The 72,089-nt window shown below is 44.7% G+C and overlaps 3 protein-coding genes and 1 non-coding gene across 4 annotated transcripts; all 4 read left to right on the forward strand.

Moving 5' to 3' along the window:
* Positions 1 to 16,596: 16,596 nt before the first annotated feature.
* Positions 16,597 to 20,572, forward strand: LOC542517 (uncharacterized). Its single transcript, NM_001112065.1, is given in 9 exon segments — positions 16,597 to 17,567; positions 17,790 to 18,131; positions 18,258 to 18,398; positions 18,520 to 18,699; positions 18,855 to 19,010; positions 19,168 to 19,269; positions 19,400 to 19,528; positions 19,959 to 20,063; positions 20,173 to 20,572. Coding segments are annotated over 9 exon segments (2,118 nt in total). The 5' UTR covers positions 16,597 to 16,700; the 3' UTR covers positions 20,269 to 20,572.
* A 321-nt stretch (positions 20,573 to 20,893) lies between these two features.
* TRNAV-CAC (transfer RNA valine (anticodon CAC)) lies at positions 20,894 to 20,967 on the forward strand. The gene has a single exon. It is a non-coding gene; the product is annotated as a tRNA-Val (tRNA).
* A 1,266-nt stretch (positions 20,968 to 22,233) lies between these two features.
* On the forward strand, positions 22,234 to 28,317 carry LOC100282791 (uncharacterized). The gene is made up of 7 exons (NM_001155697.2): positions 22,234 to 22,729; positions 22,857 to 22,942; positions 25,088 to 25,234; positions 25,317 to 25,425; positions 26,015 to 26,138; positions 26,997 to 27,270; positions 27,989 to 28,317. The coding sequence occupies exons 1-7, from the start codon at positions 22,621 to 22,623 to the stop codon at positions 28,088 to 28,090; spliced, it is 951 nt and encodes a 316-aa protein (NP_001149169.2). The 5' UTR covers positions 22,234 to 22,620; the 3' UTR covers positions 28,091 to 28,317.
* A 952-nt stretch (positions 28,318 to 29,269) lies between these two features.
* Positions 29,270 to 32,072, forward strand: LOC100304368 (Thioredoxin domain-containing protein PLP3B). The gene is made up of 8 exons (NM_001165806.1): positions 29,270 to 29,438; positions 30,733 to 30,807; positions 30,918 to 30,965; positions 31,046 to 31,188; positions 31,277 to 31,349; positions 31,432 to 31,493; positions 31,603 to 31,700; positions 31,781 to 32,072. Exons 1-8 carry the CDS (start codon positions 29,355 to 29,357, stop codon positions 31,885 to 31,887), a joined length of 690 nt encoding a protein of 229 aa, NP_001159278.1. The 5' UTR covers positions 29,270 to 29,354; the 3' UTR covers positions 31,888 to 32,072.
* Positions 32,073 to 72,089: the final 40,017 nt, after the last annotated feature.

The following is a 72,089-nucleotide window of genomic DNA, read 5'->3' on the forward strand; positions in this document are numbered from 1 at the left end:
CCAAAGATCAACGTCGCTGCGGATCCACTGCGCGCTGTGGCCATCTCGCATCATCGTCCCTAACCATTGTAAGATCCCCGCTGTCATACACCTTCTCTTCTCTGCGTGTTGGGGTTACTGGTGCTCGGAATAGCAGTAGGGATTCCGGGGCGTCGGTGTCGGTTGTAGCTGCACCGGCGAGCTCGCCAAAGGAAGAAACGCCACCTGGGCGCTTCGGTTGGGAAGAAAGGTCGTGGGGCGTTGATTCGTGAGTGTGTGGTTCAGATTAGAGGGGAGATAACGTTTCAGCTCGAGGAATCCTATGTGTGGGATCTAAATCGTGCGGTTGTGGTGAGATCTAGGACTTAATAAAATCGGGACCGCAGATCTGGCGCTGTGCGGTCCTCGTCGCATACTGGTTCAGTGTTATTGGTCGATCTAATCTCCGCCACGGAATTCTGATCGGACGGCTCACAATCGTCGATACCCTTTCGGCCGATAGATTTAACAAAAGAGCCCCTCAGTTTACTTAAAAATAAACCCGCCGTCCGTGCAACAGCGCCCTGTGTCTTGGGAATAATTGCGTGTTAGCCCCTGCGCTTTTCAGATTTTGGGGGCGCAATCCAGTAAATAAGAAAAACAGAGAAATTGAATTAGAAATTGAATTTTAATGTAAACACAATTCCTAAAACTTGTTTAATTTATAGGAAATTCACATGATGTCCAAATTATTTCATTCCAATTTCTATAATCCTATAATATTATTTTGTATCATTTAGTACCACTATTTTAACGTGAAAGTCATATTAAAATTTATATTTTATTTAATCTTGTACAAAACACATAGAATCTTCAGAAAATTATAACTCCTCCGTTTTAACTCCGATTTTAGCCATTCTCGAACCCACGATCTCGTAGCAGCGCGTAGATTATTATTACGCAATTTATTCTTATGATTGGTGTGATGTTAATCTTGCCTATACCATGTTTGTTTGTATTGCTACGACTAGCGTGAGGACACGTGTCATCTGAAGAGCAAGTTGGTACCTGGAATCTCAAGTTCCAGGCAAGTTGTGCCCTTGATCACTTCTTTTTACCCAGTCATGTTCTGATTAATCATAATGATCTGCATAGGTTAATTTTGATGGGACCCAATAGGTTACCCCAGTTTGATTATCTTTATACCTTGATTACCACCACACTTTTTGGGTAGCACCTGCTATTGCTTTATGTGGTTATGGGTATGGAGATACATTTTATTCATGATTATACTTTTATTATCAGTTGTTATTTACTGTTCATGATAAGATCATTATGTTAATTGGAACATGGAGAACCACCCGGGAAAATAGTGCTACCACAAGGGTTTATGGACGCCCTTGGCTGATTAATTAGGAAAGCTAGTGGAGGACTACCTTACCCGAAAGGGGCAAGGGCAGTAGGGGAGTGGTCAGTGTAGGGAGGTCCTTGGTTGATTTTGCTGCGATGGCGGTCAGGCAAGAACCCTGCATTGGAGCTTCCTATAAACTGTAGCGGGTTTTCTGAAGCTAGTGGAACTTTGTAAAGGCCTCGTAGTGTTACCCTGCCTCGCCTCCTCGGTAGAGGTGTATGGGAAGTCGCGATCCCTTGGCAGATGGGTAACATGACTTGTGGGTAAAGATGCGCAACCTCTGCAGAGTGTAAAACTGGTATACTAGCCGTGCTCACGGTCATGAGCAGCTCGGACCCTCACATGATTAATTTATGGAACTTAAATTCAATTTGTCATATGCATTGCATCGCAGGTGATGTTGTTACTTCTGTTCTACTATTTAATTGGGTTGGTATTTACTTATACTTAGTAATTGCTAATAAAATTTTGACCAACTTTAAAAGCAATGCTCAGCTCTAACCATCCTCTTTGGTAAGCCTTACACTTCACATGAACTCCCACCTTTGGCGAGTTCATTCACATTATTCCCCACAACTTGTTGAGCGATGAACGTATGTGAGCTCACTCTTGCTGTCTCACACCCCCCCACAGGTCAAGAGCAGGTACCACAGGATGAGGCGCGTGGAGGACGCTGCGATGAGTTCGTGAGAGAGATTTAGGCCGTCGTCTCCCAGTCAACTTTGGGTTGCTGGACCGTTGTCTCCTTATAATGTAATTATTTATTTATTTTGTACAGAACTCCTGTTATATAGTAAAGATGTGACATTCGATCATGTGCCATGATTCATCATATGTGTGAGACTTGGTCCCAGCACACCTGGTGATTATGTTCGCGCCCGGGTCTTGGTGCCCCGAAATCCGGGTGTGACAATAGGCCAATAATATACGAATTGACTCAAGCCTAGCTACGGGTGCATAGGTTTCACTGAAATCCAAACCTTCGACTTGGGAGTATCCTTTGGCCACAAGTCGGGCTTTGTTCCTGGTCACCACACCATGCTCGTCTTGCTTGTTGCGGAAAACCCACTTGGTTCCAACAACATTTTTATTAGGACGTGGAACTAAATGCCATACCTCATTCCTCGTGAAGTTGTTGAGCTCCTCTTGCATCGCCACCACCCAATCCGAATCTTGAAGTGCTTCCTCTACCCTGTGTGGCTCTATAGAGGAAACAAAAGAGTAATTCTCACAAAAATGTGCAACATGAGATCTAGTGGTTACTCCCTTATTAATATCGCCGAGGATGGTGTCGACGGGGTGATCTCGTTGGATTGCTTGGTGGACTCTTGGGTGTGGCGGCCTTGGTTATTCATCCTCCTTGTCTTGATCAGTTGCATCTCCCCCTTGATCATTGACGTCATCTTGAGGTGGCTCATCTCTTTGATCTTCTACTTCATCAACTTGAGTCTCATCCTCATTTTGAGTTGGTGGAGATGTTTGCGTGGAGGAGGATGGTTGATCTTGTGCATTTGGAGGCTCTTTGGATTCCTTAGGACACACATCCCCAATGGACATGTTCCTTAGCGCGATGCACGGAGCCTCTTCAACACCTATCTCATCAAGATCAACTTGCTCTACTTGAGAGCCGTTAGTCTCATCAAACACAACGTCACAAGAAACTTCAACTTGTCCAGAGGACTTGTTAAAGACTCTATATGCCCTTGTGTTTGAATCATATCCTAGTAAAAGCCTTCTACAGTCTTAGGAGCAAATTTAGATTTTCTACCTCTTTTAACAAGAATAAAACATTTGCTACCAAAGACTCTAAAATACAAAATATTGGGCTTTTTACCGGTAAGGAGTTCATATGATGTCTTCTTGAGGATTCGGTGTAGATATAACCGGTTGATGGCGTAGCAGGCGGTGTTGACCGCCTCGGCCCAAAACCGATCCGAAGTCTTGTACTCATCAAGCATGGTTCTTGCCATGTCCAATAGAGTTCTATTCTTCCTCTCCACTACACCATTTTGTTGTGGGGTGTAGGGAGAAGAGAACTCATGCTTGATGCCCTCCTCCTCAAGGAAGCCTTCAATTTGAGAGTTCTTGAACTCCGTCCCGTTGTCGCTTCTAATTTTCTTGATCCTTAAGGCGAACTCATTTTGAGCCCATCTCAAGAATCCCTTTAAGGTCTCTTGGGTATGAGATTTTTCCTGCAAAAAGAATACCCAAGTGAAGCGAGAATAATCATCCACAATAACTAGACAGTACTTACTCCCGCCGATGCTTATGTAAGCTATCGGGCCAAATAGATCCATGTGAAGGAGCTCCAGTGGCCTGTCAGTCGTCATGATGTTCTTGTGTGGATGATGGGCACCAACTTGCTTCCCTGCTTGGCATGCGCTACAAATCCTGTCTTTCTCAAAATGAAAATTTGTTAATCCTAAAATGTGCTCTCCCTTTAGAAGCTTATAAAGATTCTTCATCCCAACATGGGCTAGTCGGCGGTGCCAGAGCCAACCCATGTTAGTATTAGCAATTAAGCAAGTGTCGAGTTCAGGTCTATCAAAATCTACCAAGTATAGCTGACCCTCTAACACTCCCTTAAATGCTATTGAATCATCACTTCTTCTAAAGACAGTGACACCTACATCAGTGAATAGACAGTTGTAGCCCATTTTGCATAATTGAGAAACTGAAAGCAAATTGTAATCTAATGAATCTACAAGAAAAACATTTGAAATAGAATGGTCAGGAGATATAGCAATTTTACCCAATCCTTTGACCAAACCTTGGTTTCCATCCCCGAATGTGATAGCTCGTTGGGGATCTTGGTTTTTCTCGTAGGAGGAGAACATCTTCTTCTCCCTTGTCATGTGGTTTGTGCACCCGCTGTCGATTATCCAACTTGAGCCCCCGGATGCATAAACCTACAAAACAATTTTAGTTCTTGACTTTAGGTACCCAAATGGTTTTGGGTCCTTTGGCATTAGACACAAGAACTTTAGGTACCCAAACACAAGTCTTTGACCCCTTGTGCTTGCCCCCAACATACTTGGCAACTACCTTGTCAGATTTGTTAGTTAAAACATAAGATCCATCAAAAGTTTTAAATGAAATGCCATGATCATTTGATGCACTAGGAGTTTTCTTCTTAGGCAACTTAGCATGGGTTGGTTGCCTAGAACTAGATGTCTCACCCTTATACATAAAAGCATGGTTAGGGCCAGAGTGAGACTTCCTAGAATGAATTCTCCTAATTTTGCTCTCAGGATAACCGGCAGGGTACAAAATGTAACCCTCGTTATCTTGAGGCATGGGAGCCTTGCCCTTAACAAAGTTAGATAATTTCTTAGGAGGGGCATTAAGTTTGACATTGTCCCCCTTTTGGAAGCCAATGCCATCCTTGATGCCAGGGCGTCTCCCACTATAAAGCATACTACGAGCAAATTTAAATTTTTCATTTTCAAGGTCATGCTCGGCAATTTTAGCATCTAATTTTGCTATATGATCATTTTGTTGTTTAATTAAAGCCATATGATCATGAATAGCATTAACATCAACATCTCTACATCTAGTACAAATAGAAGTGTGCTCAACGGTAGATGTAGATGGTTTGCAAGATTTTAATTCTACAACATTAGCATGCAATATATCATTTTTACTTCTAAGGTCGGAAATGGTAGTATTGCAAACATCAAAATCTTTATCCTTAGCAAGCAATTTTTCATTTTCATTTCTAAGGCTAGCAAGAGAAATGTTCAATTCTTCAATCTTAGCAAGCAAATCATCATTATCATTTCTAGGATTGGGAATTGAAACATCACAAATATTTGAATCAACCTTAGCTAACAAATTAGCATTCTCATTTCTAAGGTTGTCTATAGTTTCATGGCAAGTGCTTAGCTCACTAGATAGTTTTTCACATTTTTCTACTTCTAGAGCGTAAGCATTTTTAACTTTAACATGCTTCTTGTTTTCTTTTATAAGGAAGTTGTTGGGACCATGCTTCGTCACCGAAGGTCCTGCAGAAAGAAACAGCTTCGACAAAAGCTGCTTATACGTGATGCCGAAGCTACCACTCATGAAGCTTCGGTGTTATAGCATATCCGAAGATGAAGGAACTAACCGACTTAAAGATGGAATGACCTTTTAGTCCATAAGGGTCTGAGTCATTGTTGTAAACTTTTATAAGGGGTATGATTGTAATTCCTTACAGGCTGTGTCCTGTGCCTATAAATAGTGAACATTATTCCTTTACTGTTCACGCAATCCTGTAACTGCTAACGCATTACTCTGGAATTATTGTTCTTTGTCAAGGCAAAGGTATAAATGTAACCAAGCATTGTGTTTTAATATCTGAGTTTGTATTGTAAAATGAGTAAATGATGTTATTCATTCTTAATATTCTTTTACGTTTCATGCTTCATATTTTATTTCGTATTATTTTACTTCTGACTACGAAGGTAAAACCTTCGTAGTTTATCATCTATGACCTTCGTCCGAAGCTCATTAAATCCTCAGGGAAATAATGCTTCAGCGGACGAAGGGCTTTGATATTTAATATTTTATGTTGCCTTGTTCTTAATTCATAGCACTTGAGAACAAGTCCCCAACATTGGCGCCCACCTCCGGTGAACTCACTTCCACTTTTTGAGCTGATGGCTTCGATCAAGAATCAAGCTGGAACTGCTTTGGCTCCGAAGCTGATTCTCCTGATAACAGGCGGTTCATGCTCAGAGCCGGCCAACAAGAAACAGAAGAAGGAGGCACAAAGAAGAGTACAACACGTAGGGGTACAAGGACCCTTCATCAAATCAAGATGGTCTCATATCCCAATTACCTTTTCCCAAGAGGATCTTCAGCTCAAGGATTACCCACACAATGATGCTATGGTTATCTCTTGTGTGATCAAAGGATTTCTGGTCCATAATGTTTTGGTTGATACAGACAGTGCAGCTGATATCATATTTGCTAAGGCCTTCAGACAGATGCAAGAGCCCGAAGACAAGATCCATGATGCCACACATCCCCTTTGTGGCTTCGGAGGAAGGCAGATTGTAGCACTCGGGAAAATCACAATGCTAGTAACCTTCGGATTTATCAACAACACAAGGACTGAACAAGTTGTGTTCGATATTGTTGACATGGAATACCCTTACAATGCAATCATTGGTCGTGGTACCCTCAATGCCTTCGAAGCAATTCTTCATCCAGCATATCTTTGCATGAAGATACCTTCGGACCAAGGACCCATTGCTATTCATGGAAGTCAGGAAGCTGCCAGAAGGGCCGAAGGAAACTCGACAGACTCAAAAGCAATCCATAACATAGATGGAGCTGAAGCATGTGAGCAATACAAGTTCAGAAGGGAGAAAGCTGCTTCGGCTGAAGGTGTCGTCGATGCCGAGGGTGCTACTGCCCCCTTCCAGCGTCAAGACCCGAGCCTGCAGGATCAGAGTGTCTTGTAGCGTGTGCCTTCTGCGGCCGTCGAGGCCAGAACACACACCCTCGCTGTGTTGTAAAGCTGCGTCTTCTTTCCTCTTGTTTCGAGTATCTGGACTTTTTTGTCGGTAACAGGGATGTTTGTGCGAGCGAGAGTTGCTTCTCGCGGAAGGTGATGAGTGAGGTATCCGTATCCCGGAGGCGTGGGAGTCCCTCGGCTCGGTCGGCCTTGCCGCTTACGCGCACTTTCACCCGTCCATGAGGCCCTGTCACCGACTCAGTCGAGAAGGCTCGAAGGATCGCTTCGGCAGAAGAGCTTCCGAACGTGAAGACTTGTTCAGTCCGCGGAATCACTTTATCCGAACGCGAGTTACTTATCACAGAAGGTGATGAGTGAGGTATCCGTATCCCAGAGGCGTAGGAGTCCCTCGGCTCGGTCAGCATTGGCTGCTTACGTGTACTCCGTTGTTTTCAGGATCCACTTTTCGAAGTAGTCAGAAAGCACGAAAGATATTCTGGCAGAAGAGATCTTTTTTCGAGGAAAATTTCAACACAGAGGGGGTGCCCCCCTTTTTAGCCCCCGAGGGAGGGTCGGGCTTTGCCGAGGCGAGGCCGACCCTTCCTTGATGACTAAACTTTGCGTGGGTGCGAGGTATATGAACAACTTGAAAACATCTTAAGGGTAGAAGCGACGTAGCTGTTGGATGTTCCAAGCGTTGCCGTAGACCTCGCCTTGACTGTTGGCCAGCTTGTATGTTCCAGGCTTCAGAACTTTGGCGATGACGAATGGCCCCTCCCAGGGGGGCGTGAGCTTGTGCCTCCCTCGGGCGTCTTGTCGCAGCCGAAGCACCAGGTCGCCCACCTGGAGGTCTCGGGGCCGGACGCCTCGGGCGTGGTAGCGTCGCAGGGACTGCTGGTACCGCGCCGAGTGTAGTAAGGCCTTGTCCCGAGCCTCTTCCAGCTGGTCCAGCGAGTCTTCTCGGCTAGCTTGGTTGCTTTGATCGCTGTAGGCCCTCGTCCTCGGGGAGCCGTATTCCAGGTCTGTGGGCAAGACGGCCTCGGCCCCGTAGATTAGGAAGAACGGCGTGAAGCCCGTGGCTCGGCTCGGCGTTGTCCTCAGGCTCCAGACCACCGAGGGGAGTTCCTTTATCCATCGCTTGCCGAACTTGTTGAGGTCATTGTAAATCCGAGGCTTGAGCCCTTGTAGAATCATGCCGTTGGCATGCTCTACTTGCCCATTCGACATGGGATGAGCCACGACGGCCCAGTCCACCCGGATGTGGTGATCCTCGCAGAAGTCCAAGAACTTTCTGCCGGTGAACTGGGTGCCGTTGTCGGTGATGATAGAGTTCGGGACCCCGAAGCGATGGATGATGTTGGTGAAGAATGCCACCGCCTGCTCGGACCTGATGCTGTTCAGAGGTTCGGACCTCGATCCACTTGGAGAATTTGTCGATGGCGACCAGCAGGTGCGTGTAGCCCCCGGGCGCCTTCTGCAAGGGGCCGACGAGGTCCAGACCCCACACGGCAAAGGGCCAGGTGATGGGTATCGTCTGCAGAGCCTGAGCGGGCAGGTGGGTCTGCTTCGCATAGAATTGACACCCTTCGCAGGTGCGGACAATTCTAGTGGCGTCAGCCACCGCCGTTGGCCAGTAGAAGCCTTGTCGGAAAGCATTCCCGACAAGGGCTCGAGGCGCTGCGTGATGGCCGCAAGCCCCCGAGTTTATCTCTCGCAGGAGTTCCTGACCTTCGGCGACGGAGATGCACCGCTGGAGGATGCCTGAGGGGCTGCGGTGGTCGAGCTCCTTCTCATCGCCCAGCAAGACGAACGACTTGGCGCGTCGCGCCACCCGCCGAGCCTCGGCTCGGTCGAGGGGTAGCTCTCCTTGGTGGAGATATTGCAGGTACGGGGTCTACCAGTTTCGATCAGGCGTGACCCCGCTTCGCTCCTCCTCGATGCGTAGTGCCTCACCCTCGGGGGCCGAGGGTACCTTGGGGGCCGAGGGTACCTCGGGCTGAACCGAGGTCGCCTCGGGCCGAGCTGAGGGTGCCTCGGGCTGTGCCGAGGATACCTCGGGCGAGGCCGAGGGTACCTCGGGCTGGGCCGAGGGCACCTCGGGCTCGGGCATGTCGTCGATCTTGACGGAGGGTTGATGCAGATCCCAGGAGAAGACGTCCGGGGGAACCGTTGTTCGCCCCGAGGCTATTTTAGCCAGCTCGTCCGCAGTCTCGTTGTAGCGCCGAGCGATGTGGTTAAGTTCGAGCCCGTAGAACTTGTCCTCCAGGCGCCGAACCTCATCGCAGTAGGCCTCCATCTTCGGGTCGCGGCAGTGGGAGTTCTTCATGACTTGGTCGATGACGAGCTGTGAGTCACCGCGGGCGTCGAGGCGCCGGACCCCTAGCTCGACGGCGATTCGCAACCCGTTGACCAGAGCCTCATACTCAGCCACATTGTTGGACGCCGGAAAATGGAGGCGCAGCACATAGCGTAGGTGTTTCCCGAGAAGCGAGATGAAGAGTAGGCCTGCGCCGGCTCCCGTCTTCATCAGCGACCCGTCGAAAAACATGGTCCAGAGCTCCGGTTGGATCGGAGCCGTCGGTAGCTGGGTATCGACCCATTCGGCCACGAAGTCCGCCAAGACCTGGGACTTGATGGCCTTCCGAGGGGCGAACGAGATTGTCTCGCCCATGATTTCCACCGCCCACTTTGCAATCCTGCCCGAGGCCTCTCGGCACTGGATGATCTCCCCCAGGGGGAAGGATGACACCACAGTTACCGGATGAGACTCGAAGTAGTGTCGCAGCTTCCGCCGCGTCAGGATCACCGCGTACAACAGTTTCTGAACTTGTGGGTAGCGGATCTTGGTTTCGGACAGTACTTCGCTGACGAAGTAAACTGGCCTCTGAACGGGCAATGCATGCCCCTCTTCTTGCCTCTCGACCACAATCGCGGCGCTGACCACCTGAGTGGTCGCGGCGACGTAGACCAAGAGGGCTTCTCCGGTAGCTGGAGGCACCAAGATAGGCGCCTTTGTGAGGAGCGCCTTCAGGTTCCTGAGAGCTTCCTCGGCCTCAGGGGTCCAAGTGAAGCACTCGGCCTTCCTTAAGAGGCGGTACAGAGGCAGACCTCTTTCGCCGAGGCGTGAGATGAAGCGGCTCAGAGCCGCGAGACATCCCATGACCCTTTGTACGCCTTTCAAGTCCTTGATGGGCCCCATGCTGGTGATGGCTGCGATCTTCTCCGGGTTGGCTTCGATGCCCCGCTCGGAGACGATGAACCCCAAGAGCATGCCTCGGGGCACCCCGAAGACACACTTCTCGGGATTGAGCTTGACGCCTTTCGCCTTGAGACATCGGAATGTCACTTCAAGGTCGGAAAGGAGGTCGGAAGCTTTCCTCGTCTTGACTACGATGTCATCGACGTAGGCCTCGACCGTGCGACCGATGTGTTCGTCGAACACATGGTTCATGCACCGCTGGTACGTTGCGCCCGCATTCCTCAAACCGAACGGCATGGTGACATAGCAGTACATGCCGAAGGGCGTGATGAAAGAAGTCGCGAGCTGGTCGGACTCTTTCATCCTGATTTGATGATACCCTGAGTAGGCATCGAGGAAAGACAGGGTTTCGCACCCAGCAGTGGAATCCACGATTTGATCGATGCGAGACAGAGGGTAGGGAACCTTCGGACATGCTTTGTTGAGACCAGTGTAGTCTACACACATCCGCCATTTCCCCCCTTTCTTTCTCACAAGCACAGGGTTGGCAAGCCATTCGGGATGGAATACCTCTTTGATGAACCCTGCCGCCATTAACTTGTGGATCTCCTCGCCTATCACTCTACGCTTCTCCTCGTCGAATCGGCGCAGGGGCTGCTTGACGGGTCGGGCTCCGACCCGAATATCCAGCGAGTGCTCGGCGACATCCCTCGGTATGCCGGGCATGTCCGAGGGACTCCACGCGAAGACGTCGACGTTTGCGCGGAGAAAGTCGACGAGCACCGCTTCCTATTTGGGATCGAGCCCGGAGCCGATCCGGATTTGCTTGGAGGCATCGCCGCTGGGGTCGAGGGGGGCGGCCTTAACCGTCTCCACTGGCTCGAAGTTGCCGGCATGACGCTTCACGTCTGGCACCTCTTTGGAGAGGCTTTCCAGGTCGGCGATGAGGGCCTCGGACTCGGCGAGGGCCTCGGCGTACTCCACGCACTCCACGTCGCATTCGAACGCGTGCTTGTACGTGGGGCCGACGGTGATGACCCCGTTGGGGCCCGGCATCTTGAGCTTCAGGTAGGTGTAGTTGGGGACGGCCATGAACTTCGCGTAGCATGGCCTTCCCAGTACCGCGTGGTAGGTTCCTCGGAACCCGACCACCTCGAACGTCAGAGTCTTCCTTCAGAAGTTGGAGGGCGTTCCGAAGCAGATAGGAAGGTCGAGTCGTCCGAGGGGCTGGACGCGCTTCCCGGGAATGATCCCGTGGAAGGGCGCGCCGCCTGCTCGGACGGAGGACAGATCGACGCGCAGGAGCCTGAGGGTCTCGGCATAGATGATGTTGAGGCTGCTGCCCCCGTCCATGAGGACCTTGGTGAGCCTGACGTCGCCGACGACGGGGTCGACAACGAGCGGGTATTTCCCCGGGCTCGGCACGTGGTCGGGGTGGTCGGCTTGGTCGAAGGTGATGGGCTTGTCGGACCAGTCTAGGTAGACTGGCGCCGCCACCTTCACCGAGCAAACCTCCCGACGCTCCCGTTTGCGGTGCCGAGCCGAGGCATTTGCCGCATGCCCACAGTAGATCATGAAGCAGTCGCGGACCTCGGGGTACTCTCCTGCTTGGTGATCTTCCTTCTTGTCGTCGTCGCGGGCCCTGCCACCCTCCGCGGGTGGCCCAGCCCTGTGGAAGTGGCGCCGAAGCATGACGCACTCCTCGAGGGTGTGCTTGACGGGCCCCTGATGATAGGGGCACGGCTCCTTGAGCATCTTGTCGAAGAGGTTGGCACCTCCGGGGGGCTTCCGAGGGTTCTTGTACTCGGCGGCGGCGACAAGGTCCGCGTCGGCGGCGTCGCGTTTCGCTTGCGACTTCTTCTTGCCTTTCTTCCTGGCGCCGCGCTGAGTAGACGCCTCGGGAGCATCTTCCGATGGGCGGCCCTGGGGCTGCTTGTCCTTTCGGAAGATAGCCTCGACCGCCTCCTGGCTAGAGGCGAACTTGGTGGCGATGTCCATCAGCTCGCTCGCCCTGGTGGGGGTCTTGCGACCCAACTTGCTCACCAGGTCGCGGCAGGTGGTGCCGGCAAGGAACGCGCCGATGACATCCGAGTCGGTGATGTTGGGCAGCTCGGTGCGCTACTTCGAGAATCGCCGGATGTAGTCCCGGAGAGACTCTCCCGGCTGCTGCCGGCAGCTTCGGAGGTCCCAGGAATTCCCGGGGCGCACGTACGTGCCCTTTTGGTCGACGAGCGGCGATGAAGTCACGTCGGGGACTGACTGCACCGTCGTCTCAGGTACGAGGGTGACGCCCAGCAAGCTTTCCGCGAGCGCGCTGGCGTCGTCCGCTTGCTTGGGATTGGCGTGTCGCGGGGAGACGGCGCTCGCCTTCGTCTCAAACGCGAGGTCGATGCCCGACGCGCCCCCCGTTGGGGCGCTGGGGCCGTCGACTCGCTCGACAGCCGACGAGGCGCGGCCTCCCGCTTGGCCTTGGTTGCCCCGCCTCCTCCTCCGTTGGCGGGGGAGAGGACGGGGCGAGCTCGAATGTTGTTCTTCCTCCACGCGGGGAAGACGTCTTCGATTCTGCCGCCGGCGGGCGGGCTGTCGGCCGCCATTGTCGTTGTCGCACGGCGGTGGAAGGAGTATCATGTCGTAGCCGCCGTCGAAGGACATGAACTCAAGACTCCCGAAACGGAGCACCGTCCCGGGTCAGAGAGGTTGCTAGAGACTGCCCATCTGGAGCTTGACGGGAAGCTGTTCGTCAACACGCAGCAGGCCCCTACCTGGCGCGCCAACTGTCGGCGTTTCGAGACCGGCGGGTCCCTCGGGCCGACGAGTGAGTGTCGCCGCGTGCCCCAGCCCAGATGGGTCGAGCGCGAGGGCGAGCGCGAAGGGGGGAAGGAGCGAGGCGGCCGGAGACCGGCGTAAGAGAGGTGGGAATCCCGCGGCCTTCGTGTTCGTCCCGCGCCCAGGTCGGGTGCGCTTGCAGTAGGGGGTTACAAGCGTCCACGCGGGAGAGGGAAGCGAGCGGCCCCAAGAGAGCGCCTGTCTCGTCCTCGTCCCCGCGCGGCCAACCCTCTCTAAGAGGGCCCTGGTCCTTCCTTTTATAGGCGTAAGGAGAGGATCCAGGTGTACAATTGGGGTGTAGCAGAGTGCTACGTGTCTAGCGGGGGAGAGCTAGCGCCCTAAGTACATGCCGATGTGGCAGCCGGAGAGATTTTGGCACCCAGCTGGTGTGATGTCGTGGCCGTCGGATGAGCGACGGAGCCTGGCGGAGGGACAACTATCGGAGCGGTTGGGTCCTTGCTGACGTCCTCTTGCTTCCGTAAGGGGGCTGAGAGCCGCCGTCGTCACAGAGTATGCGGGGCGCCATCATTGCCTATCTGGCGGAGCTAGCCAGATGGGACACCGGTCTTGTTCCCTGCGGCCCGAGTCAGCTCGGGGTAGGGTGATGATGGCGCCTCCTGTTGACGTGGCTGGCCTGTGCCCTAGGTTGGGCGATGTGGAGGCTCCTCCGAAGCCGAGGTCGAGTCTGTCTTCCATGGCCGAGGCCGAGTCCGAGCCCCTGGGTCGGGTGAGGCGGAGGTCGTCGGCAGAGGCCAGGGCGGAGTCCGAGCCCTGGGGTCGGGCGAAGCGGAGTTCGTCGTCTTCTAGGGCTGAGCCCGAGTCCGAGCCCCTGGTCGGGCAGAGCGGAGTTCGCCGTCTTCCGGGACTTAGCCCGAGTCCGAGCCCTGGGTCGGGCGGAGCGGAGTTCGCCGTCTTTCGGGACTTAGCCCGAGTCCGAGCCCTGGGTCGGGCGGAGCGGAGCTTCCTATGGTGCCTTTGGCAGGGCCTGACTGCCTGTCAGTCTCACTCTGTCAAGTGGCACTGCAGTCGGAGTGGCGCAGGCGGCGCTGTCCTTCTGTCAGGCTGGTCAGTGGAGCGGTGAAGTGACGGCGGTCACTTCGGCTCTGCCGGGGGGCGTGCGTCAGGATAAAGGTGTCAGGCCACCTTTGCGTTAAATGCTCCTGCGATTTGGTCGGTCGGTGCGACGATTTAGTCAGGGTTGCTTCTTAGCGAAGGCAGGGCCTCGGGCGAGCCGGAGATATGTCCGCCGTTGGAGGGGGGCCTCGGGCGAGACGGAAATCCTCCGGGGTCGGCTGCCCTTGTCCGAGGCTAGGCTCGGGCGAGGCACGATCGAGTCACTCGAATGGACTGATCCCTGACTTAATCGCACCCATCAGGCCTTTGCAGCTTTATGCTGATGGGGTTACCAGCTGAGAATTAGGAGTCTTGAGGGTACCCCTAATTATGGTCCCCGACAAACGACTTAGTAGCACCAGAAAAAGAGGGGGTCATGATTCCACAGTCTGTGCAGTGTGTTGGTTCAGGGACATAGAACCACCAGGCAGTTGTTCTGGACAGTTTGAAGACTAAATATCTCCAGTCATGTATACAATAATCTTACAGTCAGTGAGAGAAATCACCACATGGATTTTACATAGTGATATTTGTCGTTCCGTTTATATATTTCATACAAATTTTTTTACTTCCGTCGCAGCGCACGGACACTCACCATTGTATTCATGTCGCCCGTCGCTAGGGCTCTAAGTCCATTGAAGACTTGCAATTTGTATTCCGTGGCATCGCACATGCACCTACCTATACATTTAAATGGTAACAAAATTAGAATTATATATAAATAGGGATTCAAAACAGGTAGTTCGCTCCAAACATACCTTCACATCTATCTGATCAACAATATGTTTTTGTACTATATACTCAAATATAAATATAAACCTAGTAGATATGTAAAAGTGAGAGTGACAACTGACAAGTATAGTCGCGAGCGGATAATTCTCTAATTGCGATCATTATTAGGCGACTAGGCGAGCAAGAACCGGATGGCTGCTTATCCCCGGCGCGCTCTTGACCACCACGTGGGTGGCTACGAGTGGCTGCGAAGCTCCACACGATTCCGTCCGCGGCCACACGTCTAGGTCCCGATCGGCCCGGCAGTGGCCCACCGTGGACGAATGCAGGCCACACAAGGACTCGGCCCATCGCCGCACTACTGCCAAAAAAAAGGAGTATCGCACGCATCCATAAAGAAAATAAAAGGGCACTCCTGATTTTTCCAAAAAAAAAACATTTTCGTCGTGGTACTCTGCCTGTTCCCACCATATCTAGCTCTTGTGACCACAATATCGAAGTTCCACAAAAATAGGCTCAAGCGTACCATGAAAAACTGAAAAATGGGAAAGCAAGGTTTGAGTGCATTCCCTCCTTCCAAACAAAAGGAAAGACACGTTAGGTCCCGTTCTAAACCTCTAAAGCTACTCATCGATTAGCTAATAAGTTATTAATTGATTTTAGTTGGATAAGAATAACTAACAACTAATAACTATTTGAGAGGTTCAAATAATAATTAGTTGGTCTATTAGTTCACCTGCTCTAAACCTACGAGTTAATTTTAGCTACTAATTACTCCCTTCGTTCTAAATTGATATTCACTTTAGCACTTAGTTTTTATGTCTATATTAAAATAGATGATGATGAATCTAGACACATATGCAAAACACATACACTAATTATTATACAAATCCACTAAATGTCCAAAACGAATTTTATTTTGGGACGGAAAGAGTATTAATTTTAGAGGTTTAGAACATGGCCTTGGTATAAATAAAAATATAGTAGAAAGTCCAGAGGCAAGTTTGCAGACGAGAGTATTTAAATCCAACCTTCCTAATAATTTCTTTTAATAAAACCATTCGAAGATGCAACCCTTGCGGTGGATATTGCATTGCAATGACTATTCCTAACTCGTAGGAAACAATCAACTTCGTGGGGAGAAAGTTTCTACCTATTTTACTTTCTCAGGACATTTAGACCACATGAAATCAACAAACAGAGACCTCTCAAAGGAAGGAAGAAAAAATAGAACTATTATCTTCTTCCCACCTCTAGAAGAATCTAAAACTATGCTTTCATAGGAAAATCATGAAACCAAAGCACATAAAACCGGAAGATTAAATTCCTGATCTTTTTTTTGGTGTCAATGTCACTGATTAGTAAGTTCTATATCCTATAGTAAAAACATCGAGACTATATTTATACCTTAATTGGATCCTTTATATTGTTATACGTAGAATTTAAACTGCCATGATGTACGTTGATTGAGATGGATATATACATGTCTATTCAAAACAAGTCGTAAAGCAATTTAAAAACCTCATTAGAAAAAATAAATACTCCATCTGCCCTAAATTAAAATTAAATTTTAGAAATAGTAGATGCGATACTTGATGAATGTGCGATATATATATATATCTCAAGATTCATTATTGTCTATTTAATTATAAACATCAAAATTAAAAGTTAAAACGGATACTATTTTGAGACTAAGTGAGTATATAACTCCCTTTCTGATTAAAAAAGCTGAATTTCTGCAACAAGAAATTTTATTCTAAAGACGCAAACAAAGTTGAAATGGTAAAAGACACTTTTGAGATAAAAAAAATAAAAAATCGAATCTTATTATTGTTTATTACTTAACAATTACGCATCGAAATCTGTTTTTGATAGAACACTTTCTTCTTCTACCCTTCCTCCTTCCTCACCCACATACTCTCCCCTGGTTGGGCCTGTGCTGTGTGGCCGCTCTCCCTCCACCCAACCCAACCAAGAAACAGAGGCCCCCGCTCAAGCTCCGAGAGACAGAGAACTCCATGGCCGCCATGGACCTCCTCTCCGGCAAGCTCATACGCTCCCTGCGTCTCCATTCCTCACTCCTCCCCTCTGCTCCTTCCTCCTCCCGCGCCGTCCCCACATCCCGCCGTCTCCGGCGCCGCCGCCATGCCCCCCTGTACTGCCGCCTTACCACCACCTCCTCCTCCTCATCTGCCTCCACCACCACAACCACCGGGGTGGAGGAAGACGTCAAAAGCCAGGACCTTTCCTCCCTCCTCACCTCCTCCGACCCTTCTGCCGCGCCCGCCGTCGGGACCAAGAAGAAGCGGTCGGGCGGCAGCAGCGGCGCGTCTAGCATCCCGTCCGGGGTGCGGCTGGAGGGAATCTCCAAGTCCTACAAGGGCGTGACGGTGCTCAAGGACGTGTCCTGGGAGGTGCAGCGCGGCGAGAAGGTGGGGCTCGTCGGCGTGAACGGCGCCGGCAAGACGACGCAGCTCCGCATCATCGCGGGGCTCGAGAAGCCCGACGGCGGCGCCGTCATCAAGGCCAAGGAGAACATGAAGATCGCCTTCCTCAGCCAGGAGTTCGAGGTCTCCGCCTCCCGCACCGTCAGGGAAGAGTTCTTCAGCGCCTTCGAGGAGGAGATGGAGGTCAAGCGGCGGCTCGAGCAGGTGCAGGCGGCGCTCGAGGGCGCCACTGAAGACATGGACCTCATGGGCCGGCTCCTCGATGAGCTCGACCTGCTGCAGCGCCGCTCCCAGGACGTGGACCTCGATATGGTGGACGTCAAGGTGCAGAAGCTCATGCCAGAGCTCGGGTTCATGCCTGAGGACGCCGACCGCCTCGTCGCCTCCTTCAGCGGTGGGTGGAAAATGAGGATGTCTCTAGGCAAGATACTTCTTCAGGTATAGACAAATCAACCTTCACGTCACGCATGATCCTGACCTTACAGAAGTACGATATGAGGAATTGTAATGACTGCAAATGTAATTGCATTGTACTAGCAAATTGGCAGTGAATTCTGATAGATTGTCACTGGGTTATTGATAGAAATTGATTTTAGTTTTAAATGTTCTAAGCATAGTGTCCCAATTTGTTAATGACATTGTAAATTTGACTTTGTGCAGGACCCTGATTTGCTTTTGCTTGATGAGCCTACGAATCATGTCGATTTGGATACCATTGAGTGGCTGGAGATGTATCTCAAGACGCAGGATGTGCCGATGGTCATTATATCTCATGACAGGGCGTTCCTTGATCAGTTGTGCACAAAGATAGTGGAAACTGAATTTGGTGTGTCCAAGACATACAAGGGTAACTATTCAGAGTACATTCTAGCAAAGGCGGTAGCAGTGGAGGCACAGTATGCTGCGTGGGAGAAGCAACAGAAGGAAATTGAACAGACAAAGGAGCTGATAAACAGACTTGGTGCTGGAGTTAATGCAGGGCGTGCTTCCAGCGAGCAGAAGGTAACTACTTGGATTGCTTATTGGGAAACCAATCACTGTGACCGAGTTGTAATTTTAGTTGCTATTTTTCTTCATATACTTCTACACACTTGTGTGTGACTAGTAACTTTTATCTTGTTTCAACAGAAATTGGAGAAGCTTGAAAAAGAAGGGTTGATTGAGAAACCTTTCCAAAGGAAGCAGCTAAAGATCAGATTCCCTGAGCGTGGAAGAAGTGGGAGAACTGTGTTGACGATAAACAATCTTCAATTCGGATTTGAGAATAAGGTCAACAATGTTGTGCAAATGCTCATTTCTTCCAAGATTTTATTTTTTTCGAATTTATACACTGTGATATTCTCTACATCAAACTTTTGCACATATCCTGATTGCTGTGTTGTGTGTCCAGACTTTGTTCAACAATGCTAATCTGATAGTAGAGAGAGGTGAAAAGATAGCTATTATTGGGCCCAATGGTTGTGGGAAGAGCACACTGCTTAAACTTATGTTGGGGATGGAGAAGCCACAAGGTGGTGAGGTGCTTCTTGGGGAGCATAATGTGTTGCCGAACTATTTTGAGCAGAATCAGGTAAACCGAGCTACTCTGTTTGTTATCTTCTATTGTGGTTATTTCAGATAAAATGTCACCATGGGGGGACTTGGTTATTAGTCATGTTCCTACTCAACAAATACAGTAAAGTTATCCCTTTCCTATTAGATTAATGGGCTATGATGTTTTACCAGGCAGAAGCTCTTGATTTAGAGAAGACCGTGTTAGACACTGTAGCAGAAGCTGCGGAAGATTGGATACTTGATGATATCAAAGGTCTCCTTGGCCGTTGCAACTTCAGGGATGACATGCTGGATAGAAAAGTTCAGTTTTTAAGTGGTGGAGAGAAGGTAATGCAGATTTTCAGTACAGTTTTTGCCTTTTAGTTTTTTTCATTCCTTACAGTAAGTCACCTTTACCCAACAGTGGCGGTTCACAGTGATGTTTTTTTGAAACAGTAGTAGTGGCCTGTGTATGTTTGTTCACTCTTTATCTGTGTTTTCTTAGGCAAGGCTTGCATTTTGCAAGTTCATGGTGACTCCATCTACTCTACTCATCTTGGATGAACCGACAAACCATCTTGATATCCCATCAAAAGAAATGCTTGAGGTCAGAGACACGGTTCTCATTCTATACAATAATCAGTTTTTATGATCTAGCCGTCCCTCTATTCTATCTCTGATATGGGCTGAGGAAATTTTCTAGCAGCAGTCCTAATAGCTTTTTGCATGCATGACAGGAGGCAATATCAGAATATACTGGCACCGTCATAACAGTTTCTCATGACCGGTACTTCATAAAACAAATTGTCAACAGAGTCATCGAAGTGAAAGATCAGACTATCCAAGACTATCAAGGAGATTACAATGTGAGCTGTCCTACGGTCTTATACTTTCCTCAGCTATGGTTTTCAGATCTCTGATTCCAATGGGAATGAAATATGCTGAACTCTTTGCATATAACAGTTCAACTTAACATCCATTACATCCATCAATAGTGTTCTCTGCTTAACATGGCATAAATGATCGGTATTGTCGTTCTCAGTGAAACCATTAGATGGTCATGCACCAAATTATATGGCAGGAACTTTTCAGTGTAAGGGAACCTACCTAAGAAATCTATCTAGTGTCAAAAGGTTCCCATGCTGAACCTGACATGAACCAAATGGGCAACAAAACCATAATGGCTCCAGCCATCCAGTGAGATAAATTAGCATCGGATCAATGCGCTTATTTAGGCCATTGGAAGACGAGAAAACCAGCAGTGATGAAGTTTCTTGCTTTACCAAATGTTCGCAGTACTACCTTGAGAGGAACCTTGAAGCCCGAGAAAGGGAACTTGCCCGCGAGGAAGAGCTCGAGGAGAGAGCCCCCAAAGTAAAAGCCAAGTCCAAGATGTCGAAGGTGAACAAACATTTATGGCGCTTCAGGCGTGATCTGTGATATCGGTTTACTTCAGTTTTTGCCAGTCTAACATAGCATCCCTTTCCGTTTTCTGAACTCTTAAACGCAGGCAGAGAAAGCCGTCAGGAAGAAGCAGAAGATGCAGGCCTTCCAGCAGAGCAAGCAGAAATCCAAGTCGCTTAAGAACTCGAAGCGGTGGAACTGAGATTTTTTCGTCGTTCGTAGAGGCGGCGTTGGCGTTCGTCACAATGCAGAATGCCATCTGAGACACCTTGCAATGCAGATACCAGTGTTTGCTACTCTGCCTGCTGTGCCGTATGCTATAATAGTCGCCATATCAGCAGAAGCACTGCAAATACATCATCAGAAAGTAGCCCTAGTAGCAATGAATGTAGAAGATCGTGAAAAAAAAAATACTGTAACTATAAGCAGGAAGCGTTATGTGACCTTGTACATAATACATGCACTTTCGGATGGAGGAACGGCTTATTTTTTGGATGAACGGAATAATGGAATCAAATCGCACAGCATTTCAGAATTATTATGCCCTTCAACTCCAGGACATAGCATGTCACAGTTACAGAACGTTCCCAGGACAATTTTTTCATCCAATTTGACAGCGTGCACCAGTTTAAATAAACCCAAGTCAAAACAATGCAAGGAACCAAGATTTTCTGACCCCTGGAAAACTGGAGAAGCTAAGCTAGAATTCCCTTCATGATTGGAAAGCGCGGCGTGCTTGGAAAATGGAGGAAGATGAGGATCAATTGGCTCACAAGCTAAACGTTAATAGATGCTTATAGAGGTTTGATCCCTACTACATTCAAATTGTCTGGGTGGTGTAGTTGGTTATCACGTTAGTCTCACACACTAAAGGTCCCCAGTTCGAACCTGGGCTCAGACACATCAATTGATACTTTTTGTTTTTAAAAAACACATATCCTTTTCAATTTTGCTACTTCTTTTTAACAACATATATGTCCTTTCGATTCTGTTTTCTCATCACGAACAAAAGCATGCGTTTCGCTTTCTGTACAACAAAAATGCTACTGGATTACCACTTTAGCACGAAAGAGTACCAGTTCTGTTCAGAATCGTCGCATGTGTTAGATTGTAAACCATTTTAACACCTGGTAGAGTGCCATCTTCCACATCCACCACCAATCTGGTTCATTCCCCCCATCACACCTGTGACACATCGTGAACAAACAAAATCAGTAACGAATTAAAAAAAAACTGCAGAAACAACACGTTAATAAGTACGAACCAAGTTGTTGTATGTATGAAACATGCTGCGGGTACAATAATTTGCTTTCAAACACCTCTTTGTTTCCAATATCATGTGGTATTCTAAAACCGTAGTATTTTAAACCGTGATATTGTCATGACTAAATATACTGTAACATTTTTTTTTAAAAAAAACCGTGGTTTCTAAAAACCCTGTTCCCAAACACAACAGGGTCTAAAAGCTGAGTTGATAAATATTCTTCTATTTCAAATCATAAGGTATACATTCAAGGTCCGTTTAGTTGAAGAGCCACGGGAGCAGAGTGATTCCATTCCAGATTTAGAGAGTGGAGGGGCTCCATTCTAAGTTTCGAGAGTGGAGTGGAATCGTTACATTTTTTTGTTTGGACATACCACAAAGAGAGAGGGAGAAGTGGAATGGCGAAATTCCACCGTTTTTTTGGGCGAGCTCGTCCTACATCTAGTAACAATATTTCAGATTTAGAGCTGTTTCGTTTCAATTATTGCGTTCACACCCAAACCAAACATATAATAGAGCTGCTCCATCCCACTCGCTCCTCAGCCAGGGTTAGATATACATTATCTCTAGATACTTAACAAAACAATGTACTCGAAAATTAAAATATCTTAGAATTTAAAATGAACAGAGTATTATACCGTTTCAAGTGCAGCGTTTTAAAGACAGATATTTTCTCCAGTGGTGTTGCATAAGAATTCTTTTTGTTTTTTTAATCTCGTCCATGTGCAACTAAATTTGAACTTGCAACTTTGAATGAATTTCAGAACATAACCTCATGTAGTGTTCATGAAATTTGATGTTGTTTATTACTTGGGGGACTGTATTTAAAATGGATTTTCACCATCTTCAAACTAAAACCAGAACGATTTTCACTTATAAAACAGTGTAGTCGACTGACAATGGAAGGCCGAAGCTTCCTCCTGTCAACCATTCGACGACACGGGCGCGCGCGACACCCAGCGCGCCTCGACCACAGCCACTGGCATTCCGGTCCCACCAGCCGCCTGAAGGGCCCCGCACGTCATTGTCCCGCGGCTAACCCGCCGCCGCGTCGCGGAACAGGGCTACATACCTCGCTTCGCCGCTAGTCCACCAGACCACCGCCACCCGCACCGCCGCACGCACACACCAACTCCTCTCCAACCTCCTCGCCCCGCCCCGTCGGTTCGATTCGGTCGAAGCGGGCGGGCGGGCGGGCAGGCTAGGGATCCGGATGGGCGCGGCGGCGAGGAGGCTCTAGGGGCGCCAGCCGAGGTGGTGGTCCGTGGGGACTGGGAGGGGAGGGCGGCGATGGAGGAGAAGGCGTCGTCGCCGCTGGTTCCGCCGCCGTCGGAGATCGACCTCGAGGCGGGCGGCGGCGGGGAGCAGCTCCAGTGCCGGATCTGCCTCGAGACCGACGGTGAGGGAGGCTCCGACTCGCGCGTGCCGTTGCTGGCTGCGGTTTTTTTTGGGGTTCCCCATGATTGTTTTGGCCGGGACGGCAGGGCGGCGGAGATCTGACTGCCTGTGTGGGTGTGCGTGCGCAGGGAGGGACTTCATCGCGCCCTGCAAGTGCAAGGGGACGTCCAAGTACGTGCACCGCGACTGCCTCGACCACTGGAGGGCGGTGAAGGTGAGCGCTCGCTGCAGTCCTTACTCGGTTACAGGCTTACAGCCCCCCTGTGCGGGTGGACGCTCAGGAACTGTTAGATGATGTCACTTAGACTTGGGGTGGAAGGGGTTTCGTCTGCATTTTCTGCTTGGAGCTGTTTCGGTGGTATCTGAGTGCAGCGAATGATTGAATTGCACGGTGAATCCGTCCAAGGTTGAATTGAATCTGTGACTTGATTTGCCCGGTTCTGTGAACACGTGGAGGTTGATCCTCGCGGCATGTTCTCATATGTAGTAGTTTTTTGTTCTGTTTGGGTGCTGTTTCGTGCCATATGATGTTTTGCGAGCTAAGGATTATATTGATGTAGCTTGAAAAGCACTTAGCAGCGTTTACTGTACATTGTCATTTTTTGTTCTTGTCAATCTTCTCAGTGAGCTACAGTTTTGTTTCTCTCCAGAGTTTTGCTATAAATGATGGGAATATGCTATGATTATGTTGAAGGTTACAGTGGTAATCTTCACGGTTTATTGGTTTAGCTATGTAAATGGTGGGAGGCTGGGAGCCTTACACCTTTGCCTTCTGGAGATGTGTTGTGCATATTTATAATTGTCAAAATACGTCGATGTTTTTTTTTGTGTGTAGTAGCAAGTCAGTGAGTACTTGCAACCACTTACCCAATAGAACATGAGAGATGCTGACCTTTTATTCCCTCAGTATTTTGCCTAACAGATTGATTGAATTAGCTATTGACCTCTTATTGGAGCCATTTTTTTTTGCTTATGTTCCTATGTTTGGTTAATGCCATACTGAGTGTCATCTCTCATCTGTCTAATGGGCAAATGGAATTGGCTCATGTGGTTACAAAGCTTTGCTAGTTGCCTGGTTTTGTCGACATCACCTGCCATAGCTTCTTGTCTTCACATGGTGCATTAGTGAATTACATAATTGCATGACCTCCTTGCCCTTGTGTCGATCTAGTGTGTTTGCTTTGGTTGGGCCATTTTCATAAATTTTAAGTCGTCACCTAGGCATCCAGTCGAATTTCCAGGCTGGGCGTCGGTCTTGTCATGACCAATCGGGGTATGGCGTCGCTTAGGTGCGATTTGGTGCTGTTTAAGGCCTGAATGACCTGAGATGGACGTTGCATGAGCTTGCGCATGGGCAGGACCAGTAAAGGAGTTGCGCGCGAAAAAGTTGACGCGGGAGTGGATGCATGGGATTTGCATGCCAAGGAGACTGTCGGGGAATTGGGCGCCTACAGGTCCTGCAAGGTCAAAACCCATCTCTCCCGCATGCCTCTTTCATAGATTCGAGCCTCCCTTCCTCTTGTCCACTGATTTGCGACCCTGATTGGCGTCTACTGCCCCCCTTTGGTCCTCCCTCATCTCTGTTGATTGATTCACGGTTTCTTCCCTTTCTCTTCATACAGTCACAGGGCAGGCACATAAGCATCTCTTCCTCTCCTTTTGGCTTCCCTCCTCTTGGGTTTGCACTGCCCCTGCTCTTGACTTGGATGTGCACTGCCTCTACTCGACTTGGATATGCTCTGCAGTTCGCATCTCCTCTGCAGCTCTGTTTCCCTCCTCTTCTGCTGTTTCTTTCCCTGTCTTTCCTCTGCTTGTGCTTTGTTATATTGATGCTGACCGGAAGTGCTCGAGTTCTTTGTTTTTACAGCTGATAGCACAATGGTATATTATACTCCACTCGGAATTCCAATATGTTGGTGCAGTGGTTAGACGGGGGTTCCCAGGTCAAAATCTGGTTGGTAGTATTGCAAATTCTGCTTTCTGTTAGGACGTTGGAATGTCTACATCTATTTGGAAGTTGTGCTGCTAGGTAACTGCAGATGCAGACTTGGATGGGATTTTAGGTTGAACTTGGATGATTCAGGTTATGCCAAGAAACATGTTAACCAACTGAGGAATACAGTTTACTGTTTGGGTTACAAAAGCTACACCTTTTTCCTGTCAAGTCAACTCATGAAATGTGAAATCTTTTGCGCAATACAAATTAAATAGTGTCTTTGCCAGATGTAATAAGTACGGAAGAATTCGGTATTTTGTGTTCATTTTGCTGCCTGCCCTATCTGGAGTTTGCTTCTAAAATTGACTGTTGATTTCTTTGCAAGACCAGTAAACTAATCATGTTTTGATGCTTAACAAACAGGAGGGTTTTGCATTTTCCCATTGTACCACCTGCAAGGCTCCATATTATTTGAGGGTTCATTCCCACACTGACAGGAAATGGCGAACACTGAAGTTTCGTTTCTTTGTTACTAGAGATATACTATTCATCTTTGCTCTAGTCCAGACTGTAAGTTTTTGAAATATTCTTTCATATCCCTTATCTACTTTCAATTGAGTGATCAGTGGTATTTTCTTATTTGTTCATTCAGGTCATCTCTGCATTGGCATACTTGGTACATTTTCTTGATGGGTACCAGCAATATTGGTTGAGGACAGCCTGGGGTTTTGATAACCAAGTTAGTTTTTATTACATATGTGGTAAACTGCTTAATCCTTTCTTTGTTACTACTTTCACCTGTTTTTGCATGCCTGATCGATAAAAAATCATGCCCTGATTTCTATGATACCTATTGTCACCATGGATTCTTGGAACTCATTAATTGAATGGGAATTATTTAAGTTTTTAAATTAATGTGAAAAAGGATATGAGTAAATAATAAGGAAAAGAGCATTAAAATTATGTGTTTTTTGTCAGAATAAAAATGCAATTATTGGGAGCTAACGTGCAAGGTGCCATGAAAAGCTTTGCTTGCAACTTAAACATCTATCCATGGCCTAGATTAATGAGTGTTTGCTATTCTTACAGAAGTGATAACATGTGTTTGCAATTATTATGATTCATAAAAAGAGTACAACCATGTGACAAAATTGAGCTCAGAGAGCAGACATGGAAAGCTGTATTATTGTTGGTATATAGAAAGTTGTATCATTGATGTGTATACTTCAACAATATGAGGCAGACTGATCAAACTTTTATTGGAACACTATGTTGCTAACATTTTAGTCAATTATGTGGCGCATAATGTTTTCCTTCTGAACTGATTGTGAACTTATCTCTTGATGACAGGTGCATTATTATTTTTTGCTCTATTGGGACTATCAGGTTGCTTCATAACCTGTTATGACCGAAGAGTACGAAATGATTTGGCTCAGCCTTGTCGAGAATTATGTCTTTGTTGCTGTCAACCAGGGTATGCATTAGTTAGCTCATTCTTCAACTCATCAAAGTATGGCCTTATACTAAAGCTATGTCTTAACCCTGAAAAACATTGGTCGACACAGTTGTTGTGGCATAGGAAAAATTTACACGAAGTAACGTGAAGAGATTATATATTTTTTCTCTAATTATATGAATGGATATAGATAGTTTGTTGCACTCGGATTGATAAAGCATGTTCAGCAAGGTTACATTAGGCCTAGGCGCTCTCTAGGCGCTGACCCATACTTTGATGACTAACATGTGTTCCTAGGCATTTTGGACCTTATTCTACCTTTTCTTAATATAATGAAGCGTAGCTCTACTGTGTTTTCGAGAAAAAAAAGGTTGGACAGAGACCCACCTTGGCACCTTGCCCACTCCAACCTTATCCATTCACCTCTTCTCAGTTCCAGCCACACTCGCATTTGCTCGCTTGTGTCTCCTGTGGCCTCTGCCTTCTCCCAGACACGCTTGTTGCCCACCCCCTCTGCCTTGTCCTTGTTATGCTCGTCACTGACGCCCGTGCCTTCTCCTGGCTGCACCCATCACCCGCCGCCATTCTCCTCCTGGACGCCGCCCGCCACTAACCTCCTTTTGGTAGCGCTTGTGGCCTGTGGCCTGCCCTCCTTCTGGGCCGTGGCCGTCTGTACTCGCTTCCTCGGCCGCCAGTCCGCCACCTGCCGTCCCTCAGGCAGCACGGCTCTGGATCTGGGGGCATGCTGCCTATCCACTGCTGCTCCCTTGTGGAACACTGATGTTTACTTGTACACAACTACAAGTACACATGCATGTACACCGTGCTCGTCATATATTCTCACAGGTGGTTGTACCAACATTTGTTCAATTTCAGGATGTGTGCAGATTGCCATCTACCTGGCACGTTATGCATGTGGACTGACTGCACCACCTGCTTCGAAGGTTGTGCTACCACAGCTGGCGAGTGTGGTGGTTGCTTGGGAGGTGCTGGGGAAGCTGGGCTACCTCTGCTTCTCATCATGGGGGTTATTGTGCTTGGGCTTTTCACGGTCATCGGCATATTCTACAGTGTCCTGGTCGCGACAATGGTTGGCCAGCGGATCTGGCAGCGGCATTATCACATTCTTGCAAAACGAATGCTAACCAAGGTGAGTGTGAGCGCTACCGTGTATTCATTATCACATTCTGTCTCACCTAGAGATGGCAATGGGTACCCGCGACCCGATACCCGATGGGTATTTACTCCATTAGGGTATGTATGTGGGCTAAATATTCTACCCGTGGGTCTGTTATTGGGCAAAAATCTTCACCCAATGGGTAAACGGGTATTAGAACGTTCCGCCTTCACCCATACCCGTTAACCCGTGGGTATAAAATACCCAATATAAACTTAGCCCAAGCATGAACTTTGACTTTAGTCATCCATCTTTTTTACTATTTAACAACCTTTTAGGCCATGATGTCATAGAAGACTTAACGACAATTTAATGACCATGTAATGGAACATGTAATATGCTATGTAGTACTATCCTAGTGTTACTACTTTATCCAATTATCTTTGGTGTGTTGAATGGATGGTTAAATGATGCTAGAAATTTTGTAATGGTATTTAGATGGATATACTTGACATTTTTATCATACAATATTTTGGTAGATGTTTAGCTTTTGTGGGTACGGGTGACCCGATGGGTGACCCATACCCACATGGGTATGGGTATGGGGGTAAATCCATACCCGCCAGTGTATATGGGTGACCCGATGGGGTTATTTTTGTGTCGTGGGTATGAGTATGGGGTTGTAATACCCGGTGGGTATTTACCCATTGCTGTCATGGTGGTGTATTCATGTTTGCTGTCATACGTCCAGGAGTATGTCGTAGAGGATGTCGATGGCGAGCGCACAGACTGGTGTCCGCCGCCGCTCCCTGCAGAGCACATCAGCCAGCTGAGGTCTCTGGGGCTTCTATAATAGCTAGGGTACTCGGCGTGGCATTACCCTACCCAGCTGTACAGGAGGCGATACAAAAGCAGGAAGTCAGGCATACTGCGTTGAAATGTGGCAATATTGATATCTTCTTTTTTTGTACATTGTAATGGCAACAGTTTCTTCCTGACAACCAAAAAGTTTTATACCAAGTGAAATCACGTACTTTACGAAGTCTGCGTGGCTTCTCACCTCTCCAAGTGACTTTGTCATGTTTAAATTCGCGTATCAGCCTATCGGCCTATCCTCCCTCATTCAGAATAACAATTGACAACGGGGATTCATCGAATTCTATACTCCAAAAATATTGACGTTCAAATATTAAAATTTTAAAATAGCTGTTTTTCAATATACCTTTTCTTTTCTTTTCTTTTTTTCTAATATATTTCTATGTTTTGTCTACCATATATCTTTACTGTGCTAAAGTCAACAAATATTATGGGCTCGAGAGAGTAAGGGCAGCTCCAACCAAACCCTCAAATTTTAATCACTATAGTTTGATATAGGATAAAACTAACTTCTTTATATTTTAGATAGTATATAACTCATGCTAATGATACGATTCTAAGGAGGGGCAGGCGGTTCTAACGCTATGATTCTCATGAGGCGTTGATGACGACAATGCGAGAGGAGTTGACGGCGGTGATGACACGAGAGAGATGAGAATGCTAGGGGCTGGGGGCTGGGCATGAGGGAGATGTGGATGCTAGGGGCGGAGGGGGGAGGGTCGCGGGAGAGATGATGAATGATATAAATAATATTATTAAATTTAAGTGAGTAAGAGAGAGTTATCCAGCTATCTAAATCGTTTGTTTTGATGATGTGTTAAGTTTGGATGCAATTTAGTTAGTGGTTTAGTGGAGGTTTTGTGTGGAGGTGATTTGGTTGAGTGAGTTTCGTAAAATATAAACATATGGATTATATAGTGGCATATAGAAAAGAGAACGAAATTATTCAGCCGTCCGATTTCTTTCCCCAAAAAGTAGAAAACTGTAAAGATTTATCACTTACAAAGTTACAAGGCGAACTGCCCAGGTTCTTTCAATTCAACTTCGGAAGCGGGCCTGTTGGGCTTAATACTTCGGTCTGGTGGGCCCATTTCCAGCGACTTGAAGAGCTTGCCAGCCACCGAGGCCTAGCTCACTTCGCTTCGCTTTTCCTTCACGAAAACAGAGCAAATCCGGCGAGCCGGTGCGGCGGCGGAGGGAGACGCCTGCTCGAGAAGGAGCATTAGCAGGAGGCAGCGGAGATGGATCCGGACGCAGTGAAGTCGACGCTCTCTAACCTTGCCTTCGGCAACGTCATCGCCGCCGCCGCCCGCGACCTCCAGAAGGTGACCGACTTCTTCCCCAATATTCCGGCGCCGCCTTACGCTGCCGCAGCTCTGCCTTTGATACCGCTATTGGATCGCGGAGTTTGACTAGGAGGTGGCTAGTGCCCGCGCGCAGGATCTCAGGGCTGGCGTGCGCGTACGCGGAGTTTGATTCAGACTAGGTTTTCTGGTCGGAATATTAGCTACTGACTACGCCCCGGAGGTGCTGAATTGCACCTCTGGGAACGCTTGCATGTTTGCTCGAGTGTCAGGACCTGGTTGCTAGTTCGAATGTAATGTGGTGTTGTGTTCGAGAGTGTAGTGGGGATGTGATCCATGGGAGTAATGGAATGGGCACGATCAATCCAGAACCTATTGCGTTTCAGGCGTTCGATAGAGTGATGGTGCTTGGTGCACAAGTACTTCTCGTGAACAAACTATGATGGCTCTGTGCAAACGAGTTTTGTGTAGCTGGATGTACTGGATTTTGTGCGGTGCGGAGTGGAGTGTGCTTCGGGAATAAGTAACTGAATTTTCCTCTCTCTTGGGATGAGAGTTGTATCGCGAGCCGGGTATTCAAATAACTCTTCTTGAGTTCTCGATCCGCTAAAGAAGATCTTATAGGTACATGTGACACTTTGCATTGTCTCAGGTGGTTTGTGTATGGCAGTGGTTTTTTAGTTAAAGGCCTTATTTCAGCAGTGAGCATGAGCTAGGAATTGTTTGAAATTGATAAAATTTAGAACTCCTAGCTTGTTGGAGGACCATGGACAAAAAAAAAAAAAAAAGAAGACAGATCCATGCTAGCGGCTCCCACATGAGTGTGGTATGGGGAAGGAATAACCAAGGCAAGCCTTACTTCTGAGGCTGCGTCGAACCTAGGACCTTTAGGCTCAGTGTAAAGGCTTCTCACCACTGTCACCATGGATTGGTAAAATTTAAGTTTTTTTGTATGCTATATGGCAAAAGATGGATTGATTGACTCCTGCATACAGCATTGCCTGACTATCATGGAAAAATCATTTATCAATTTTGTTTTTTTGGACATTTTTTGTTGATCCTGTGAACCCGCATTAATTCTTTGTTTGTTGTATCATTGCTTTGTTTCCGTCATTTTACAGTGGTTGGCAGACTCCCCATCTTGTTTCTACCATTTTCAGTAGTTTTTACATTCCATTATGGTATAGATATTAAATGTTTCTTCCTTTTTTTACCTTTGAATTTCACTTCTGACATTGTAAACGGAGCATGTTTTCTATGTGTTCCATTATGGATTTTAATTTTGTCATGCTGACATTGCCGCACATGATCTTAGGAAATGGTGGCTAAAGACAAGGCTCAAGCAGCACCTGCAAGCCATGATGAAGTTGATCTTGATGAGTTGATGGATGTGAGTCGAAGAAAAAAGTTTATTTACTTTTTCCCTTGAATTTGCCTTATTTGTGTGCAAATAGTATGTGTTATATCGTGGGTTGTCAAATTCATGGAACTTTTCACCAGGACCCTGAACTTGAGAAGTTGCACGCGGAGAGAATTGCTGCCCTTAAGGTACTGATCTTCATCTTTCACTTATGAAGCTTATGCAAGCGTTATATTCTTTTTATTCCTGAAAGCTCTCTGTGCAACAGAAAGAGGTTGAGAAGCGTGAAGTGCTAAAAAGGCAAGGTCACGGTGAATACAGGGAGGTAATTGAAGGGGACTTCCTTGGGGAGGTTACTGGCAGTGAAAGAGTCATATGTCATTTCTATCACCGTGAATTTTACCGTTGCAAGTATGCCATAACTTGTCTTTCTTGTTTTCTTGAGATATTATTTTTGTTGTTGGTACTTATGGAAATATTTTCTGTGGATATTTGCTAGGATCATGGATAAGCATTTGAAGGCCCTTGCTCCTGTCTATGTGGGAACAAAATTCATCAAGCTTGATGCTGAAGTGTGTTTACGACTACCACTTGGCTATAAATTACTTTGTTTTAATAATTATGAAGCCTAATGTCATCTATAATTAACTGCAGAATGCTCCATTCTTTGTAGCCAAACTGGCAATCAAAACCTTGCCATGTGTAATATTGTTCAAGTAAGTGTACAAGTTATTCATTACTCCTACCTATTTGACAATGTTTTTTGCTGTTTGGTACCCTGCAATCTTCCTACTTCACCATACTATCATCCCTGTCCTATTTCAGGAAGGGTATTGCTGTTGACCGGTTAGTTGGGTTTCAAGATCTCGGAAGTAAAGACGATTTTTCAACAAGAGCGTTGGAAAACATTCTCAAGATGAAAGGTATCCATAAAAAGTATCTGTCAGTACTTGACATTTTTTTTGTTATGACAAATGTGTTAACAACCAAAAACAAATTATAGGGATAATCGATGAGAAGAAGAAAGATGACGATGATGATGATGAAGAAAGCGAGTCTAAGAATAGGAGGATTAGATCTTCAACTGCTCAAGATTCTGACTCGGACTGAACATGAGATGGGGATTGAGGATTCACCCTTTTTGCACTTTATATTTTGTCTGTTCTGTACTGCAATTGATTTGTGCGACTCATGTATCTATACCAGATAACCAGAACAAAAGCATGTACAAGAGATTCTTAACTTATCTAACTTATGAACACGTTCAAAATTGAGCTGGCATATCTCAATTGGCCAAGTAATATTGTACTCACATAACCTATTTGCATCCAAGCAATATAAGCGCCATCATCTTGATAGATAATATCTTATTATTCAATGGAATCATAATTGATCACTCAACGAAGTCATACTTGCACATGTTAGATTTTGGAATGATATGTGTGAACAATCGTTAGAGTATATAATGACTCCCATAAGAATTCTACCACAATGAGATCAATCTATAATCTGGCGTACTTGATGAGGATTATTTTGTCATATTCCACTATGATCATATCTCCGTGTCACGGGTGGAAGCCTCGAAGATGTCCATTGCTCTTTTATTTTCTTTGGCACGTAATTTTCTCGATACACAGATTCTATCCACAGTCAGATTCTTTCTATAGCTAGATTCTCTCGGAAAAAAGTTAAACCAAACATATTTTAATAAGAAGCTGTCGACACGGATCATAAATAATAGAGGTTTTCTCTGGCATTCATGTAATTAACAAATGGCCACGTCATAGGCTGCTGTAATAATTTGCGACCACGTCCACATGGATAATCAATAATAGAGGTTTTCTTTAACTGGACTCTATTGATTGTAAAGTATATTAATACTTAGTGTTGATTATGAATGAACTTAGATATGGATGGTGTTTGGTTTGCCGAAATGTAACGCAAATAGATTATATGGAGTAATGGATATTTATACTTTTGTTTGGTTAAACTCTTTCTAGTAGTATTAAGTACTACTATCCAATCCAATTATAAATAGTACAACCATTACCGCCGGTAAGAGATCTCATTACTACTTTCTTAATAAGGTCTGAACCAAGCAACACCTAAATATAAATGTGTTGTAAGTTTATAATATGGAACAGAGAGGTGTTGTTGCAATTTAGCAGAAGAAACACGCACAAGGCCAATATATAAATATAGTGTGTGGTACATATCTTCACATATGGCTTTGACTATTGCATCTAATTTCCACACCCATATCTCTCCGTAAATAAACGTCTTTGGTTCGTAACCCAAGTAGTAACAGACACCTTCATTTCTCTTGTATGAATTCGTCGTCTATTATATCGATTCGATGCTCGACAGACGTATTCACTTTTGCATTTATTAATTGACTACATTTATAGACACTCCATTGTATAATAGTCTTTTAGTTGTCTCTTGTGCTTGGAGAACCGTTTTGGTGTCTCTCTACTATACATGCCCCAACCATTGCTTCTAGATATTTAGAGCTCAACCACTCAGTTAGGAGCAAAATTGTCCAACTCTCATTGTGATGATCTAACGACCACACTTCCTTCACAAATTTGCTTTTGTCTTAATGCAACCTTTGTTATGGCTCCATGTGCCACTTCTAATTATTCCCTTCTAAACCGTGCAATTGAGTTTTGAGGCCAAACCCACTAACCTGTCACTATGTGGTTTTGTGACCCAACCACCAAACTATTGTGAGTAGTGTACTTCATACACGTCCACCATATCCTAGACATGTGTTCTGCCAATTCTCAAATGCGTCAACAACATGATCTGCTTCTCTATGTCCTTACGTACTAGCGTCCCTAAGTGTCAGCCATCGCAGCTAGCTAGTCACCGACTTCTCTAGTCCCTCAGTCAAGTATCGACACTCGTCCTTCACTATCCTCGGTTCATCGACATGAACCTGCATGGTCTTCACCTTTGTTGTTGATCATTGCCTATAGACTCTACACCTGCGCATTACAAGGCAAGAGACATTGCACAAACTCACTCCTTGGTTAGTCCATACGACTGAACCCAAGGTGCTGCTTGTCACACCCGTTTCTGGTGGCAGAGCCGGACGCATAGCATATGTGTGCTAGAATCTATTTCCACATATATATTGACGTCATAGTGTAATATATCAAAAGAACAATGCATAAAAGCGTAAATAACGATTATATTAACATATTACACTTCAAACAAACATAATGTCTTAACCTTTATTCATCAAAGTACAATAAAACATTGACATCCATCCACAGGAAGATGACCGGGGTATCACTAGACTAGCATCCATGGAGCTCAATATCATAACTTCATCTGCAAACTTTTGATCAAAATTTAAGCAAGGGTGAGCTCACTTATGGTCGGAGCTCAGCAAGTGGGGGAAATTAATGCAAGTTTAATAAGGTGAGGCTAAGATTGAGCAGTAAGCATTTTAGTTGGTCAACATTTTATTAACAACACCTGTCTTACTAATAAGTGTGAATTCCAAGTATTCCCATTAAACAAAGGTATAAGAGTATATCAAAAACATTTAAGTGAAACCACTTAAGCAAACCATTGGCAGATCATCAGATCTCGATTTATTTCCATCTTCAAGTTCAATTATCATGCGAGGAGTCCAGGCTGCTCATAACCGTGAGCACGACTGATATATCAGTTTTACACTCTGTAGAGGTGGCACATCTTTACACATGAGTCACGATTTCCTTCTAGCCCGGGTTAGCTAGACCCATATTCACTTCCGAGGTGAATGGCTAGGGTCTCACTACAAGGCTTTTCCCTAGAGTCCTCATTATGCAAATGCTAGAAATGGTCAAACTGCATAAAACATACCTAACCTAACCAACTTATAGACCAGTCTACAGGGGAACTATGCCCGTATCCAATCTGCCTGAGTCGGAACTATAAGCGCTTGCCAGATGCCCCGTTCTGGTCGACCACGACCAACACCCAACATAAGACTTCCCTAGTTATTTAGCCAAGGGCGTCCCATACCATCCTCATGGTAGCACTGTTTTCCCGGGTGGTCACTCCATGATCCAATTAAATCATATGATCTTGCTTAATCGTCGGATTAGTACAATAAAGTAAACTTACCATTTGGAACATTAATATCACAAACCAGAGTGACTGTATAAAGCTAAGTTGTAGCAATAGCATAGCTACGAAGGTAAAGTATAATACTCAAGTTTGATCAAGGAATATGGTAGAAAAGGTTAGGTGTATCCGAATAGGTAACCCATCAAATTATGCATACATATATCGAAGAATAAACTTTATTAAATGTATTGTTTGAGATCAAACATAGTATGTAGAGGGAGAAGTCTACTTGCCTTGCTTATTGAAAAATTTAGGTTCTTCCACGGATCGGAATAGATCTTGATTCTTAACTACTAGATCAACCACTGAATATCACACAAATAAACAAGAAGAAACAAACACCACTCAATAACATACGACATTCACCATACGCAAAGCTAAAAGAAAGCTTAACGAAAAGAGCATTCGCTTTTCAAAAACGTCGCAAGTAATGGTTATACTAAGAAGGTATTTTTTTTCAAAAATATGTGATTTATACTTTATAAAACAAGACATGAGCTTAAAATATCTTAATTAAAATATACAACATTAGGTTCACCAAATTAATCTTTTATAAAGCGTCATATGTGATATGTCTAAGGTTAAGGGTTTATAAGATGATAAAACATGTTATAATGATATTAAACCTTTTTAACCTTTTTAGAAAAGATATAAGTTATATATCTAAGGTTAATGGGCTACGAAACACTATTAATTTTAGAAGCATTATGGAACGCATTATAATTAATTGTTAAACCTTCACTTATGATAAACTAAGATATAAGTCTAAATAGGTTTATGTGAAAAGATCATTATTATTAAACACCTATTTTATGAAAAACTAGGTTATAGACTCTTAAGTGGATTGGCGTGTAAAAGAAAGAAACCGTTAATTGTCTTACTTTGATTAGAAAAATGCATAGCCTATTATTAAGAAACTACATTCAGAGTCAATATATACATTAACATTTTAAGTTATAAAAGAACTTAAACTCTTATTACTTTATTTTATCCTTTAGGAAAAGCTAAGTGATTCGTATATAATATGGACTAAATTCTATAAAATCATTAATCATGCCATAAATCAAGTTAAGAACAAATTGACTATAGGTTTGATTAATAAATTATGATAAAGTATAATTAATCTATTAATTATCTTTAATTCTATTGTAGGAACAAATGATCTAATTCATTAGAAAGAAATTATGTATAAACTATCATTTTAGTTTATAAAAGCAATGACCCTTGTTATCTTTTAATTAAGAAAATATAAATAATCTATTAATTGGACATATATTTATCTTCTATTTTTATTAAGAAACATATGATCTACCTATTCTTTTAAGGTTCTATTTAATACGGCTATACTTAAACATCTATAATGAACCTTGTTCAATATGATATCTTGAAAGTTGCCTAGAGGGGGGGGGGGGGGGTGAATAGGCAAGTTAAAACTTTTTCAATAAAAACTAGAAGTAAACTGGGTAAAACTGAATTGATCTCGAAATTCACCCAGTTAACTTTGGAAATGAGATGTTCTAAATGATCCACAGGGTTCAAAGTAGTATATCTGAGAAGGGCACTTCTCAAAATCCACACACCAAAAAGATATAAACAAATCTTTCATGGAATGGTGAGAGAACGAAGAACACAAACAAACACAATGAGCAAGAACACAAGAGACACAAGATTTATCCCAAGGTTCGGTCACACCACCAAGGTGCCCTACTTCCTCGTTGAGGTGCCCACTGATAGTCGCCTAGAGGGGGGGGGGGTGAATAGGGCGAAACTGAAATTTACAAATATAAACACAACTACAAGCCGGGGTTAGCGTTAGTAATAATAAATGAGTCCGCAAGAGAGGGCGCAAAACAAATCCCAAGCGAATAAGCAAATGAGACACGGAGATTTGTTTTACCGAGGTTCGGTTCTTGCAAACCTACTCCCCGTTGAGGAGGCCACAAAGGCCGGGTCTCTCTCAACCCTTCCCTCTCTCAAACGGTCCCTCGGACCGAGTGAGCTTCTCTTCTCAAATCAAAGCCGGGAACAAAACTTCCCCGCAAGGGCCACCACACAATTGGTGCCTCTTGCCTTGATTACAATGGAGTTGTGATCTCAAGAACAAGTGAGAAAGAAAAGAAGCAATCCAAGCGCAAGAGCTCAAATGAACACGGCAAATCACTCTCTCTAGTCACTAGGGTTTTGTGTGGAATTGGAGAGGATTTGATCTCTTTGAATGTGTCTAGAATTGAATGCCTAGAGCTCTTGTAGTAGTTGAGAAGTGGAAAACTTGGATGGCAATGAATGTGGGGTGGTTGGGGTATTTATAGCCCCAACCACCAAAAGTGACCGTTGGCTGGAGGCGTCTGCTCGATGGCGCACCGGACAGTCCGGTGCACACCGGACAGTCCGGTGCCCCTGCCACGTCATCACTGCCGTTGGATTCTAGCCGTTGGAGCTTCTGACTTGTGGGCCCGCCTGGGTGTCCGGTGCACACCGGACATGCACTGTTTGATGTCCGGTGCACCGGTATGGGCGATTCTGACTTCTGCGCGCGCTGCGCGCGCATTTAATGCACCGCAGGGAGCCGTTGGCGCCGCAGGGAGCCGTTGCTCCGCTGGCACACCGGACAGTCCGGTGTACACCGGACAGTCCGGTGAATTATAGCGGAGCGGCTGCCGCGCGAACCCGAGGCTGGCGAGTTCAGGAGGCCGAGCTTCCTTGGAGCACCGGACATGTCCGGTGCACACCGGACAGTCCGGTGAATTATAGCGCGCCGTCTTCCGAGAAATCCCGAGGGTGAAGAGTTTGAGTCTGAGTTCCCTGGTGCACCGGACAGGTACTGTTCACTGTCCGGTGGCACACCGGACAGTCCGGTGCGCCAGACCAGGGGTGCCCTCGGTTGCCCCTTTGCTCCTTTATTGAATCCAACACTTGATCTTTTTATTGGCTAGATGTGAACCTTTTGCACCTGTATAACTTATACACTAGAGCAAACTAGTCAGTCCAATATTTGTGTTGGGCAATTCAACCACCAAAATTATTTAGGAACTAGGTGTAAGCCTAATTCCCTTTCAATCTCCCCCTTTTTGGTGATTGATGCCAACACAAACCAAAGCAAATATAGAAGTGCATAATTGAATTAGTTTGCATAATGTAAGTGCAAAGGTTACTTGGAATTGAGCCAATATAACTACTTACAAGATATGCAAGGAATGTTTCTTTCTTATATAACATTTTGGACCACGTTTGCACCACATGTTTTGTTTTTGCAAAACCTTTTGTAAATCCATTTCAAAGATCTTTTGCAAATAGTCAAAGGTACATGAATAAGAGTTTGCAAAGCATTTTCAAGATTTGAAATTGTCTCCCCCTATTTTAAATGCTTTTCCTTTGACTAAACAAAACTCCCCCTAAAAGAGATCCACCTCTTAGTGTTCAAGAGGGTTTTGATATACCATTTTTGAAATACTACTTTCTCCCCCTTTTGAACACAATAGGATACCAAATGATAAAGACTTTTGGAAAGCACTAAGTGTTTGAATTTGGTGGTGGTGGTGCGGTCCTTTTGCTTTGGGCTCATTTCTCCCCCTTTTTGGCATGAATCGCCAAAAACGGAATCATTAGAGCCCTCAAAGTGCAATCTTCCCCTTTGGTCATAAATAAGTGAGTTAAGATTATACCAAAGACGAAGTCCTTTTGCGTTTGAGCTTTTACTCTCTCCCCCAAGGATGAAGTCCTTTTCCTTGATGCTCATTTCTCCCCCAAGGAAGAGAGAGTTGCTCGGAGTGGTGGCGAAGTATGAGTTACGGAGTGGAAGCCTTTGTCTTCGCCGAAGACTCCAATTCCCTTTCAATATACCTATGACTTGGTTTGAAATAAACTTGAAAACACATTAGTCATAGCATATAAAAGAGATATGATCAAAGGTATTCAAAGGAGCTATGTGTGCAAGCTTAGCAAAAGAAATTTCTAGAATCAAGAATATTGAGCTCATGCCTAAGTTTGGTAAAAGATTGTTCATCAAGTGGCTTGGTAAAAATATCGGCTAATTGATCTTTAGTATTAATGTAAGAAATCTCGATATCCCCCTTTTGTTGGTGATCCCTAAGAAAATGATACCGAATGGCTATGTGCTTAGTGCGGCTATGCTCGACGGGATTGTCGGCCATTTTAATTGCACTCTCATTATCACATAGCAAAGGGACTTTGGTTAATTTGTAACCGTAGTCCCGCAGGGTTTGCCTCATCCAAAGCAATTGCGCGCAACAATGTCCTGCGGCAATGTACTCGGCTTCGGCGGTGGAAAGAGCGACCGAATTTTGCTTCTTTGAAGCCCAAGACACCAAGGATCTTCCCAAGAACTGGCAAGTCCCCGATGTGCTCTTCCTATTGATTTTGCACCCCGCCCAATCGGCATCCGAATAACCAAGTAAATCAAATGTGGATCCCCGAGGGTACCAAAGCCCAAACTTAGGTGTATAAGCCAAATATCTCAAGATTCGTTTTACGGCCGTAAGGTGGGATTCCTTAGGGTCGGATTGGAATCTTGCACACATGCAAACGGAAAGCATAATGTCCGGTCGAGATGCACATAAATAAAGCAATGAACCAATCATCGACCGGTATACCTTTTGATCCACGGACTTACCTCCCGTGTCGAGGTCGAGATGCCCATTAGTTCCCATGGGTGTCTTGATGGGTTTGGCATCCTTCATCCCAAACTTAGCAAGAATGTCTTGAGTGTACTTCGTTTGGCTAATGAAGGTGCCCTCTTGGAGTTGCTTGACTTGGAATCCTAGAAAATACTTCAACTCCCCCATCATCGACATCTCGAATTTCTGTGTCATGATCCTACTAAACTCTTCACATGTAGACTCGTTAGTAGACCCAAATATAATATCATCAACATAAATTTGGCATACAAACAAGTCATTTTCAAGAGTTTTAGTAAAGAGTGTAGGATCGGCCTTGCCGACTTTGAAGCCATTTGCAATAAGGAAATCTCTAAGGCATTCATACCATGCTCTTGGGGCTTGCTTGAGCCCATAAAGCGCCTTAGAGAGCCTATAAACATGGTTAGGATACTCACTGTCTTCAAAGCCGGGAGGTTGCTCAACATAGACCTCTTCCTTGATCGGTCCATTGAGGAAGGCACTTTTCACGTCCATTTGATAAAGCTTAAAGCCATGGTAAGTAGCATAGGCCAATAATATGCGAATTGACTCAAGCCTAGCTACGGGTGCATAGGTTTCACCGAAATCCAAACCTTCGACTTGTGAATACCCTTTGGCTACGAGTCGAGCTTTGTTCCTTGTCACCACACCATGCTCATCTTGCTTGTTGCGGAAGACCCATTTGGTTCCTACAACATTTTGGTTAGGACGTGGAACTAAATGCCAGACCTCATTCCTCGTGAAATTGTTGAGCTCCTCTTGCATCGCCACCACCCAATCCGAATCTTGGAGAGCTTCCTCTACCCTGTGTGGCTCAATAGAGGAAACAAAAGAGTAATGTTCACAAAAATGAGCAACCCGAGATCGAGTAGTTACCCCCTTATGAATGTCGCCGAGGATGGTGTCGACGGGGTGATCTCGTTGGATTGCTTGGTGGACTCTTGGGTGTGGCGGTCTTGGTTCTTCCTCATCCTCCTTTTCTTGATCATTTGCATCTCCCCCTTGATCATTGCCATTATCTTGAGGTGGCTCATCTTCTTGATTTTGCCCTTCATCAACTTGAGCCTCATCCTCATTTTGAGTTGGTGGAGATGCTTGCATGGAGGAGGATGGTTGATCTTGTGTACTTGGAGGCTCTTCGGATTCCTTAGGACACACATCCCCGATGGACATGTTCCTTAGCGTGATGCATGGAGCCTGTTCTTCACCTATCTCATCAAGATCAACTTGCTCTACTTGAGAGCCGTTAGTTTCATCAAACACAACGTCACAAGAGACTTCAACTAGTCCAGTGGACTTGTTAAAGACCCTATATGCCCTTGTGTTTGAGTCATAACCAAGTAAAAAGCCTTCTACAGTTTTAGGAGCAAATTTAGATTTTCTACCTCTTTTAATAAGAATGAAGCATTTGCTACCAAAAACTCTAAAATATGAAATGTTGGGCTTTTTACCGGTTAGGAGTTCATATGATGTCTTCTTGAGGATTCGGTGAAGATATAACCGGTTGATGGCGTAGCAGGCGGTGTTGACCGCTTCGGCCCAAAACCGGTCCGGTGTCTTGTACTCATCAAGCATGGTTCTTGCCATGTCCAATAGAGTTCGATTCTTCCTCTCCACTACACCATTTTGTTGTGGCGTGTAGGGGGAGGAGAACTCATGCTTGATGCCCTCCTCCTCAAGGAAGCCTTCAATTTGAGAGTTCTTGAACTCCGTCCCGTTGTCGCTTCTAATTTTCTTGATCCTCAAGCCGAACTCATTTTGAGCCCGTCTCAAGAATCCCTTTAAGGTCTCTTGGGTTTGAGATTTTTCCTGCAAAAAGAATACCCAAGTGAAGCGAGAATAATCATCCACTATTACAAGACAATACTTACTCCCGCCGATGCTTATGTAAGCAATCGGGCCGAATAGATCCATGTGGAGTAGCTCAAGCGGCCTGTTGGTCGTCATGATGTTCTTGTGTGGATGATGGACTCCAACTTGCTTCCCCGCCTGGCATGCGCTACAAATCCTGTCTTTCTCAAAATGAACATTTGTTAATCCTAAAATGTGCTCTCCCTTTAGAAGCTTGTGAAGATTCTTCATCCCAACATGAGCTAGTCGGCGATGCCAGAGCCAACCCATGTTAGTCTTAGCAATTAAGCAAGTGTCGAGTTCAGCTCTATTAAAATCCACTAAGTACAGCTGACCCTCTAACACACCCTTAAATGCTATTGAATCATCACTTCTTCTAAAGACAGTGACATTTACATCAGTGAATAGACAGTTGTAGCCCATTTGACATAATTGAGAAACAGAAAGCAAGTTGTAATCTAAAGAATCTACAAGAAAAACATTGGAAATAGAATGGTCAGGAGATATAGCTATTTTACCAAGACCTTTGACCAAACCTTGATTTCCATCCCCGAAGGTGATAGCTCGTTGGGGATCTAGGTTTTTCTCATATGAGGAGAACATCTTCTTCTCCCCTGTCATGTGGTTTGTGCACCCGCTGTCGAGTATCCAACTTGAGCCCCCGGATGCATAAACCTACAAAACAATTTTAGTTCTTGACTTTAGGTACCCAAATGGTTTTGGGTCCTTTGGCATTAGACACAAGAACTTTGGGTACCCAAACACAAGTCTTTGAACCCTTGTGCTTGCCCCCAACATATTTGGCAACTACCTTGCCGGATTTGCTAGTAAGCACATAAGATGCATCAAAAGTTTTAAATGAAATGGCATGATCATTTGATGCATTAGGAATTTTCTTCTTAGGCAACTTAGCATGGGTTGGTTGCCTAGAACTAGATGTCTCACCCTTATACATAAAAGCATGATTAGGGCCAGAGTGAGACTTCCTAGAATGAATCTTCCTAATTTTGCTCTCAGGATAGCCGGCAGGGTATAAAATGTAACCCTCGTTATCCTGAGGCATGGGAGCTTTGCCTTTAACAAAGTTAGACAAGTTCTTAGGAGGGGCATTAAGTTTGACATTGTCTCCCCTTTGGAAGCCAATGCCATCCTTGATGCCAGGGCGTCTCCCATTATAAAGCATGCTACGAGCAAATTTAAATTTCTCATTTTCTAAGTTGTGCTCGGCAATTTTAGCATCTAGTTTAGCTATATGATCATTTTGTTGCTTAATTAAAATCATGTGATCATGAATAGCATCAATATCAACATTTCTACATCTAGTACAAATAGATACATGCTCAACGATAGATGTAGAGGGTTTGCAAGATTTTAATTCTACAACCTTAGCATGCAGCATATCATTTTTAGTTCTAAGGTCAGAAATTGTAACATTGCAAGCATCTAGTTCTTTAGCCTTAGTAATCAACTTTTCATTTTCTACTCTAAGGCTAGCAAGAGAAATGTTCAATTCTTCAATCCTAGCAAGCAAATCATCATTATTATCTCTAGGAGTGGAAAATGAAACATCACAAACATGAGAATCAACCTTAGCATTTAAAATAGCATTTTCATTCCTAAGGTTGTCAATTATTTCACGGCAAGTGCTTAGCTCACTAGATAATTTTTCACATTTTTCTACTTCTAGAGCATAAGCCTTTTTAACCTTAACATGTTTTTTGTTTTCTTTGATTAGACAATCCTCTTGGGAATCCAAAAGGTCGTCCTTTTCATGAATAGCACTAACTAATTCATTTAACTTTTCTTTTTGAGCTATGTTAAGGTTGGCAAAAAGGGAACGCAAATTATCCTCCTCATCACTAGCATTATCATCACTAGAAGATTCATATTTAGTGGAGGAGTTGGATTTAACCTTCTTCTTTTTGCCGTCCTTTGCCATGAGGCACTTGTGGCCGACGTTGGGGAAGAGGAGTCCCTTGGTGACGGCGATGTTGGCGGCGTCCTCGTCGTCGGAGGAGTCGCTTGAGCTTTCGTCGGAATCCCATTCCCGACAAACATGGGCATCGCCGCCCTTCTTCTTGTAGTACCTTTTCTTCTCCTTTCTTCTCCCCTTCTTGTCGTCGCCTCGGTCACTGTCACTAGATATAGGACATTTAGCAATAAAATGACCGGGCTTACCACACTTGTAGCAAACCTTCTTGGAGCGGGACTTGTAGTCCTTCCCCCTCCTTTGCTTGAGGATTTGGCGGAAGCTCTTGATGACGAGCGCCATTTCCTCATTGTCGAGCTTGGAGGCGTCTATTGGTTGTCTACTTGGTGTAGACTCCTCCTTCTTCTCCTCCGTTGCCTTGAATGCAACGGGTTGGGCTTCGGATGGGTCGCCAAGCTCGTTGATTTTCCTCGAGCCTTCTATCATGCACTCAAAACTTACAAAATGCCCGATAACTTCCTCGGGGGTCATTTTAGTATATCTAGGATTACCACGAATCAATTGAACTTGAGTGGGGTTAAGAAAAATGAGAGATCTTAAAATAACATTTACCACTTCGTGGTCATCCCACTTCTTGCTCCCGAGGTTGCGCACTTGGTTTACCAAAGTCTTGAGCCGGTTGTACATGTGTTGTGGCTCCTCCCCTTTTTGAAGCCGGAACCGACCGAGCTCCCCCTCGATCGTTTCCCGCTTGGTGATCTTGGTGAGCTCATCTCCCTCGTGCGCAGTTTTGAGCACATCCCAAATCTCCTTTGCATTTTTCAACCCTTGCACTTTGTTGTATTCTTCCTTGCTTAGAGAGGCAAGGAGTATGGTTGTGGCTTGAGAGTTGAAGTGCTCGATTTGGGCCACCTCATCCTCATCATAGTTTTCATCCCCTACGGATGGTACCTGCGCACCAAACTCAACAACATCCCATATGCTTTTGTGGAGCGAGATTAGATGAAATCGCATTAAATCGCTCCACCTAGCGTAATCTTCACCATCAAAAGTTGGTGGTTTGCCTAGTGGGACGGAAAGTAAAGGTGTATGTTTGGAAATGCGAGGGTAGCGTAGAGGGATCTTACTATACTTCTTGCGCTCTTGGCGCTTAGAAGTGACGGAGGGCGCATCGGAGTCGGAGGTCGATGTTGATGAAGTGTCGGTCTCATAGTAGACCACCTTCCTCATCCTCTTGTGCTTGTCGCCTTTCCGATGCGGCTTGTGGGAAGAAGATTTTTCCTTCTTCTCTTTGTGGTGAGAAGAAGATTTCTTCTCCTTCCCTTTGTTGGAGGAGCTCTTCTTCTTCTCCCTCCTTTTGGTGCGGGACTCTTCCGATGAAGTGCTCCCGTAGCTTGTAGTGGGCTTTTCGCCGGTCTCCATCTCCTTCTTGGCGTGATCTCCCGACATCACTTCGAGCGGTTAGGCTCTAATGAAGCACCGGGCTCTGATACCAATTGATAGTCGCCTAGAGGGGGGGGGTGAATAGGGCGAAACTGAAATTTACAAATATAAACACAACTACAAGCCGGGGTTAGCGTTAGTAATAATAAATGAGTCCGCAAGAGAGGGCGCAAAACAAATCCCAAGCGAATAAGCAAATGAGACACGGAGATTTGTTTTACCGAGGTTCGGTTCTTGCAAACCTACTCCCCGTTGAGGAGGCCACAAAGGCCGGGTCTCTCTCAACCCTTCCCTCTCTCAAACGGTCCCTCGGACCGAGTGAGCTTCTCTTCTCAAATCAAAGCCGGGAACAAAACTTCCCCGCAAGGGCCACCACACAATTGGTGCCTCTTGCCTTGATTACAATGGAGTTGTGATCTCAAGAACAAGTGAGAAAGAAAAGAAGCAATCCAAGCGCAAGAGCTCAAATGAACACGACAAATCACTCTCTCTAGTCACTAGGGTTTTGTGTGGAATTGGAGAGGATTTGATCTCTTTGAATGTGTCTAGAATTGAATGCCTAGAGCTCTTGTAGTAGTTGAGAAGTGGAAAACTTGGATGGCAATGAATGTGGGGTGGTTGGGGTATTTATAGCCCCAACCACCAAAAGTGACCGTTGGCTGGAGGCGTCTGCTCGATGGCGCACCGGACAGTCCGGTGCACACCGGACAGTCCGGTGCCCCTGCCACGTCATCACTGCCGTTGGATTCTAGCCGTTGGAGCTTCTGACTTGTGGGCCCGCCTGGGTGTCCGGTGCACACCGGACATGCACTGTTTGATGTCCGGTGCACCGGTATGGGCGATTCTGACTTCTGCGCGCGCTGCGCGCGCATTTAATGCACCGCAGGGAGCCGTTGGCGCCGCAGGGAGCCGTTGCTCCGCTGGCACACCGGACAGTCCGGTGTACACTGGACAGTCCGGTGAATTATAGCGGAGCGGCTGCCGCGCGAACCCGAGGCTGGCGAGTTCAGGAGGCCGAGCTTCCTTGGAGCACCGGACATGTCCGGTGCACACCGGACAGTCCGGTGAATTATAGCGCGTCGTCTTCCGAGAAATCCCGAGGGTGAAGAGTTTGAGTCTGAGTTCCCTGGTGCACCGGACAGGTACTGTTCACTGTCCGGTGGCACACCGGACAGTCCGGTGCGCCAGACCAGGGGTGCCCTCGGTTGCCCCTTTGCTCCTTTATTGAATCCAACACTTGATCTTTTTATTGGCTAGATGTGAACCTTTTGCACCTGTATAACTTATACACTAGAGCAAACTAGTCAGTCCAATATTTGTGTTGGGCAATTCAACCACCAAAATTATTTAGGAACTAGGTGTAAGCCTAATTCCCTTTCACCCACAAAGAGCCGGGTCTCTTTCAACCCTAATCCTCCCTTTACCGACCACAAAGGTCAAGCTCACAAACTAATCTTTGCTCAAACGAGCGGGTAATACAAACTTTCTTGTGGTCTTCCACAAGATTTGGAGACTCACAAGAGACACCTAGTCGTCTAGGAGCTAGAAGCTCCAAGAGTAATGAATCCACAAAGAACTCGATGTAGCACCAAAGCTCGAATGAAGAAGAGCAAGAGAGATTTGGAGATGAAGCACAAAAACCACAGCTCTCAAACTCACTCAAAGATTTCTCTCCGAAGATTTGAAATGGGAGAGGCAAGAGATGTGTGTGAGAGAGTGGGAGGTGTTTCTCAAGTTGAAAATGGAGTTTGGGTCGTGCTCTTGTCTGTGGGGAGAGAGGTAGGAGGGAGTATATATAGGTGGAGCTCAAAACTAGCCGTTGGGCAGATTTTTCTGCCTGAGACCGGTTGAACCGCCCCTGGCAGGCCTGGCAGCCTGTCTACCAGTCTGACTGGCAGACTGACGCGCAGACTGCAAAAACAGGTCCTGACACCGGTTGAACCGCCCCTAAGGCCGGTTCAACCGCCTGGGGTCAGACTGGCAGTCAGTCTGTCAGTCTGGAGGTCAGATCGGTCAGGTGACCCTGACACCGGTTGAACCTCCCTTAGGATCGGTTCAACCGGTATTGACCAGTGAGGTTCAGGAAAAAAACCCCGGCTGAACTTTTCTTGGACCCCGGTTGAACCTCTCTGGACCCCTGTTGAACTTGCCCTGGACCCCGGTTGAACCTGCCTGGACCCCAGTTGAAGTTGAAGTTCAGCTGGAGTTGAGAAAGTTCAACACAGCTGAAGTTCAGCTCAGCTGCAGCTGAAGAAGCTCAACTTAGCTGAAGTTCAGCTCAGCTGAAAAGCTCAGATGCAGCTGAAGAAGCTCAACTCAGCTGAAGTTCAACTCAGCTGCAGCTGAAGAAGCTCAACTCAGCTGAAGTTCAGCTCAGCTGAAAAGCTCAGCTGCAGTTGAAGAAGTTCAGCTGCTTTTCAACAAGAACACTCTAGGTTTCTCAAACCTAACCATGGTCTACCATAGATTGTTAAAGAGATTTTTGTTTTTCAAAAATAGCTTTTGAATATAGAGGCTTGAGCTTTGGCAAACACCAACCTTCTTTTTGGATCCCCCTTTATAGTACGACGATTCCTATACTCAAATTAAATAAAATTAATTAAGTAAACTCCTTGAGTCATTGGCGTCTCATGTGTGATTTCTCCATGGCGTTGCTTCATAAGGATCACAAACATCTTTGTCTCACCTTTTGAAGCAAACATAAATCAAACCCTGTGACTTGTACCATATCACCATATGTGAGTTCAAATCATGGCTTCAAGTCACCGTACTGATGCATCAACATGTTATAACTCTTCATAGCTGATTAGTTCATCAACTTAGTGCAAGTACTCTCTTCTTCACCTTAGCCATGGTACCTCGGTCCACAAGCCGTCGCTTGGCCTTCACCTTCGCTTAGTTCCTCGAAGCCCTTTCCTTGCGATCTTCACCCTATCAAGCCATTCTTGAGTCACATCATATTGAGCATCCATTGAGAGAATCATTTCTTCAATATTGTGAACCTTGCTTGAATGTCTTTTAGATATAATTGTTAAGACCAATCAAGCTCTAGTTTGATTCTCATAGAAGCATATATGGACTGATAGTAATATGGTCAAGCCCATTCACGATTCCTCATATCTTATTCACTTTGGTTTGACCAATCCTCTTAATCACTTCATCCCCTATTCTGATCATATGTATGTAGTGATTTCTTAGGTCTTGTCCATATATTCAAACCAATATAGAGATCATATTGTATCCATTTGGATTGTCTCACTGGTTATTTAACCTTGTGTTGAACCTTTGTTCACTGTCATTATACACTATTCAAGTATGTTCATCATACTGAATTTCCTGTTCAACACTTAGCAAACTTGTTAGTCTTTTAAATGTGTTGTTATCCAAATCACCAAAACTCACAAAAGGGATGAATGCACTTTCATATCTATTAAAAGGTCATTTTAAACTAGAACCAAGTTATCTAATTCTTTAGTAAGAAACCTATATTTATCAACATAACTATCAATTTCTTTATTAGAAAAGTATGAGTGCCTAGTTAAGTCATTTTAACATTATTATAAATTCTACTATTTCGGTTTTCTCCTTTCTTTTCTAAATAGAATTTATATTTATAACTAAAAATTATTTATTTATAATTCTTCTGACATTAATACACTAAGAATTAATTATAAATTACTAAATAGGACTTTTAATAACATATTCATGGTTATTATGACATAAATAAGTATTTTACTAATTCTACGTAATTAAGTGCTATACTTATGAATACATTTATCATGAATAGTAAAATCTATATCTTCATCTGACCAGGAATACGTGGCCTAGTATTTCTTTTATTTTTCTTATATCAATAAAATTATACTTATATCAATACTAACCAATATCAATCCAAGTGCTAGAGCGAGGTTTAATTGTAAATATATTCTAGTATGAAAATCACCAAGATAGTGAATAGTGATCGTATTCATTTTTAAAATTATAAAATCATACACATATTCAAAGCATTGTCGCGGGGTTCGATTTTGGCTACACGTATACATCAAAATCTCTAAAATCATACACGTGAATCGCCAAATCACATTATCTTAATATTACAGCGATAATTCACAAGATCCATAAATTAATTCAAAACATGCTTTAGAAAATAAATCAATATTTTGGGGTTGTCTTCAACCTTGGTTCTCGCTCATGCGCAGGGATGAACTCGACAAGGGAGAATGGTCGGTTGAGCAGGGAACGACGAGGTACAAGCTTCGGCGAGGCTCCACGGACTCCGGCGACGGCATGGGCGAGCAAGGAGTGTGTGAGAGAGGGGCAAGGTCGGGTAGGGAGGAGGGAGAGAGGGGCTCAGCTGTATTTATAGAGAGAGGGAGGGGAGAGGAAGAGATGGCTGGAGAAGGGAGAGAGGTGGCTAGGGTCTTCAAGCGGTCATCAATGGCGTCCATGAAGAGAGGGATTAATGGGGGAGGAGAAATAGACGCAATGAAGCTTCTTTACGCCGAGGGAGCGGACACGCGGGGTGGCGTTGGGCGCGGGGTTTGGTCGAGCGCGCACATGGCTCCTAGTGCGGGCGGAGCTTGGCCGTTGCGCGCATGGCACGATCTCCTGGGTGCCGTGCACGGGCGTCGGGCTGGGCTCCTGGTCGCGGGTGCGTTCCTGGCGGTGCGGCGGCCTTCGGTCGAGCGCGCAGGGGCGGCTGCGCGCGGTCGGGTTGGGGAAGGGAAGCGAGGCAGGGAGAGAGAGAGGGAAGGTCAGGTGGGGCCGGGGCGTCTGTGAGAGAGAGGAGGGGGGGTGGAAAAGGAGGTGACAACAGCGGCTTGGGAGGAGCCAGGGGGCGCAGCAGCTGTGAGGTTTGTTGGGCCCCTAGTGGCCCATTTAGGGTTAGGGTTTCCTCTTTTTTATTTTATTTCTTTTCTAATTTCAAAAATATATTTTAAATAACCCTAAAATTTATAATAATTAAACCAAAATTATTTATAAATAAAACATTTATTTTTAGACTAATTATTATATTATTTACTAGGATTTTCATTTAAGAAGGAATGCTATTAAATATCCAAAAAATCAATCATGAGCATTCAAAAATAATTCCAAATGCAAATAAAAAATTAAACACTTAAAAGAAAATTCATTGTCATAATTACCATTAATAACTAAATGTATTATTTTTAATTGAAGGTTTTTATAGTGTTACACTGCTCTGTTGATAATAACTCATCACAAATTCAAACAACAAGGTCACATATCAACCTTGTGTTTGTAATACGGTTCCCGGAGTTAGGGGGTTTAAGTCCATAAGGATATCTCCAGCAGATCTTCTATCCAATCCTCTATCTCATTCCCTATTTTAAACTTTATTCTGCAAACAGCGTCAAACAATGTCATCTAAATTTTTGCGTCTCCTATTTTACGCGAACCATTGGAGACAATCTAACACATTTCTAGGTCCTTGAACTCATCCATGCGACGTGCCCTTTAACAAGCTCAAGGACCCTAGAAATGCAATTTTAAAGTTCATAGATTTAAGTGGCGTACATTAACAATTTTAGCGACAACTCATACATTTAACTCTTCAATTAAAATTGTAGTTACACATAAGATAGTTTGGTTCTTTTGTATAGGCTATGGATAAAAAATAGAGGTTACATGTATGTTAAATAGAAATCAGACCGTACAAAGATGTCTCAGTTATCAATATACAAATGGATGCAAGAAACAGTTTGACATGTTTTCTTGGCTTTAATCCGAAATAGTTTCTACTATTTTTACAGTATTTTGTCTCTATAGACTACAACTGCAGCAGTTCACACTAGTAGAAAAGAGCTTAAAGTCGGCGACACACACAATTTTTCACTGGCAGTTTCAGTTATAGAGCGCCAGTGAAAATAACATGTGGGCCTAACTTAAGGAACCGCCAGTGGAGACCTATTTAGGTTCTCTTAACACAACCGGATATGTCCTATGTGGGTTGTATATGTGTGGGTTCATGAGACAAAACAAACGATACATCACGAAACCTAGCCAGATATTATTAGTAATAGTCATGTTTGTATTTATGTTATTAATGTTATGAATGAATACGACACAAAGAAGATCAATCACAGACAAGACACAGATTTAACGTGGAAAACCCCTCCAAGGCGAAGGGGAAAAAACCACGGGCGCCGGCCAGCAACAATCTCACTATTATCGGGTGGTTATAGATCGCAGGAGATTTACAATGAGATGACTATCTCCTGCGGCTTACAAAGATATTTATAGAGGTGAAACCCTAAAATGAGTAGGAAAACGATCCATACCGCTTAGGCCGGAGCGCAGCGATGCCAACTTGGCCGCCTTCTTCAGAATTTGGATCATAAACTCAACAAACTCCACCTTGAGACAAATTCCTTGTAGCATCATAATAGCAACCTCCACCTTAAGCAAATGCATCATCATCTTGCCGGTGCCAACAGCCACTAAGAGCTAATTTATAATACCAACTAAGTTTGAGCATAGCTCAAACTTAGCAACAGAAACATGCTTTCTCATCATATCAGCAGGATTATTATGAGTACTGATCTTGCATACCTTCACCAAACCTTTTTCAATGATATCACGAACGAAGTGGTAACAAATATCAATATGTTTGGATTTCTCAGTAATCATCTGATCTTTGGTGAGATGAATAGCACTCTGACTATCACAATAGATGGTAATGCAAGACTTAATTCCACATAGCTCTGAATATATACCTTTCAACCATAAGGCTTCCTTAGTAACTTCTGCAATTGCCATATACTCAGCTCCTATGGTAGACAAAGCAACAGTATCCTATAAACGAGCTTTCCAACTCACAGCACAATCTCCAACAGTAAAGACATAACCTGAAAGAGATCTCCTCCTGTCTAAATCACCACCATAATATGAATCAACATAGCCAACCAGACCATCTCCAGATTTACCAAAACATAAACAAGCACTAGAGGAACTACATAGATATCTGAAAATCCACTGAACAACTTTCCAATGCTCTTTACCAGGATTAGACATGTATCTAGCAACAACGCTCATAGCATGAGACAAATCAGGACGAGACCAAACCATAGCATACATGAGTGACCCAACAACACTAGAGTATGGAACTTTTGACATATATTCAAGCTCAGCATCAGTTTTAGCACACTATTTAGCAGACAGTTTAAAATGAGGAGCCAACGGAGTACTCATAGGTTTAGCATTTTGCATGTTGAAACGACGAAGGACCTTCTCAATATAATTTTTCTGGCTCAAGTACAGCAGTCCAGACTTCCTATCCCTGACTATCTCTATGCCAAGGATTTTCTTTACCGCACCTAGATCCTTCATATCAAATTCGCTACTAACACTAGTACACAGAAGCTCTATAGTGGCGGTTCTAAACCTATTTACACAGGCGTTTTTCAGTACCGCCAGTGCTAGGGGTCAGTGGAAATCAGCATTTCCACTGGCGGTTATTTTGGAACCGCCAGTGAAAAGTGCATTTTCACTGGCGGTTTTCTTAAGGAACCGCCAGTGAAAAGTGCATTTCCACTGGCGGCTGAATAAAGAAAACCGCCAGTGGAAATGCATTTCCACTGGCGGTTTTATAAAGCAAACCGCCAGTGGAAATGCACTTTTCACTGGCGGTTTTCTTTATTTAGCCGCCAGTGGAAGTTTTCCCGCCTTTTTTCAAAATTTCAAACAATACTGAATTATATATATATTTATTTACACACACACAAACATATATATATAGATCTATATTGATATTGAAAGCAACATGAAATTAAATTCTATCATACATTTATATACATCAAAGTATTCTGTTTACAACCATATATGCTTCATGCATTCTATACATCATAAGTTTTCACCTAAGCTCTAATAACTATCTCGGCTAAGAGATAATCTACTAATTTCTGTTAGTATTCTGAACTCTGGCAAAGCTAATGTCCCGGAAGCATCGTGATATTTTCCTTCTGCGGGTATGACCTCTTTCAATATGAATGTGCAGAGGTCCTCGATTATGCCATACAATGCAGCTTCGGTCAAGTTCTCCGGGTTTCCTCGTTGAAATTGCTGTAAAGGAATTTTATAAACATCATCTATTTATACTCAATAATAACACATTTGCATCTTTAATGACATAAATACATACTTGACTATTACTAATAATACCTTGTCAGGGTTCGTGATGTATCGTCCGTTCACTCTCATGAACTCGCACGCATAGAATCCACATAGGACCGATCCTTGTGGTTGCTTGTGGCACTACATAACGGGAGATTGGTTATTTAGTTGCAACATTGTGTATGATATGTATTCATAAAATCACATACTTACCGGCCAGTGATGATGGATGTCTAGTGGCACGCCTTTTTTCGACTGGTCGTACTTTCCACCTCTCATCTTATAGAATCTATAAGACCTGTGATCTCAAATAGAATCACCATGTTATTCTCAAATTTTAATCGATAAAAGTATGCATGCATAGAAAAGGCTTACAGCTCTAAGATGCTGAGGAATTCTGCATATGTCGAAGGGTCGAAGTTCAAGGAGTCGAGCACCAGCACCTTTCCAACCTTAGGATAAATGAGGAAGCATATCCAGTGGTCCCTGTACGAATCAAATTTGTGATGCATGTGTATTGAAATTATTAATTTTATTTATGCAAAATCACACTTACTTAAAGTTGTACGGGGCCATTATGGCTTCCCTGTCTTGAAATTGAAGCATTGCATGTCCTATATAGGTGGCGTATCGAGCTTCAAAATCCTTCTTCATATCCTTTATACGCTTCTCAACTTCTTCGTCCGTCTTTCCCCGTAATTCATCGTGGTCTTTCCCGATTCTAAAAGTGTGGCTTTCCTCGGATATAAGTATTGGGTTGAGATACCCAACCCTTTTACTGGCACTAGCATTGGGCTTGGTACCGTAAAGGATCTCTTGCTGATCATGTTGCATTCTGCAAGTCACACGTGCATGTCAGATATTGAAATTTTATACAGCTCAGTAATAATAACACACATATGTGGAAGTATGAGCGACACTTACAATGCAAACATCGTTACAAGTTGCACGTCGAGTCTCTGAAGGTTCATCATTAACCACATGTCCTCGAATGTAACAACGACCTTTTGGTCCGAACCAATAAAAGCATGGTCTGGTATATGCACACTGATGGTGTCTATGCCAACCGATGATGCCCGCATGTACCAGTCATGCAACCTTTTAACACCAGCCGGGACCTTTCTTAGTTTCTCAAGAGGTAGCAGAGGTCTGCCCGGCACATATTTTTTAGGCACGTTTTTGTAATCTGCCTTAGTTGGCTTCTTTATCTTTGCGGCCATTGCCTCAGCCTTTTTTGCAGACTCCTCGTGCTTGGCCAAATCAACAGTTTGTGACGTGAGGCTCCGTCCAATCCCTTTCAAAAACCGAGCTGTGCCAGCAGTAGTAGCTTTACTCTTCTTTTTCTGATACAGGGACACCAATTTTGGAATAGGAAGTTTAGATTTCTTTGATGGCCTTGAATCCTTTGATGGTTGTGGAGAAGGTGGATCCCTTGATGGTGGCGTAGACAGTGGGTCACCAAGAGGATGGGGAGGAGAAGGTGGTGGAGCCCTGAATGGTGATGCTTGTGGCGGAGACGGTGGGTCAGAAAAAGGATGAGGAGCAGCATGTGAAGTTTGAGGAGGTGAGGATGATGGATGTACAATAGGAACAAAAATTTGAGAAGGCGGAGACGGTTGGGCCTGCGACGCCTACGACGAATTCGACCAATCAAGCAAATCGACATCCCTTCGAGGCCAAAGGATAAAATTATTGATAGCTTGTCCAAGTTTCTCGATACCTTCGGGCCCAGGGATGTCTAGCATGTCGTCCTCGGATCCTTGGACGACCGACGTCACTTCTACTTTGCAATAATCATCTGGAATATCGTTTCCATGGAACTTACGTCCTGGGATCGCAAGGCCTGTGGCTACTTTCTTTGTACGTTTATTGTTAATACCATATCTTATAACCAGTGTGCACGCCACAGGCCTTGTGATGTCATCAACTGGATAACGGTCCTTATTTCCCGTTGAAGCAACAGAGCTTGGTAATGTCGTACAATCTGTGGAAGCCGGCGGTTGAGCTGCTGGAATTATTTGTATTTGTGGAGTGGTCATCTGTTGAACAGACATCGCACTCGCCAACTGTTGCATCAATTCTGGAGGAGGATTCGATAGCATTTGAGACATCATGGCTTTGAACTCTTTCTTGGCCTCCTCCTTAAAATAATCCGCCATCTCTTCCTTGTATCGATCACGTTTCCTGTACAGACCTTCCCACTGTTGTCCGAATCCTTCCTTCCATCCTTCCTTAGACGAGATTCCTCGTACACGGCCAGGATGCTCAGGGTTACCGAGACCAGCCGTTAGGATGTCTCTTTCCCTTTGTGGCTTAAAAGTTCCTTCGCTCTGCTTAGCTGCCATTGTATATATGTTTTTTGCCGCTTCTTCGACAATGGGATCATCAAAAGATACACCGGTCTCGGTTTCCCTTGGTTTTCTAGCACGGAGCCAATTTGCCGCCCTTTCACCAAGTTGCTCGGACAGCGTCGGCAACCCTGCGGCCTTCTTCTCGGCGTCTTCTTGTCTCCATTTAGGAACCTGACGCTTGTAACCACCTGTGCCTAGGTGGTGGCGGTACTTGTTCTTCTTTGATAGTTCCGAATTTGCCTCACTTAGAGATATGAAATCAGGGCTGCTCCTCTGCTCTAGAAATACTGCCCACTGACCTGCTGAGATTTTATATTTTTTGGTCGGGTCCAGACCTTTCTTTGCAAACTTTGTGTTCATCTCAGACCTCCAGTTTCGGAAATTGATTGCAAGCTGTTTCATCGTGTATTCCTTCACGAGTTCTTCTGAACCCCGAGGCAGAACGAACCTCATTAATAGCTTATTCCATATTTGATTCTTGACATCATCTGGCACATCTCTCCACTGTCGTATTGTTATGTCAAGATTATCTCTAACTAAAAACCCAAGTGCATTCCGGAACTTAGGTAGTGCCTCTTCTGGAGCTAGGGGCTGACCTTTCGGGCTCACGTCTGAGATTTTGTATGTTTTGTCGGGAAACTTGTTCAGCCCCCTGTCACCTCTTTTTCGATCGCTCTGCTTCCTTTTCCTTGACGTCTCGGTTGTTGTCTTGGTCTGTTCCGGTGCGTCTTGGGTTGGCTCCGGTACATCTTCGTTTCGTGCCACGGCTTCTTCGAGTATCGCACGAAATTCAGACACGACCTCCTATTCATGTAATAAAATGCACAAGAGATCATGCATGTGAAATCAGTAGGGTACACATACGAAGCTAAAGATGCGTACTTTTACCTCAGCTTCTTGTGGATCATAAGTAGGGTCACGTTGCAACTCACGGAGAGCGGCCCTATCTATGCTAGTGGTAGGAAAAGGGTCGCTAGGCGTTTCATATCCTTCACTGCTGGATTGTTCTTGAGCAACACTTTTGTCCATGTGCTCGGGCACTAAATCTTGGTCCTTGATCGGAGAACTCATTGAGCTATATATATACAAATACATAAGCAATAATTAAATACATATTAACACATATTAACGTAAGCAATAATTAAATTCATATTAACAAATAGTATAATTAAATACATCCTCAGGCACTAAACCCTTAACCCTAACCCTAACCCTAAACCCTAACCCTAAACCCTTAACCCTAACCCTAACCCAAAACCCGAACCCTTAACCCAAAATCCGAACCCTTAACCCTAAACCCTAACCCTAACCCTAACTATAACCCTTAACCCTAAACCTAACCCAAAACCCTAACCCTAACCCTAAACCCTAACACTAACTATAACCCTTAACCCTAACCCTAAACCCTTAACCCTAACCCTAACCCAAAACCCGAACCCTTAACCCAAAACCCGAACCCTTAACCCAAAACCCGAACCCTTAACCCTAAACCCTAAACCCTAACCCTAACTATAACCCTTAACCCTAACCCTAACCCTAACCCAAAACCCGAACCCTTAACCCAAAACCCTAACCCTAACCCAAAACCCGAACCCTTAACCCTAAACCCTAACCCTAACTATAACCCTTAACCCTAACCCTAACCCTAACCCAAAACCCGAACCCTTAACCCAAAACCCGAACCCTTAACCCTAACCCTAACCCTAACCCTAACCCTAACCCTAAACCCTAACCCTTAACCCTAACCCTAACCCTAACCCTAACCCTTAACCATAACCCTAACCCTAAACCGTAACCATATAGTATCGTATAGTCGTATAGTATCGTGTAGGACGGGGAGAGAGTCGCATAGGACGTATAAAGAGGGAGAGAGGGAGAATCGTATGGATATTATCGAGTTACGTATAGAGAGGGAGAGAGGGAGAGTCGTATAGGACGAGGAGAGGGAGAGAGGGAGAGTCGCATAGGACGTATAGAGAGGGAGAGAGGGAGAGTCGTACGGAAATTATCGAGTTCAGATCGAATTCGGATCGGATCGGATACGTATATTATCGAGTTGTGACGGATAAAATTACAATGTATATATTCAACATACATTTGAACACATATGAACACACATATATATTGAACACATACATTTGAACACATATGAACACACATATATATTGAACACATACATTTGAACACATATGAACACATATATATATTGAACACATACATTTGAACACATATGAACACACATATGAATAAAAATAAGTATTGTATGAATACTCTCATCTCCTCTCCTCTCTCTATCTCTCTCCTCTCCCTCCTCTCTCTATCTCACCCTCCTCTCCCTCCCTCTATCTATCTCCTCTCCCTCTATCTCTCTCCCTCTCTCTATCTCTCTCCTCTCTCTCTCTCACCCTCCTCTCCCTCCCTCTATCTCTCTCCTCTCCCTCTATCTCTCTCCCTCTCTCTATCTCTCTCCTCTCCCTCCTCTCTCTCTCTCACCCTCCTCTCCCTCCCTCTATCTATCTCCTCTCCCTCTATCTCTCTCCCTCTCTCTATCTCTCTCCTCTCCCTCCTCTCTCTCTCTCACCCTCCTCTCCCTCCCTCTATCTCTCTCCTCTCCCTCTATCTCTCTCCCTCTCTCTATCTCTCTCCTCTCCCTCCTCTCTCTCTCACCCTCCTCTCCCTCCCTCTATCTCTCTCCCTCTCCCTCCTCTCTCTTCCCTCTCCCTCTCCTTCCTCTCTCTTCCTCCCTCTCGGCGGCGGCGGCGCGTGCGCCCTCCTCTCTCTCACTCTCTGCAGAGACGCGCGCAGGGGTCTCCCTCTCTTCCCTCTTCCTCCTCTCTCTTCCCTCTCACTCTCTCACTCTTCCTAGCCCGAGACGGCGGCGGCGGCGGCGTGCGCCCGCGTGCGCGCGGCGGCGGCGCGCATGGCGCCCGGCCGAGCCCGAGCGATCACTCATAGACGAAGAAAGGGAGAGAGAGAGAGAAGAACTCACCTACGGCGCGGGGACGACGGCGTGGACGACGGCGTGGACGACGGCGGCGCACGGCGGAGAAGATCGCCGGGGCGAAATTTCGGCAGCCTGACGGCGGGAAGTGTAAAAGACAGGGCGCCAAAGACTTAGCGAAATTTCGGCCCCGCGCGCGCTCCTTTATATAGGAGATATTTCTACTGGCGGTTGACAATGAAAACCGCCAGTAGAAATCATTTCTACTGGCGGTTGTCATAGAGAACCGCCAGTAGAAATGCCATCCACAGACTGTGGAGGCCATTTCTACTGGCGGTTTTCATTGACAACCGCCAGTAGAAATTAATTTCTACTGGCGGTTTTCATTGTCAACCGCCAGTAGAAATGTTTTTAGTATATTATTTTTTATTGTATATTCATACATTAAGTATATAAATTTTTGTACATATTAAATATATAAATATATATATTTAGTATACATAATATATATATTTATATATTACTTCTCTCTCTCTCCCCTCTCTCTCCCCTCTCTCTCCTCTCTCTCCTCTCTCTCCTCTCTCTCCCCTCTCCCTCCTCTCTCTCCCCTCTCCCTCCTCTCTCTTCCCTCTCTCTCCCTCCTCTATCTCTCCCTCTCTCTCTCCTCTCTCTCCTCTCCCTAGCTCCTCTCTCTCTCTCTATCCTCTCTCTCCTCTCCCTAGCTCCTCTCTCTCCCCTCTCCCTCTCTCTCTCCTCTCTCTCTCCTCTCTCTCTCCTCTCTCTCTCCTCTCTCTCCTCTCTCTCTCTCCTCTCTCTCTCCTCTTTCCCTCCTCTCTCTTCCCTCTCTCTCCCTCCTCTGTCACTAGAATGCCCGTTCTTGTAGTGTTTAAATACTACGTCGTCTCATGGCTTCGCGTCTCTCATCACCATTGGTGTGAAGTTCTTTCACAAGTATCAGATCTGGTAAACATCTTTCCAAGTTCTTTTACAACATGTTCTTTGAAGATGCTTGTTTCTTACTGCCTGATATGTATATATTAGTCGAATAGTCCTCCCTGCTTTTATTTTACCTCGTTCTAGGTGATAAACCATGACGGCGGCACTCCAAAGAAAGCCAAGGTGGTGGTGGAGGATGAGGAAGAGGCGGGGTTGGAGGATGAGGAAGAGGCGACTGTGACACTATCCATGGAGAAGGACGCGCTGGAGTGTGACATCTGCTGCCTACCCTTCCAGTGCGAAACAAGCATAATCAATTACATGACATGCTTCGGTTTGTCGCTAACAATAATCAATTACATGACATGTCCTAACAATAATCAATTACATGACAACTATATAATCTAGGGAGCTATTGTTCTGCCTTGTCCATCGTGGCGTACCCAGGGCATCGAATTGTGTGGGATGCTTCGCTCAACGTTCCTTATCTTGGTTGGATGGTCTATGAAAAGAGACATGTCATTGAACTGGTTAAAATCCTCTAAATCAGATACACCATCAACTCCTATAGCTTGTTGTTTTCCAGGAAAAACTACATGCTTCGGTTTGTCGGTGCTTTTCTTCTCATTGTTAGAAATGATCTGTTCAGCATAGAAGACCTGTGCAGCACGATTAGCAAGGATCCATGGGTCATCTTTGTAACCTACCTTACTTAGATCAAGAACTCTGACCCCATAGTTGTCTACCGTGACATGTTTGTCTTCAACCCATTGACATCGGAAAACCGAGATCTGAAATGTACCATAGTCTAGTTCCCATATGTCCTCAATAAAGCCAAAATATGTAATAATCTCACCAGTTTCATCATCTATGGCTTCGCATTGAACACCACTGTTTTGTGACATGCTCTTTTTGTCCTTGGACTTGGTACAAAATGTGAATCCACTAATGTCATAGGTTTGCCATGTTGTGACCTGGCGTGATGGTCCAGATGCCAAGCCCTTGATGGTTTGTTCTTCTATTGTTTCTCCACGTGGAATGTCCTTCACCATTAGCCATGTGTTGAACCGCTGCTTATGTTGCTTCATTACCCAATCATCCGTATGCCCAGGATTTTGCTCGCGAAGCTCATTGATGTGTTGTTGGATAAATGGCTCCATTATCGTTAGCTGATGTAGGATGCTCTGATGTGCCTCAAGTACTATATCGTAATCCGGTGGGATGAAAGATTTCCGTCCCATCCTCCCGCTTCCATACAGTCTACCCTCGTGTCGTGACGGAGGCAGACCTATTGCAACCTGGTCTTTTAGGATACTATTGCAGAATGGACCTCCGGACTCAATGGCCTCTTCGGTACAGTACCCCTCTATCATGGATGCCTCGGGACGAGCACGGGTTGATACATAGCCATTCAGTATTGACATGAAACGCTCATACGTCCACATTTCATGCAAGTACATAGGACCCAATGCTTCTATTTGTGGCACCAAGTGCACCACAAGGTGCACCATAATATCAAAGAACGATGGAGGGAAACACATCTCAAACTGTGATATTGTCTCCACTGCGAATTCCTGAAGAGATGCCAACTCATCACGGCCAATTACCTTTTGTGAAATCCTGTTGAAAAAGTAGCACAACCGTGTGATTGCCATCTTTAAAAACAAAGGATTTATAGCCCTGATGGCAATAGGTAGGAATGTAGTCAGCATGACATGGCAATCATGTGAGTTGTAGTTGGTGATTGTCAGGTCTTTCATTGACACAATACTCCGTATGCTAGAGCAGAATCCGGATGGGACTTTCAAATTCTTGAGCCAAACACACATCGCATGTTTCTCATCTACATTGAGATTGTAGCTTGCTGCTGGGAGATGGTACTTCCCATTTTCTTGAAGAACGGGATGTAGTTCCTTTTTTATGCCTAAATCTACCAAGTCCATGCGTGAATTGAGCCCTTCTTTTGTTTTGCCCTTTATGTCTAGCAAGGTGCCCATTATGCTTTCAAACACGTTCTTCTGAACGTGCATACCATCGATCGCATGCCGCACATCTAACTCTTTCCAGTAAGGCAAGTACTCGAAGAAAATAGACTTCTTCTTGAATATAGCCCCCGAAGATGGTTTAGCATCCTTCCTTGTTTTTCCGTCTTTTGTCTTCTTCCCGAAAACAAACTTGATATTCCTGACTATTTCAAAAACTCTATGACCTCTATTGTTACCCGATGGAGCAGTAGAATGTAGTTCACCATTATTGTCGAAGTACTTATCCATCGTTCGCATGCGGTACCTGTGTCCTTCCAATAAAAAGCGTCTGTGCCTCATGTAAACTATCTTCCTAGATGCAGCAAGGGATACGTAAGCAGTTCCATCAATGCATACTGTGCAACCAACCTTTCCCTTAAACTGGCCTGATAATGTGAAGAGAGCAGGGTAATCGTTGATCGTAACAAAAAGAATTGCTCTCAGCGTGAATGAACCTTTACGATACTCATCCAACATTTGAACACCCGTTTCCCACAATATTTTCATATCCTCCATTAAGGGCTCCAAAAATACATCCATGTCAACTCCAGGTTGTGTAGGTCCAGAAATAAGGATGGTTAGCAAAATGTACTTCCGTTTCTGCATCAACCATGGAGGAAGGTTGTATATGGTGAGGATCACCGGCCATGTGCTATGCTTGCTGCTCCTCTCAGCAAATGGGTTCATTCCATCAGTACTCAGTGCGAACCTAACATTTCTCGGTTCATCGGCAAAGTCTCGGTGGTTGTCATTGAAATCTTGCCACTGCTTCCCATCGGCTGGATGTCGAAGCTTCCCATCGTTTTTGTGCTCATCAGAAGCATGCCAGCTCATAAGTCTGGCATCCTCAGGATTAGCGAACAAACACCTCAATCGATCGACGACGGGGAGGTACCACATCACCAAAGCAGGAATCTTTTTGAGCGCATAATAGTCTACTTCTTCTTTTTCTTTGCTCGTGGATTTTGAAGTCTTTTTTTGGGCTTTCTTTCGCTTCTTCCCTTTAGACACAGATGCAACACACTCTTCGTCCTCTCGATAGTCTTTATTCGTCTTGTGCCTACTTGCACCGCACTTTGGGCAGCTCTCCAAGTCTTTATAATCATCACCTCGATAAAGGATACAGTGATTTCTACACGCGTGGATCTTCTCCACACCCATAGTGAGCGGACTGATTAGTTTCTTTGCATAGTACGTGTTAGCAGGCACATTGTTCTCCTTTGGAAGCATGTCTGCGATAATACTCAAGAACGCATCGAAGCCAGCATCAGACACACCATATTTAGCTTTTAACATCAACAACTTTAGCACAGACCGGAGCGTCGTGAACTCTTTGGTACAACCCTTAGACTCGTCGTACAAAGGCTCTTCTGCTGCCTTCTTCAGGGACTCCATACCTTTCATTAAGAACATCGATTGATCTGTATGACGACGCAACATTGCCTCTAGCAACTCTGCATCTTCCTCATCCATAACACTTGGCAGAACATGAGGTCTATCATGTTCATTTCCTCCAGCGTAACCATGATCAGTAACATTTTGCACTACATGTTCGCTCTGTGGAAGAGGTTGGTGTGTCTCGTGAACGAACTGAAATCTGTCGTCGATGTTCTCAGGGTTTCCAGTCGTATAAGGCGAAGAGCTACCCTCTCCATGCTTTGTCCAAATTGTGTAATCCTTCATAAATCCTCGGCATACCAGATGAGATATGATTTGTTCTGTGTCATTAAATACAGCAGCATTTTTGCAGTCCATGCATGGACAATATATGTGTTTTGTCTTTGTTCTCCAAGCATGGTTCGTAGCGACATCAATAAACCTATGGACCTCGGATTTGTATGATGGATCTAGCCTTGATAAGTTATACATCCAGGATGTCCTCTCCATCACCACCTGTAAAAAAGTAACATAAAACACATGGTGAAACCCTATATCCACCTTTATCTCTAACACATGGTGAAACCCTATATCCAAAATGTGGCTAAAATGGAGGAAAAATGAACAAAATTTGGCAAAAGAAACATAAGCCAAACTTTCCTAGCAACTAATAAACAAAAAAAATTAATACCCAAACCTATCTTTAACACATGGTGAAAGCCTAGTTTCAAAATGTAGTTAAAATTGAGCAAAAATAAACAATAACTAACAATTGAAACATAATTAAACCAATCTTCCATACAACACATTCACCATTCATTAAGCAACTAAACATGAAAAAGGAGAGGGAATAGACAAAAACTAACCATCTTATGCAACCTCATTTGAGGAAATAGAGAAAATTACCTAGCTATACTCTTCTCTCTCACATGTAAAACCCTAGATCCAAAATGTGGCTAAAATTGAGCAAGAATGAACAAAAATTGACAAAGAAACATAAACCAACCTTTCTTATCCACCTTCTTCCAAGAAATGAAGACCAAAACCTCCCCCCTTATATTTTTGTGAAATCTGGACCTCCAAAATCGCCTCCAATGGAAGCTGGCTGCGAGCATACAGTTCACTGTCGCGGGGAAGAAGAGGGGTATTTATAACAGACAGTTCACTGGCGGTTGGCTTGAAAAACCGCCAGTGGAAACATATTTCCACTGGCGGTTATCTTAACACAACCGCCAGTGGAAATAGGGTATTTACACTGGCGGTTTTGTTACACCAACCGCCAGTGGAAAATTGCTTTCTACTGGCGGTTCTGTTACACCAACCGCCAGTGGAAATACCCTATTTCCACTGGCGGTTGTGTTAAGATAACCGCCAGTGAAAATGGGTTTCCACTGGCGGTTCCTAAGTCGGGTCCACCTTGTTTTTTTACTGGCGCGTGATAACTGAAACCGCCAGTGATAATTTATGGGTGCCACAGGCTATGAGCTCTTTTCTACTAGTGTAAGCTGTGCCTTTAAAGCAGCGATTTCCTTCATGCTCTTGGCAGCAATCAACATATAGCAGCAAATATGTAGGTGATCCATTAACAAATTTTAGATAAACACAACTATCATATTGAGACCTCTGAAAACCATTAGAAAGCATAAATGAATCAAACCTCTTATAGCACTGTCTGGGAGATTGTTTCAGACCATATAAGGACTTCTTCAACCTGCACACATAGTCTTCTTTTCCAGGAACAATGAACCCCTCAGGCTGGTCCATATAAATGTCCTCCTCCAAATCACCATGTAAGAAAGCAGTTTTCACATCTAACTGCTCAAGCTCATAGTCATGTACAGCAACAAGACTAAGAAAGGTACAAATTGAACTATGCTTGACAACAGGAGAATAGACATCAGAGTAATCATTTCCTAGAATCTGACTAAAACCTTTGGCAACTAGCCTTGCTTTAAAGCGTGGAGGCTCTTTTGGAGTCATACCTTCTTTTCTTTTGAAGATCCATTTGCGCTTAATTGCCTTTTTGCCAGAAGGCAGCCGAACTAGTTCCCAAGTGCCATTCTTATCAAGAGACTCCATTTCTTCATGCATAGCACCCATCCACTTTTCACTATCAGTAGACAATATAGCTTCTGAATAATTCAATGGTTCCTGAACATTATCAACTCCTTCAGCAACAACCAAAGCAAAAGCAACATTGCACTCTTCAACCAGTCTTTGGGGCCGAACTATCTGCCTCCTAGCTCAGCCTTCAGCAAGAGACTGAGGATGAGACTCCACAACAGGTGATGAATTTTCAGCAGGTTTAGCATATGGTGGAGCATGATCATCAACATCCCCCCCGTGCTCCACCTGCACACTGATAGACTCAGAATTCTGGTTAGTAGCACTGGTAGATACAACCGAAGGGAACATAGTATATTCATTAAACACAACGTTTCTACTAAAAATGCCTTCTATGTATCAGGATTCCACAATTTATATGCTTTAACACCAGATCCATAACCCAAGAAAACACACTTAATTGCTCTAGGCTCAAGTTTACCATTATCAACATGTGCATATGCAGTACAACCAAACACTCTCAACTGAGAATAATCATAGGGGGAACCAAACCAAACCTCAATTGGAGTTTTCTTATCAATAGCAGTGGATGGTGAACAATTGATCAAATGACAAGCAGTGGAAGCGGCCTCAGCCCAAAACTTTCGGCTCAAACCTGAGTTGGACAACATACACCGAGCCTTAGAGATTATTGTTCTGTTCATACGCTCTGCCACACCGTTCTGCTGAGGCGTATATGGTATAGTTTGGTGCCTCACAATGCCCTCCTTCCTGCAGAAAGAGTTAAAATCACCAGAACAAAACTCCATACCATTGTCAGTTCTCAGAACTTTCAGCTTCCTCTCAGTCTGCTTCTCAACCATAGTCTTCCAAACCTTGAAAGACTCAAAGGCATCTGATTTTTGCTTAAGAAAATAAGGCCAAACTCTGCGTGAATTATCATCAATGATAGTCAACATGTAACGAGCACCACCATGAGAAGTTATACGTGATGGCCCCCACAAATCAGCATGAACATAATCAAGAATATTTTTGGTATTATGAACAGCAGAACTAAACTTTACCCTTTTATGCTTACCAAAAACACAGTGCTCACAGAAATCAAGGGTATCAGCATGGCAACCATCAAGAAGGCCTCTCTTACTCAATTCTGCCAAACCAGGTGCACTCATATGGCCAAGGCGCATATGCCAAATTTTAGTAGTCTCAGAATCAAAAGCAACAACAGCATTAGCAGAGCCAGAACTACCTCGAAGCACATATAAGTTTTCAGCTTTCAAATCACCTTTAATAACCACAAGAGAGCCTTTTGTTACCTTTATGACACCATCACCGGCGGTATACTTGTAACCTTTTGTGTCCAGAGTACTCAGAGAGATGAGGTTCCTGGACATGGATGGAACATGTCGCACTTCAGTCAATGTGTGTACAATCCCATCGAACATCTTGATCTGCACGGTGCCCATGCCAACAACAGTGCAAGGGGAATTATCACCCATCCGAAGAGTACCTCCGTTCTGCACAGCTTCATAGGTACTAAACAGAGATTTGTTAGTGCAAACATGATACGAGCAAGCAGAATCGAGGATCCATTGGGCATCAGCAGCAGCACAACCAGCAAAGGCTATAAGAACATCACCATTATCAGAATTATTTTCGGATGCAACAGAGACAGTACCACCGGTCTTACCCTTCTCCTTGTTCCTCTTCTCCTTGTTCTGCAGTTTGTAACAATTCTCAATTACATGGTTCATCTTCTTGCAGTATTTGCAAAATAATTCATCAGATGGCCCCCTTGACTTGGAGCGACCCCTCTGTTTCTTTCCCTTTTCTTTGCCACCCGAGTTGGACTTTTTCTGCTTAGTGCGGCCACGGACATACAAAGCTTCTCCACTCGAGCCAGCAGCATCTTCTGAGTTAACCATCTATCTCATCTTTTCTTTCGCAGTCAAAGCTTCATACACTTCAGCCACGGTTAGAGTATCACGACTGTATAGGATGGTATCTCGAAAATTGCTAAACGATGCAGGGAGGGAACACAGGAGAAGAAGAGCTAGGTCTTCATCATCAAACTTTACCTCCATAGACGTCAGATCGGCCATGATCTCCTTAAACACCGATATGTGCATCAGAACGGAGCCTCCTTCCTACAACTTGTGGGAGAACAACTTCATTTTGACATGCATCTTGCTGGTCAGATCCTTTGACATACAGATCGACTCTAGCTTCAACTAGAGAGCAGCGACAGTTTTCTCCGCCAGAACCTCCTGCAGGATATTGTTAGACAGATGAAGGTGAATATGTGCGAGCGTCTTACGATCCTTGCGCCTCTCCTCACCAGTCCATGTCCTGGCGTCCTTGTTGCCAAATCCATCTAGGGCATCATCCAGGTCGCGATCAGACTGCGAGAGAATCGCCTGCATCTTCACCTGCCACAGCGAGAAACGCGTGTCGAGATCCAGCAGTGGAAGATCGTACTTCATTGTCGTCGACATCCGTGCGCCGGCAGGAAACCCTAGCACACCGATCACCAAACAAGCTTTGATACCACTTGTTATGAATGAATACGACACAAAGAAGATCAATCACAGAGAAGACATAGATTTAACGTGGAAAACCCCTCCAAGGCGAAGGGGAAAAAACTACGGGCGCCGGCCAGCAACAATCTCACTATTATCGGGTGGTTACAGATCGCAGGAGATTTAAAATGAGATGACTATCTCCTGCGGCTTACAAAGATATTTATAGAGGTGAAACCTTAAAATGAGTAGGGAAACGATCCGTACTGCTTGGGCCGGAGCGCAGCGATGCCAACTTGGCCGCCTTCTTCAGAATTTGGATCATAAACTCAACAATTAAAGATACAAATGTGTTTTCAAGTGTAAATATATGATGTTTATAATAAACTTCTTTTACATGAATTTCAACGAGGAAAGGCGAAGAACATGATCGAAGGTGCATTGTATGGCATAATTGAGGACATGTGCGCATTCATATTGAAAGATGTCATTTCCGTTATAGAAAAATATCACGATGCTACTGGTACATTAGCTAGGTAAGAGTTTAGAGTACTTTAATTTAGAAATTAGTAGATTATCTCTTAACCGAGATAGTCTAGTTGAAAACTTTGATGTATAAAATATGTGATGGTTGTGAATACAAGACTTTGATGTATATAGATGTATGATAGAATTTAATTTCATGTTGATTTTAATATAAATATGAATATATATATATATATATTTGCGTGTGTAAATATATATACAATTCAGTTTTGTTTTGAAAAAATTAAAAAAAAGACGGAAAAACTACCACTAACAGCTAAATATAGAAAACACCAAGTGGAAAGTGCATTTTCACTGACGGTTTATTAAAATAACCGCAAAAATGCTATTACTACCTATGGTTGCCGCCATTCCACTAGTGTTTCCAAAAATAACCGTCAGTGTTTTCCAGTAGTCTCTAGAGGCACCGACGAAAAACGTCAATACAAATGCATCTAAAATCATCATTATAGAGATTCTGTGTGTGCTAGCTAGCTAGTTTCAAAACAACTAACTTTAATCAGGAGCGAAACGCATGGCTGTGGCACGATCGAGCACATGTGAGACGACACCTGTGGCGGCGTGGTGCTGAGACGACGACACGCCGTATACAATGGGGACAAATTAAAGAGCGGCACGCACTCGTATATTTGAAGCTGCTGCTCGATCGAGGTAGAAGATTCTGGAGGCGTGAGCATGCACCGTTTGGGATTGCTCCCCGCCGGCCGGCTCTATATGTACATGCATCGTATGTGTGTGCGGCGCTGTCAGATATGATCAGATCTTGCACCTTAGCTTCTCCAGTCTTCATATGCAGGTCGACGACGACACGAACGTACGTAGGTGTCCCGCCCAACACGTACGTGCTAGCATGAAATCCATGCAGCAAAGAAAAAAAAAGGTTATGCTATGCTAGTTGGTTCAAAATTTAGGAGAAGCAAAATCCATCCAGCACTACACTAAAACAGTTAACTTTCACCCTCAGAAGAAAAGCTATCACGTCGAAAATTTGGCTCTCAGAATTTTTTTGTCGGAAGTAAACCTAACTTTCTAGAGCCATCTAAAAAGTTAGCCAACTTATTATAGCCAGCATCCCCTCTCGGAAGTTAGTAGATTCACACTGTTAGTCAGCATCTAAAAGCTAACTTGCTACAGCTTTTATAACAAATCATAGAAAGTCATAATTATTTTCTAGAGCTACCAGTAGTTTCTCGGAAGTTAGTAATTTTCCTACGATTTGTTAGAACAAATCTTTAGGAAATTAGAAAACCATAGAAAGTTTATATTTTTTGTGTATATAGTGCAGCAGCGAAGAACCCTAGACATTAATTAATTGAGTAAATTCTTTTAAAACCTCTACAATCCTTTCGGTATAGCTAGAAGCGCAAGTATATAGTCTCTCCATATATAATTCCCCTATACATTTTTTCCTTACTTTCTAATATATTTTTCTACCTCAGTTAATTAGTATATATTAATTATTTTTAATTTTTTTAGAAAAATCATATAGCACTGTAATATGAATTATTATCATATGTCACAGGCTTAATTAGGATTAAAACATGTTAATTAACGTATAAGGATATTAATGACGGTGCAAACATTAGTTACATACACTGTATTGATTGTTAGCATCTCCCTAGACGGCAATGAGCTAAATTATCAAACATACGATGGAAGCCGTACCGAATTAATTAAAGCAACCACAGGCACGCCACACAAAAGCATTAAGCACTATCGGAAGCTCTTTACCGAGTGTTTTTCAGGTTTTGCCAAGTGACTGAAATAATCGGCAAAGCAACTGTATCCAGTAGTGACGGCAACCAAGTAGACACCTAATTTTTAATCACAACAGCAATTTAGGTAGAACTGACGGAAATTACTGGTCGGAGTTTTGGGCGTTCACGATTGTAACTTGAGTTTTGGACGTTCAACAAAGATGTTCTTTAACTTTGTCAAAAGAAAGTCCAACCACACATTTTTTTATTACTTTTACACTCTTTTCGTTACTGAACCAAGTTAAATCTAGAATTGATCAGTCATATATACATATATGCATGCTCTAATGTTGGTAACTTTTTTTTATGACAGATCAGTCATAAAAACAATTTATCATGCCACAAAACTTTTGTCATATATATTTGAAGAACAAGAACTACATGCTGTATCAATCAAAGGCAGAAAACCATAGATAAAAACACACGGCAAAAAACATTAAACTAAAGAACCATAGATATATCAAATGTGTATATATATCTACTTATGTAGAGTGTTCAACAAAACTAGATTATTATATTTTAAAATATCACTGCAATTTACTATAAACTAAGATCCAGTAGATTCGAAGCCTAAAGAACAAGAAAAAGGCCATAAAAGAGGAGAAAACATATGCGCTGATCCTTTTCACATACTACAGAACAACCCGCAGCTAGAGCCAGCTAGCTGCCATAGGCACTGTTCCTGTCTGCTTCGCATCTATAGACTCCTGCAACTGCTGAAGTTTTTAGGCAACCTTTAAATATACTAGAGCTAATAATTAGCTATTAAAGTTAGTTTAAAATAACTATACAGTGTAGCTAATAGTTTAGCTATTTTTTATTAAACTAGCTAATACTTAGCTAGCTAATTAAAATATCAATTCTTTAGCCAACGGACGATTAGCTATAGTTCAATATCATACTACCTCTAACCCTGGCAGCAGCTCACTATCCTCCTCCTATTTCAAACTTCATATAGTGTGTCTTAGCATCTGCCATCCGACGGAGGCAAGCTCAACAACCACAACGACGATGCATGGGTGAGGGAAAACCAGCGTATATGTTGTGGAACCAAATTTAAAAAATGTCTGTAGCGTAAAAAAGAGATAGAAATGATCGATTGTTGGGAGGAGATGTTATATATATATATATATATGGTCGTTGTTGTCGGTGAAGAAGAAAGGAGAGATGAGTAGTGAACATTTAAGATACACATGTAGCTACAAATTAATAAAAGGTATGAAATGATGATTTATACTAACATGGAATAGTGGTTGGAGTCTATATAATGACCATGCATGCAGATGAGAAATGGAAAATTAGTAATATATATAATGGTTTGCTACTAGCAGCTGAATCATATACGTACCTGTGACAGTAGCATTATATAATACTGTAGTAATTAAGCAGCAACAACAAATAAACTCGTAGAAGCTAGCTATACGTATATATGTACGTACGTAGCCTGCTCTCTCCATATATGCATGCATGCTTTATTAAGGTAGCCTACAATACAACCAGTAGCGTAGATCGAGTCGAGAGAGGGCGCATCGGACGCACACAGCGTGGCACGACCAAACCCGGCCTCTGATCGTCCCTGCAGGAAAGAAAGCACCACGACCGGCCGAGAGGCTAGAGCGGGGTGTGCCACGCCATGCGCGTCTGAGATCAACTCTCTCTCCGTATACATATCTTGCGGAAACGCCATGGGTACGTTGTACTCTAGAGAGAGAGAGAGATCAGAGAGAGAGCCCACAGCCCGCGTAGCTAGGTTATATATGGATCGAGCGCAGCCATGAGAACGATGCCAATCAATATATATATATACTAGGTGTGTGCCCGTGCGTTGCAACGGGAGTACACTGGGATGAGCATCGACACATATCTAAGCGGGTCTTATATTTTCTTAGGGATCTGGAGAAAGTTTGTTCGGAAGCCAAATATGTTAAGACCTGAGCATGTGTTACCCTTGTGCCCCATCAGCACACAGCGGATTGCTCGGGGCCGCGCGCGGGGGATTGAGCTCGGGGTTTCAGTTTGCGACAGAGTATGCGGCGGTCGCTGCACGACGGATTACGGCGAGGGAGTAGACAATTAACGGCTTGCTCGGGATTGCTCGGGGACGCGGCGAACGGATTGCGGCAGAGTTTGCTCAGGGGCGGCTGCGGGGTTCCACGGGTCGTGCAGGGCGTGCGACAGGCGGTTCGTGGCGTTGTGATGGTCGCGGCGCGATTCGCGGAGGGATTTGCGGGCTTGAGGATCGCGACGGTCGAAGGTTTGCGGACAGGCGGGTATCACAGCGAGGCGGGGGCGGGAGGTTTGCGGCGGCGAGGTTTGCGACGGACATGGCTCTCACGGAGGTTTGCGGAGGCGGGGTTTCTGGAGGTCGGGCGGGCAGAGGCAGGGGCAGTCTACAGTAAGCGCTTAATAGTTAGTAGAATACTACTATTATATTATTCCCTCTGTCCTAATTTATAGTTCGTTTAACTTTTCTAATCTTAAATTTAACCACTCGTCTTATAGTTGCGCCACTGCGATCAGAATTGACAGATGCAAGCAGTCGAATAGGGTCGACCACATGCTTACAACGTGTAGTGCTCGAAACCCATCTCCATAAGCCACAGAAGAATCTGTTCCGATTTGGTGCTTGAAGAACTCGCCAAGTCTTTTTTCGAATTCCG

Source organism: Zea mays, chromosome 2 (genome assembly GCF_902167145.1).
Source record: "Zea mays cultivar B73 chromosome 2, Zm-B73-REFERENCE-NAM-5.0, whole genome shotgun sequence".
Taxonomy (NCBI): Eukaryota; Viridiplantae; Streptophyta; class Magnoliopsida; order Poales; family Poaceae; genus Zea; species Zea mays.

Bases quoted from the DNA above. Each gene is read 5' to 3' on its own strand.
- LOC100282791 (NM_001155697.2), top strand. From the start codon at position 22,621: ATGGAGGAGAAGGCGTCGTCGCCGCTGGTTCCGCCGCCGTCGGAGATC. The intron at 25,235-25,316 runs GTAAGTTTTTGA...TTGTTCATTCAG, and splicing joins TCTTTGCTCTAGTCCAGACT to GTCATCTCTGCATTGGCATA. The intron at 26,139-26,996 runs GTATGCATTAGT...GTTCAATTTCAG, and splicing joins CTTTGTTGCTGTCAACCAGG to GATGTGTGCAGATTGCCATC.
- LOC100304368 (NM_001165806.1), top strand. From the start codon at position 29,355: ATGGATCCGGACGCAGTGAAGTCGACGCTCTCTAACCTTGCCTTCGGC. The intron at 29,439-30,732 runs GTGACCGACTTC...ACATGATCTTAG, and splicing joins CCGCCCGCGACCTCCAGAAG to GAAATGGTGGCTAAAGACAA. The intron at 30,808-30,917 runs GTGAGTCGAAGA...ACTTTTCACCAG, and splicing joins ATCTTGATGAGTTGATGGAT to GACCCTGAACTTGAGAAGTT.